The sequence below is a fragment of the Suncus etruscus genome, chromosome 15 (assembly GCF_024139225.1).
Source record: "Suncus etruscus isolate mSunEtr1 chromosome 15, mSunEtr1.pri.cur, whole genome shotgun sequence".
Classification (NCBI taxonomy): Eukaryota; Metazoa; Chordata; class Mammalia; order Eulipotyphla; family Soricidae; genus Suncus; species Suncus etruscus.
Genome location: NC_064862.1, coordinates 44593061 through 44665149, shown reverse-complemented (window position 1 = coordinate 44665149; position 72089 = coordinate 44593061). Strand labels below are relative to the sequence as shown.

Here is a 72089-nt window from a genome sequence, read left to right as displayed (position 1 = left end):
GGCAAGTAGTTCATGAAGTCTATTTCTGTTGGCCTGTCATTTTGATCTTACTGGGGTTTGATTAATTAGCCTCCGATTCTGACTCTGAGCAGGTATTCTTGGCTCATCATCTGTGGTAATATGGATTATATCAGTTCTGGGAGATGCGGGTGTTTCTTGGATATCTTCATTTATGGTAATTATTACGTCTGGACTTCCTTTATTTATGAATTGCACCCAAGTCTCTACCGGGAACATTCCTCTTCCTTGTTCTGGTGCCAGTTCAGAAGAATTCTCCACCTGATTCAATTTTTTGGTGCAGGAATAGGCATTTTTGGATAGTAAGCCTTTCTAGGTTTTGAATAGGTCTTGTAAGAGTGGCAATGGCTATATTATGGTTTCTTTAACCGGTGGAATGGGCTTGAGAGGGGATGAAGGGGTATTGTTTCTCTGTGAGTAAGTTTTCATTTTGTTATATTTATTCACTCAGCATAATAGATTCCATGTACATCCATGATTAGGAAAATTTCATGACTTCATCTTTGCACATGCTGCATAATATTCCATTGTGTATATGTACCACAGTTTCTTTAGCCATACATCTGTTGAAGGGCATCTTGGTTGTTTCCAGAGTCTGGCTATTGTAAATAGCGCTGCAAAGAATATTGGTGTGAGGAAGCAATTTTTGTGTTGTATTTTTGTGTTCCTAGGGTATATCCCTAGGAGTGGTATAGCTGGATTGTATGGGAGCTCAATTTCCAGTTTTTGGAGGAATCTCCATATCGCTTTCCATATTGGACTAGACAGTATTCCCACTAGCAGTGAAAGAGTTCCCTTCTCTCCACATCCCCGTCAGCACTGCTTGTTCTCATTCTTTGTGATGTATGCCAATCTCTGTGGCATGAGATGGTACCTCAGATTTTTTGATTTGCATCTCTCTGATGATTAGTGATGTGGAGCATTTTTTCATGTGCCTTTTGGCCATTTGTATTTCTTCTTTGGCAAAGTGTCTATTCATTTTTTTCTTCCCATTTTTTGATGGGATTAGATGTTTTTTTCTTGTAAATTTCTGTCAGTGCCTTGTATATTTTGGATATTAGCCCCTTATCTAATGGGTATTGGGTGAATAGTTTCTCCCACTCCATGGGTGGCTCTTGTATCCTGGGCACTATTTTCTCTGAGGTACAGAAATTTCTCAGCTTAATGTATTCCCATCTGTTTATCTCTGCTTCCACTTGTTTGGAGAGTGAGCAGATGATTTATTTAATAAAAAAGTCGATTGCAATTGTGAAATGAGGTTTGAAATAGAATTCTTAGAACATCCAAGTCATTTTAGATTCTCTTCCATTTCCCTTTAGGGGTTAAGTAACTTATTTATCTTTTGATTATTTGTTAACTTAAAAAAAGTTTTGGGGCCACATCCAGTGATGTTTACTCCATGCTATGTGCTCAGAGATCAGTTTGGTGGGGCTTGGGAAACACAAGGATGCAGGAACTTGAACCTGAGTCAGTTGCATGCAAACATCAGATAAGCAGTACTATCTCTTTCATCCAAGACAATTTCTGTAACACTTTTTATTCTCCTCTCATCCCCTCCCTCCACCCTCCCAATTCCTTCTCATTCTCTCCTCTTCCCTTCCATCTCTCCTCTTTCCTCCTTGTTCTTCTCTACCTTTCTTGTCTTTCTTTTCTCATTCCTTTCTCTTTTCTTTCTCTTTATTCTTTCTTTCCTTTTAATTTTTGGAAAGAAATAGTAATATTTATCCCAGGTCAATGTTTGGGTGATATTGGTGGTATTCTGGGAACCATGTGGTGCCAGGAATTAAGCCAGGTTTCCTACATGCAAAGCATGAACTCTAGTCCATGGAGGTGTCTCTCTCAATCCATTCAAATGCTTTAAATTGTCATATGATGTTGGATTACTGGGTCCTACCCTACTCAGTATTTGTTCTCTAACCATTCCTTTCTAATAAATACTATGGGATGCAGAAAAACCCTCTCTTGCATTTCCAGATTTCCAATGGAGCTTCCAGCTTCTTAGGAGCTGAAGGCTTACCTGCTGGAATTCTTGAACCCATCTTTCCCTTTTTAATGTGTGTATAAATTATGTGCTGCATCGACATTTGTTTTTAGACCCGAATCTCTTTTTTTGTGTGTGTGTGGTTTTTGGGTCACACCGGCAGTGCTCAGGGGTTACTCCTGGCTCCATGCTCAGAAAACTCCATGCTGTCTCTCCGGCCCCAGACCTGAATCTCTTGGAAATAAGCAATGACTTGCTTTGAAGGGAGAGTTCTCTACCTTGCCACATAATAGAGAGATGAAACCAGGAGATGGATGCATCAAGACATTCTGATTTCAACATATGTACTAACACCAATATCTCCAATTATTGACATCTGACAGTTAAAACTATGATTGACAACCTTTACTGGCACCTTGAAGAATTTGGAATTAGACAAATTAATGTGCCTAGAGCCTGCAGTTGATATTATGGCAGGAGTTTCATGGGTAGGGGCACCATGTTTTTTAGACCAAAATTTTTTTCTTTCTATTTTTCCAGTTTTTGCTGCACCTATGAAAAATATTGCCAACCATTTTATCTTCTACTTAGAGACATCTAACCTTTTCTTAGAAGCATGGGATGTGAATTACCTTGTTTTTCTATAAAGTCAATTAAGGGGAGTTGTTGGATTACTGAGTCCTACCCAACTCAGTTTCATTCCCCACTCTAGGATGTGGTCTTGTGATTGGATTACTGGGTTCCTCCCTACTTAGCATTTGTTCTCCCACCTTTGGGTGTGGTCTGTTCCTTCCTAATACTCTGGGTTGCAGGAAAATGTTTTCTTGCATTTCCGGACTTCACACTGTTTCCTGCTTCTTAGGAATTGAAGGCTTACATGTTGGAATTCCTGAACCTTTTCTTCCTCTATAATGTGTGCGTATTATTTCCTGCATCAACGTTTGTTTCCAGACCAGCATCTTCCCAGTGTCCTGGCTTTGGAGCCTGAGGCTTAATGCTAACAATATATGGCATCTCAGTACCTACTTCCAATTTCTAGATCTACATAGTGGTATAGTGTGATCAATGTAGTGATTTAGAATGCTTCTCTGAAGAATAACAATGCAAAAAGTTGTGTATAGCAAAATATAAGAACTAGATATCTTGAGCCAATTGTAAATGTGTATTCCTGTCTCTCAAATGAAAGCAATGTTTCTGCTTTTTTCTTTTAAAATTTCTGTGATTTCTTTATATAGTTATGGTTTTGGAAACAATTAAATTCCTTTTATTGTTATTTTACATTTATAATTAAAGATAGTAATCATAGTTGAGTTTTAGGTGTACATTATTCTAGTACAATAGTCCAGTATCAATCCTATCATCAGTGTTGATATTTCTCCACCATTGTCCCCAAGTTCCCCCCATTCCCATCTGCCTGCTTAGCAGTTTTGTTTGTTATAGACTGGATCTCATGCTTACAGTACTGTCTCAGTAGTTTAGGTATATACATATATCATACCATTGATGTGCTTGAAGCTCCTAAATCTTACCCACTACTTTCTATTCATCTCTTCTTACACCTCACTTGATTTATATCCTTCCTTCTCCTCATTTCTATGATTTAGGGTCAAAATTAATCTGAATATTCCCCTTTAATAACTTGAACTCCCTCTTCTTATTATTCTCCTCTATACCACAGGTATGTGAGACCAACCAGTCTTTGTTCCTCTGACTCACTTTACTTAACATAATATCCATTAGTTTCAATAAGTTGCAGCACATTGTATGGTTTCATCATTTCTTGCAGTTGCATAGTATTTTACTGCAGGTGTATATGTATACATATATATACATATATATACATATATATATATACCATACTTTCATTATCCACTTGTATGTCATTGGTCACCTAGGTTTATTACATATCCTAAATATCATGCTGAATACTGCAATACATAGTAGTGTGCATATGTTTTTTTAAACATCCTGGTGTAGATACCAAGAAGTAGAATTACTGGGTCATATGGCAGCTCTCTTCTTACTTTTATGAGATATATCCATATTTGCTTTCCATAAGCGTTGAACCCAGCAACATTACCAGTAGTAGTGGATGAGAGGTCCTTTTCCATCAGATTTCTGCCAGCACAAATTGCTACTCCTATATATTCAATTTTCATTAGTGTGAAATAATAATTTTCATCTTGACTTGAATTTCCCTGATAATAAGTCATGATGAGAAGTTTTTCATTTGTCTAGTCATCTATCTGTTTTCTTAAGAGAAGTGTTTTCATTTCCTCTACCCATTTTTATAGGGTTTGTGGATTTTGCTCTTGTTAACTTTTTTGTTTTGGGTCCATGCTCAGGTGTTACTTCTGGCTCTATACTCAGGAATCACTCCTGGAGGTTCTCAGAGTGCCATATGGGATGTCAAGGATTGAACCAGGGTTGGCAGCATTGCAAAGCAAGCTTCTTACCCTTGATACTATCACTCTGGTCTTTGTTTAAATTTTTTAAAAACTTTATTGATTGATGATTGATTGATGGATTGGTTTTTGGGCCACACCCAGTGGTGCTCAGGAGTTACACCTGGCTCTACACTCAGAAATCATCCCTGGTAGACTTGAGACTATATGGAATTGAACTGAGTCCCTCCCGGGTCATGCAAGGCAAATGGCCTACAACTGTGCTATCTCTCTGGCCCCTAACCTTTTTTTTTTTTATTTAAACACCATACTATCTCTTCGGCCCCTGATTGTAGCAACTTGGACAGAATTGGAAGGCATCATGCCAAGCAAAATAAGCCAGAGGCAGAAGGACAAACACAGGATGATCACTCATCGGTGGTATATAGAAAAACAAGTCAAGGGTATATATAATATCAGTTGGTAATAAACTGTGCACTGGCTTACAGACCCCAAATTAGCACACTGGAGGGAATGGATGGGAAAAAAATAAGAAGTGAATTTAAGTTACACAAGGTGAAAATAGAGGGTCTAGTGTATAATGGTGGTAAAATGAGGTATAAGTGAGTATAAAAACTACAACTGTAGGGCCGGAGAGATAGGATGGAGGCAGGGTGTTTGCCTTGCATGCAGAAGGACGGTGGTTCGAATCCTGGCATCCCATATAGTCCCCAAGCCTGCCAGGAGCAATTTCTGAATGTAGAGCCAGGAGTAACCCCTGAGCAATGCTGAGTGTGACACTTCCCCCCCAAAAAAAACACCCCCCAAACCTACAACTGTCTATCAATAAATAGAGGAGAGAATGATAGGGTGGGAGCTCAAATGTGATACAGGGCCAAGAATAGAGGGCTAGGGAGCTTTGGCAGTAGTGATGTGTAGTAAATTTGTATATCAACACTATAATGTAAATACTTATTGCAATCGTATTACCTAAAAATAGTAAGAAAATTAATTTAAAAAACGATTAATCAGGGCCAGCGAGGTGATGCTAGAGGTAAGGTGTCTGCCTTGCAAGCTCTAGCCACAGAAGGACCGCAGTTCAATCCCCTGGCTTCCCATATGGTCCCCCCAAGCCAGGGGCAATTTCTGAGCGCTAAGACAGGAGTAACCCCATAGCATCAAATGGGTGTGGCCCGAAAAACAAAAACAAAAACAAAAACCCAAAAATGATTAATCATCTAATTCTAACATATCTCCATACTTAATAAGAGACATTAAACTTTTGATTCCCAACTACTTTTTAGGAGGGGACATGCCTAGCAGTGCTCAGGGTTATGCCTGACATGCTTGGGGGACCATATGGGGATCAAACCCAGGTCAGCCATATACAAAGCAAGTACCCTACCTGCTGTGCTATTGCTCTGCACTCCCAGCTAAGTTTTGATATAATCATATATGGTATATTATCACAAATCCCATAGAAGTCTAGAACAATTCACAAAATATACAGGTTGTTATTATGTTTGCCTTCAATAGTATCATGTTAGCCACCTACCCAAATTTTTCCAAGTTCTAAGCCAACAAAAATATTCAGCATGAGAATTAGATAAGGGAAAGTATTGTATATAAATAAACCATGTGTAAAACATAATTAAAATACTTCATTGTTAAACATCCTAACTGTCATGTGACCCTTTAACAATTGACAATCTTCTTGCTAATGGAGAGTTTTGTCTTATTTTATTTTAATTTTATTTTATTTTATTTTTTTTGGTTTTTTGGGCCACACCCGGTGACGCTCAGGGGTTACTCCTGGCTATGCGCTCAGAAGTCGCTCCTGGCTTGGGGGACCATATGGGACGCCGGGGGATCGAACCGCGGTCCGTCTCCTAGGCTAGCGCAGGTAAGGCAGGCACCTTACCTCCAGCGCCACCGCCCGGCCCCGTCTTATTTTATTTTAATATCTTTAAACACCTGGATTAGAAACATGATTATGGTTGGATTTCAGTCATGTAAAGAAGACCCCCCCTTCACCACTGTAATATTCTCATCACTAATGTCCTAAATCTCCCTCCCCCCCCATCCCACCCCTGCCAGTACTCTAGACAGGCTTTCTACTTCCCTCGTTCATTCTCATTGTTAGGATAGTTCTCAATGTAGTTATTTCTCTAACTACACTCATCAATCTTTGTGGTGAGCTTCATGAAGTGAGCTGGAGCTTCCAGCCCTCCTCTCTTTTGTCTCTGAAAATTATTGCAAGAATGTCTTTTATTTTTCTTAAAACACATAGATGAGTGAGAATATTCTGCGTCTTTCTCTCTCCCTCTGACTTATATCACTCAGCATGTATGGGAATATTTCATGACTTCATCTCTCCTGATGACTGCATAATATTCCATTGTGTATATGTACCACAGTTTCTTTAGCCATTCATCTGAAGGGCATCTTGGTTGTTTCCAAGTCTGGCTGTGGTAAATAGTGCTGCAATGAAATAGGTGTAAGGAAGGGATTTTTGTATTGTATTTTTGTGTTCCTAGGGTATAACCCTAGGAGTGATAAAGCTGGATCATATGGGAGCTCAATTTCCAGTTTTTGGAGGAATCTCCATATCACTTTCCATAAAGGTTGGACTAGCCAGCATTCCCACCAGCAGTGGATAAGAGTTCCTTTCTCTCCACATCCCTGCCAACACTGCTTGTTCTCATTCTTGGTGATGTGTGCCAATCTCTGTGGTGTAAGGTGGTACCTCATAGTTGTTTTGATTTGCATCTCCCTGATGATTAGTGATGTAGAGCCTTTTTTCATGTGCCTTTTGAACATTTGTATTTCTTTTTTGTCAAATTGCCTATCCATTTCTTCTCCCCATTTTTTGATGGGATTAGATGTTTTTTTCTTGTAAAGTTCTGTCAGTGCCTTGTATATTTTGGAGATTAGTCCCTTATCTGATGGGTATTGGGTGACTAGTTTCTACAACTCAGTGGGTGGCTCTTGTATCCTGGGCACTATTTCCTTTGAAGTGCAGAAGCTTCTCAGCTTAATATATTCCCATCTGTTAATATCTTCTTTCACTTGTTTGGAGAGTGCAGTTTCCTCTTTGAAGATGCCTTTATTCTCAATGTCATGTAGTGTTTTACCTACGTGTTGTTCTATATACCTTATGGTATCAGGTCTGATATCAAGGTCTTTAATCCATTTGGATTTTACCTTTGTACATGATGTTAGCTGGGGGTCTAAGTTCAATTTTTGCAAGTGGCTAGCCAGTTGTGCCAACACCACTTGTTGAAGAGACTTTCATTGCTCCATTTAGGATTTATTGCTCTTTTATAAAAAATTAGGTGATTGTATGTCTGGGGAACATTCTCTGAGTACTCGAACCTATTCCACTGATCTGTCTTTATTCCAATACTATGCTGTTTTGATAACTATTGCTTTGTAATACAGTTTAAAGTTGGGGACAATAATGCCTCCCATATTCTTTTTCCCAAGGATTGCTTTAGGTATTTGAGGGTGTTTATTGTTCCAAATGAATTTCAAAAGCGTTTGATCCACTGCTTTGAAGAATGTCATGGGTATCTTTAGAGGAATCACATTAAATCTGTACAATGCTTTGGGTAGTATTGCCATTTCAATGATGTTAATCCTGCCAATCCATGAGCAGGGTATATGTTTCCATTTTCATATGTCCTCTCTTATTTCTTGGAGCAGGGTTTTATAGTTTTCTTTGAATAGGTCCTTCACGTCTTTGGTCAAGTTGACCCCAAGATATTTGGATTTGTGTGGCACCAATATGAATGTTTTTTTTTGGGGGGGGGTGTTTTTTTGATGTCCATATCTTCCCCATCATTATTGGTATAAAAACGGCCATTGATTTGTGTATTAATTTTGTAGCCTGCCACATTGCTATATGAATCTATAGTTTCTAGAAGCTTTTTGGTAGAGTCTTTAGGGTTTTCTAAGTAGAGTATCATGTCACCTGCAAACAGTGAGAGCTTGACTTCTTCCTTTCCTATCTGGATGCCCCCGATATCTTTTCCTTGCCTAATCGCTATAGCAAGTACTTCCAGTACTATATTGAAGAGGAATGGTGAGAGCGGACAGCCTTGTCTTGTACCAGAATTTATAGGGAAGGCTTTTAGTTTTTCTTCATTGAGGATAATATTTGCCACTGGCTTGTGGTAGATGGCATTGACTAGATTGAGAAATGTTCCTTTCATTCCCATCTTACTTAGAGTTTTGATCAAGAATGGGTGTTGAACCTTATTAAATGCTTTCTCTGCGTCTATTAATATGAGCATGTGATTTTTATTTTTCTTGTTGTTGATGTTGTGTATTATGTCGATAGATTTACAAGTGTTAAACCATCCTTGCATTCTTGGGATGAAACCTACTTGATCATGGTAAATGATCTTCTTGATGAGGCATTGGATTCTATTTGCCAGGATTTTGTTGAGGATCTTTGCATCTGTGTTCATTAGGGATATTGGTCTGTAATTTTCTTTTTTGTCAGCATCTCTGTCTGGTTTTGGTTCAAGGTGATTTTGGCTTCATAAAAGCTGTTTGGAAGTGTTCCTGTGTTTTTCAATTTCATGAAAGAGTCTGGCTAGGATTGGTAGTAGTTCCTCTTGAAAGGTTTGAAAGAATTCATTAGTAAATCCATCTGGGTCTGGGCTTTTCTTTTTGGGCAGACATTTGATTATCATTGTAATTTCCTCAATAGTGATGGGGGTGTTTAGATATGCTACATCCTCCTTACTTAACCGTGGAAGGTTATAAGAGTACAAGAATTTATCTATTTCTTCCAGGTTCTCATGTTTAGTGGCATAGAGTTTCTCAAAGTAGTTTCTGAATAGCCTTTGAATCTCTGCAATATCTGTAGTGATCTCCTCATTTTTTTAAATATTATTTTTATTTATTTTGGTTTTTCAGGCCACACCCGTTTTGATGCTATGGGGTTCCTCCTGGCTAAGCACTTAGAAATTGCCCCTGGGTTGGGGGGACCATATGGACACCGGGGGATTGAACCGTGGTCCTTCCTTGGCTAGCACTTGCAAGGCAGACACCTTACCTCTAGTGCCACCTTGCCAGCCCCTTTTTGTTTTTTTGGTTTTTTGGTTTTGGGGCCACACCAGGTGGTGCTTGGGATTACTCCTGGCTGTCTGCTCAGAAATAGCTCCTGGCAGGCATGGGGAACCATATGGGACACTGGGATTTGAACCAACCACCTTAGGTCCTGGATTGGCTGCTTGCAAGGCAAACACCGCTGTGCTATCTCTCTGGGCCCCCATTTTCATTTTTAATATGGGTTATCAAGTTTCTCTCTATCCTTCTTTGTTAGTTTTGCCAATGGTCTATCTATATTGTTTATTTTTTCGAAGAACTAACTTCTGCTTTCGTTGATCTTTCGGATTGTTTTTTGGGTTTTCACTTCATTGATTTATGCTCTCAGCTTGGTTATTTCCTTCTGTCTCCATATTTTTGGTTCCTTTAGTTGATCATTTTCTAATTTTATAAGCTGCGTCATTAAGCTGTTCAGGTATATCCCTTCTTCTTTCCTGATGTGTGCTTGCAAAGTTATAAATTTTCCTCTCAGGACAGATTTTGCTGTGTCCTATAGATTCTGGTAGTTTGTGTCTTCATTGTCATTTGTTTCCAGGAAAGTTTTGATTTCCTCTTTGATTTCCTCTTGGATCCACTGGTTATTCAGTAGCAGGCTGTTATCAGACTACTAGACATATACGCATCCAATAAGAGACCAGCAAATTATCAAATACAATTATTTACAAATTTGAAAGAAGACATCAATAATAACACAATGATTGTGGGAGACCTCAACATGGCCCTGGCAACACTTGATAGATCAACCAGACTGAAACCCAACAAAAAGACACTAACCCTGAAAAGATAAATGGAGGAAAGAGGACTAGTAGATATATATAGGACACTTCATCCCTAGAAACCTTGATATACATTCTTCTCCAATGTACATGGGTCATTCTCCAGGATAGACTACATGCTAGCATGTAAAACATACCTCCATAAAATCGAGAGGAGAGAAATTTTGCACGCCACATTTGCTGACCAAGGCTCTGAACAACCTTTGCTGAAAAATGCTCTGAAAGTAGAAGTGAACTACAAAGGGACACAGAAGAAATAATTTTGCCTTATTTTAATGGCTGCTGACAGAAAACGGTGGTGGGTGCTGATAACTGGGGTGGCTGCAGCAATTGCTTAAAATAAGGATAATAAAGTTCATACATTAGTTGACTAATCTTTTAGAAAAATACTACTAATGATAGTAACTTTGGCTGATAGTGTAATAAAATTTGGGGATATTGCTTATCTATGAATATATTTTGAAGGTAGAACCAATAGGATTTGATAATGAGCAGTACCTTGGAATAGAGTTTTGGAAGTTGGATGTCCGAAGTCAGGGTGCCAGAATAATTAAGGTGTACTGAGATCTCACATCCTGTTTGCTAGGTGCTCATATTATTGCTGAAGCTTCTCAAGTGTATCCTCAAAGTGTTAACTCATAGATGAAGAAATTACTCTCTCTTTTTTTTTTTTTTTTTGGTTTTTGGGTCACACCCGGCAGTGCTCAAAGGTTACTCCTGGCTCTACACTCAGACATCGCCCCTGGCAGGCACAGGGGACCATATGGGATGCTGAGATTCAGACCATCGTCCTTCTGCATGAAAGGCAAATGCCTTACCTCCATGCTATTTCTCCAGACCCAGACATTACTCTTTTCTTATAAGACCAACAATTACATTGAGTTAAAACAGATTGAAATATTTAATAACACTGGATATATGGATTTGGGAGTATTATAAATTCAATTTATAATATTTAGCTTTTTTATTTTGTTTTTGTTTTTTGGTCACACCTGGCAGTGCTCAGGGGTTACTCCCTACTCTATGCTCAGAAATCTCTCCTGGCAGGCTAGGGGGACCATATGGGATTCGAATCACTGTCCTTCTGCATGCAAGACAAATGTCTTACCTCCATGCTATCTCTCCGGCCCCAACATTCAGCTTTTAACAAGTTAATTCTGAAATATTTATCAGACACTCAAGAGAAGCTAATAGATAGTTGTTTCAAACATGCGATTGAACTGGATATGAGGTTTTTGAACTACAGATATAAGTAGAGAGAATTGTAGATGGCATTGATAAGTGAAAAAAGGATAAACCAGAGTGTTAAGTATCAAAGAGAAAATCTTTTTGAGCAATTATTATGGAACAATTGTTTGAGAGCTTGGGGAAATGAGAACGAGGCACAAGGGACTAAGGAAAACCAGCTAGAGATGGAGAAGAGAAGTTAAGAGAATGTAGCATCTGAAAGGGACACAAAGTGATCATTAAGTTAGTACTTATAAAATGCTCTTTTTTGGTTAAAAGAAATAGTATATAAAAATACATCAGCTGGTGCTGGAGAGATAGTACAGCAGGTAGGGGTACTTGCCTTGCATGTGGCCAACCCAGTTTTGGTCCCTGGCATCCCTTATGGTCTCCTGAACACAGTCAGGAGTTCTTGAGAGCAGAGCCAGGAGTTACCTCTGAGGATCACCGAGTGTGGGCCCCCAAAAAAACCAAAACCAGTTTTTTGTTCTCACTCTTCCCCACAAAAACATTTTAAATAAACATTAAAAATTAAAATACATCATTAGATTTATCAGGTAAGTTACAGATCTTAACAAGTGCAATTTCTTGGGAGTGATAGCTTGATAGAGATGATCAAGGAAGAAAAAAAGAAGTAGCAGAAGAGTTTTAATAAAAGGAGAACACTATGTAAGTTTAAGACATAAGTGGATTCTGGAGATTTGTTTTAATATGAACAGTGTAACAGCAAGTTTATATGAATTTGGAAATTAAGCAGAAGAGCAAATAAATGGAAGAAATGGAAGGAAAAATAGCCAATACTTGCATGGCTCATTTGTCTGCCTCTTTCAGATCAACATACACAAGTTTCCTTCTTAGTAAAGTTTTTCTTACTACTTTATTGCAATTGCAATCCTCCTATCCCAGGAAATCTGACCTTCATATTTTTCTCCTTCATTCAATTTTCTCTATAGCAATGCTCACTTTTTAATCCTATATAGTTTACTTGCTTTGTTTTTTGTTTCCTCTTTACAAAATAGAATTGTCTTCAATGAAAACAGGGATTACATTAGATATAATCCTATATGGTTTACTTGCTTTGTTCTTTGTTCCTCTTTTCAAAACAGAATTGCCTTCAATGAAAACAGGGATTGCATTAGATAGTAAGTGTTCAAAACTGTTCTTGAATAAACAAGAAAATGTCAAGAATTTGAAGAATATTGCTGTTCTCTATGGAAGTGCTTTTGAACTTCTTTTTGATGTGGCCTCTTTCCAACTTTTTCCCTTCTTGTGTTCCCCCTCCCTTCCAGTCCTACTGGTTGGGCAACCTACTTTTCTTTATATCCCTATTTACCTGTGACCCTCTTGTAACATACTGAGGGAACAGAGGGGGAACAAATGACCACAGGTTGAAAAATACTGTTTATGGCACAAATCATCTGTAGGCATGAATTAGACATATAAATATTTGTTGAAAATGAACAAATCTTTAAAGTGGAATTATTTAGCATATAATTTTATCACAGATCACTACAAATAATTTCAGCCTTATTGCTTAATGTTTCTTCCTAATTAAAGTATGCATATATATGTATATGCTATCACATATATAATACCAATGAGACTTGAAAAGAATGTTTCCCATCATGGTTTTTTTTTCTTTCTTTCTTTCTTTTTTTTTTTTTTTTTTTTACTTACTCAGGGGTCTGCGCTCTGGGATCACTCCTGGAGGGCTCGGAAGACCATATGCGGTTACAGGGATCAAATCCAGGTCAGCCACATGCACGGCTATCCTACCCACACTATTCTATTGCTCTGGTCCCTCCCATCATTCTTTTTTAAAAATGAAACTCCATACTCTTTAGTTATCAACCTATCCACCTTTCCTAAGCTTCTCAACCTTTAGCATCTATAAATCTATTGTCTCTAGGGATCTGACCAGTTTACAAATTTTTGCTTTTAGCCAAAATCCCAAGAATTCATATATTTGACTAATTTAAACATTTCAAATAAATGGAATTCTGTAAAATATGGCTTTTGATAGTTGTTTCTTTTAACTAGTATTTTCCAAATTTTATCTATATTATAGCATGGGTTACATTTCAATCCTTTTAATATACCATTTATTTGGATATACCATATTTATTTAGTTATATTACAGGACATTTGAGTGTTTCCAGAGTTTGCTCAGGGTTTACTGCTGGTTCTGCGCTCAGAAATCACTCCTGGCAGGCTTGGGGGACCATATGGAATGCTGGGAATCAAAAGACCAGCACCCTACCCACTTTGTTATTATTGGCCCCTCTTTTTCATATTTCTATGATCAATGGTAAAAGCTCAAAATTTTCACGTTCCCAATAACACATTATTTTTTAAATCACCATCCTAATGGGTGAGAAGTATTATATCATTGTGATTTTGCTCTTTCTTCCAATTTTCTCAAACTGCCCTAAAAAACTAGAATTTTTCTATTATATCCTACCCACAGGTTAAAAAGTCTGTGAACTGATGTGTATATATCACAATATTTCTTCTGATCCTATACATATGGGCTTTAAATGTCATGGTTACCATGTTTAAAATGGTCATTCAAGGTCTTAGCAATTTCCCCCATCTCCCTATCCTACTCTGAATTTATCTATATAAGATAAATGCTGAAGCAGAAAATCACTCGAGGGCTTATAGTCTATAATTGTTATATTTACTTTTCAAAATCTGAAACTAATTTTGATATGTGACTTATTTTGGTAAAAGTGACAAAAGAGATTTATAAACTGAATAAAAACAGGTGCACATGAAAGGCTTAGAGCTTAATTCAGACTCATATGTTGGCAATTAGAAGGCAACAATAGGAGGAGGAAAGAATATCATTCCAGAAGGACTTACCGAAAATCTTTGCCTTTTTCTCACAGTGAGAAAGTAGTAATTTTCCTTTAAACACATGTTTTTCTGTCCAGTACTAAAACTATGTATATTCATTTGAATAAAAACAAGGAGACAGTCAGGGTGGAGATTACATCTACACAGAAGCTGAAATCATTCCCTGAAAGAGAAAAGCTACCATTGGGACACCTAGAGTATGTATATGCAAATTAAATGCTGGGAAAGTACCTGAGATTCACCACCATTAAGTGTTTTTTGAGAAGTCATTACAGGTTGTGAAAGTGTTCTAATCAGCGCATTTGTGGAAAACATGAAAAACTGGTCAAGTAACGCCTGTACTTGAACAGAAATGATGACTGGGAGGGTTGGTGGAGAAGCAAAGCATCATAGTTGATCCAGGTTGGGGAGCTGCTATTGCAGTAAATTTAGGGAAAAACTTTCGTTACCAATATGGTATATTGCTTTATTGATGTTCACAACTTAAGCCTCCGTGACTCTAAAATAATAAAAAAATAAAATAATCTAAATTAAAACATAATAATCTAAAATGTTACCATATTTAAAAATATTCATATGAGATATTTCTTCCTTCAAATGGTTAAATTATCTCTAATCAAAGAGAAGAGAAATGTTGGTTGATCTCACACAAGGGCACAAGAAACAGTTCTATATCTACCATTCTCTTGTTTCTACATAAAGGAGCAGGGAAGATTGTGTGCAAAGAATATCAAAAACATTGAACTTATGGGGCTGGAGCATAGAGGTAGGGTGTTTGTCTTGCATTTGTGGTGGGAATGTTGCACTGGTGAAGGGGTGTTCTTTTTATGACTGAAACCCAACTACAATCATGCTCGTAATCATGGTGCTTAAAGATTTTATTAAAACAAAACAATAAAAAAAGAAAACCATCTAGACGAAGCGATAGCACAGCAGTAGGGCGTTGCCTTGTACTTGGCTGACCCAGGACGGACCTGGGTTCAATCCCTGGCGTCCCATATAATATGGCCCCCCAGCCAGGACCGATTTCTGAGCGCAGAGCCAGGAGTAGCCCCTCAAGGGTGGCCCAAAAAACAAAACAAAACAAAACCCAAAAAAAACCCATCAGGGTGTGAACACAATATGCTTGATCAGCCCCTCCAGCCCCCTACTCCCACGCACCCTTCTCTGCAACAACAAAATGCGGGAAGTAAAAAGCTCACCAATCTGATGCATACTAGTTACTGTAACTGTAATGACTAACCTCGCTCTTGTTTATTTATATTTATTTACATTTTTTGTTTTTAGGATCACACCCGGTTGTGCTCAGAGCTTACCCCCTGCTGTAAGTCTCTCTCTGGCTCTTTTATTTATTTATTTATTTACTTATTAAAGTTAAGATATATAGAGGGAAACAAAACTAATATGTAATTGAGTGTTTACTACGTGCACAAGTACTCCTCTATGAATTTTAGTATCAATTGAATTTGTCTGTCCATCAAATAACCCTACCCAGGAAGAAGGGGCGCACCTCGAGAAAACAAGAGTTGGCGTTGGCGACAAAAGGAAGCAAAAAACTTGGGAGAAGGGAATCTTGGGGAGCACAAGGGGCTTGAGTTTCTTACCCCAGCACCACCCACTTTATTGGCATGGCCCCACCCTGAGGTCTGTGAATCAGCTCCAGGAGAGACAAGTTAAAAACGTAATCGAGGAACAACACGATCCCTAACGTCTCGGGGTGGGAGGGAGGAGACCACAAGGCCGGCTTTGGAGAGTGAACCCCCTAAATGCACCTAGAGGCCTGAAGGGTCCTTGCAGAGGAAACAAGAGGGTGTTTCCAAAAGTGCCTTAAAGGAAAAAGAAAAAAAAATCACTTCAATTTTCCTTCACTTTCCACCTTGACCAAGATATTTATTACCTGCAAAAGAAAGCCTTCGCTTTATTCTGCAGAGGAGGTAGTGTAGCGGGTAGAGTTGCCTTTATCTTCAGGCATCGCGGAGGGCAGGCGCAACGCCGGCGCGGGGGCCTGAGGACCCCCGGGGCGCGCGGGAGGAGGAGCCACAGGCGACGTAGGGGCTGGACGTACGCCGGAAGTCACCTCCGGAGCTCTGCGTGAGGCTGGAGGATCCTCGCTGCGGGCTCCCACTTCCGGTCAGTACGTCGACGTCGCTCGGCTGCAAAAGGGAAAAAAAAAAAAAAAAAAAAAAAAAAAAAAGCTGCTCAGCAGGATTTGTCTCCGGCGATCGTCTGACGCACTTCGCTCGCTCCGAGGGGTTTTTCAATCCGCTGTCATCTCAGCTGTGACGCCATGAGCAACAAAGAAGGTGGTGTCATCGCAACACGGGGCGCCCCGTTCTATATTCTCGGGCGGGAAGCTCTCCGGTTGGTCTAAGGGTCTTCTGGTTCTCGAGAGAGATGCTTGCTCTCTGCACAGGCTTTGCAAGAAGGCGCGATCTTGGGGATCATGGCCCGCTTGACGCCTCTTTTGCCTTTCAAAACCCCGAGATGTCTTTTTGCTCTTAGTTCCATTAGTGCTCCACCTTGTGTTGGTTGGATCTAGAAACCCATCATCGGTGGGAGCCTGGGTGAGGCGAGGGGCTTAATTAAGGTTTGGGGAGAAATAACAAGCCCCCCCCCCCCCTTTCTGTCATTTGGCTGAAGAAAGGTTGAAGGAGAGTTGCCCAGTGGGGATCAGCTTTTAAGGGAAGGAAGGGTTTTTTGTTTCTTGTTTTTGCCTTTGTTAACTCAGTAGCCAACGTGCTTTCCTTCTCTACGTTAAAGGATCAGGAGGGTTCAGGAAGAGGAAACATGACAATTTCCCATATAACCATAGGAGAGAAGGGAAGGATGTGAATTCGTCTTCACCCGTGATGCTGGCCTTCAAATGTAAGTGCTCCCCTAACATTGCTCACAATGGTTTCTAACAAAGATCCTTTTAGTTCTGTGAATCAAGAAAACAGGCCTTAAGAATAGGATGAGAGAGGTTGACACTGGTGGGAATGGTCCTGACTCATTGTATATCTGAAATTCAACGACGAAGGACTCAGCAGATCACAATTGTTTCAATAAAATAAAATTGAAATAAAAGCAAAGCAAAACAAACAAACAAACAAAAAAGGAATATAGGATGCACATATGTGAACCCTTTAACTTTCTTGGAAGTTTTGCCGTAGTGATGGTTCTACTCTGAAAAATCTTGCTTATGAAATATAAAAAAACTTGGAATTTTTGGTCCCACAAGTAACCTTAATCTCGGACATTGTCACACTAGCTGAAAATCCTGGACCTGCTCTTGTGCACGCACTCGATTTTTAAAATGCATATTGATTTGGTTTGCACAATTAGGTTTTGAGATGGGGACATTTGTTTCCATTTTGCTTATTGCAGTAGTGAATCGCGTGTATATACAGTCTTTTTCTCCCCTTTTTCTTAGTTACTTTGGTGGAGCTGTGCCTGTTTCTAAGCAACGTAATCAGAGTGCATTGAGTGCAGGAGTTTGGATTTCAGTCCCCACTGCAAAGTGGACTACTAGATGGAGTTCTACCCACACCCCTCCAAATTTTTTCTCGTTCTACATCACCATTTTCTGTAGTTCAGGAATCTGAAAGGAGCTTAGCTTTTCTTCTAAGTGAACTTATGTGAACACTTGTTTGATACTGATTTGGGAACCCCTCCTAAGTGCTACATCAATGTTCTCATTCCTGTTTTGGGCATCTTCCTTGCTCTTAAGACTTAATATATACTGTTTTTTGCTACATTCGACTTAACAATAAGGCCAGAGAACCTGCTTCCTATCTAAATTAGTAAGGGTTCCACTTTTTGAAGACAATAGACATTGTAAAACTATAGCTCTTACAGTGATCTTCAGAAAGGCAATGAGTTGTAAATTGAGTGGAGGATATTAATACAGTTGGATATTCAGTGGAAATAAATTGTTCTCTTTTACACTTTCTGACTTCCTATACTGGACTGCTTGTTTCTAAGGTTTTCTTTTTGTTGTTGTTAATTTCTGTTTCAGTATACTTTTGCCCACTCACTTTAAACATTAAGCTGCATTTAGTGCAGTGCCCACATTACCTATCTGGTGAGCTATTTATTTTTCAAGACCTACCAAGAGTAAGGACTTTCCTTAGAAGTATTTCTGTTATATATTTTTTCAAGCACACTTAGTGAAAAATACTGCATTCCATTCCTTGTTCATTTATCTGTTCATTTATTCAGTCATAAAATATTTTTGAATGTCTTTTAAGAAATAGCATTGAACCTTTTGCATAAGCACATTTAAGTATTTGTTTACATCAGTAGATTGTTCTTAAGGTTAAGATCTATTTTATTAACTTGATCGTATCTTCATAATATCTAATTCACAGGCATTAACGTGCTCAAGAAAATAGGAATAACGTGTTTATTATTTTGAAATATTAGCCGAAATTCTGACTGAATTATTCCAGTAATAAAAACATAGATGTATTTAGGCACTGATTTGAATAATAGTTAATTGGGATTGTGTTCTTATTTAAAAAATTCATACAAAATATATCTGTTGGGTACAACTTGTTTGGTTTTTGGCGTGACAGTATTTTAAAATAAAGTATGTACTTTGAGAGTTAAGCCTGTTTAGGTATTTTAATAACAAAGACTTAAAAATTCAGGGAGTTTAAGATAATGTTAGAAAAGTTTACAAATTCTTCTTTACAATCTAAGCTTGGGGCCAGAGAGATAGATAGCACAGTGGTAGGGCGTTTGCCTTGCAAGCAGCCTACCCAGGACCAATTGCAGTTCAAATCCTGGCATCCCATCTGGTCCCCCATGCCTGGGAGCGATTTCTGAGTGCAGAGCCAAAAGTAACCCCTGAGCGCCGCTGGGTGTGGCCCAACCCCCCTTCCCAAAAAAGAACCCAAGCTTATATTTTAGAGATATTTATATAGTATATAGCGCGATGGTGAACCTATGGCACGCGTGCCAGCTGTGACACAGGAAGGCCTTGCAGCTGGCACATGGGAAGGTCCGCAGTTAATAAATTTATAAAATTTATAAAGAGGTTTTAGATACTAAAATCTTGTTTTTAAGGTTTAATTGACGTGCTGGCACTTTGAGGAAATTCTTTGGTTTTGTGCGGCAGTTTGGGCACTCGGGCTCAAAAAGGTTAGCCATCACTGGTATATAGTAAGGAAATTTCTAAAAGAGTACTTTTTTATAACTTAGGGGGTAGTTGGAGACAACATTTTGTAAATTGTGTAATAATTTTGTTATTGTAGTCTCATGTTTAGTACACCAACTACTTTTTTTGATATTGTGAGTATCTTGAGTTGTAGGACCCATTAGGACTTAACTATATTTTTAAAAGAATTTTTTAATATCATAATCTAAGTACTTTATAAATAGTAAGATGATTTGACCTTTTCATTTCTGTGGGTTAATGGGGCCGGTGAGGTGGCGCTAGAGGTAAGGTGTCTGCCTTGCAAGCGCTAGCCAAGGAAAGACCATGGTTCGATCCCCTGGCGTCCCATATGGTCCCCCTAAGCCAGGGGCAATTTCTGCGCTTAGCCAGAAGTAACTCCTGAGCATCAAATGGGTGTGGCGGAAAAAAAATGGCCCATTTCTGTGGGTTAAATAGGTTTATTGTATGGGGCCAGAGTGATAGCACAGTGGGTAGGGCACCTGCCTTACATGTGACTGACCCGGGTTCGATCCCTTGCACCCGATATGGTTCTCTGAGCGTGCCAGAAGTAATTTCTGAGTGTGGAGCCAGGACTAACCCCTGAGCATCATTGAGTGTGACCAAAACCAAAAAATTGGTTTATTGTGCATAGTAATAATACTATTTGGTAGGTTTCAAGTATATAAATGCTTGCTTATGGTTCTAATAATATATTATCAGCTTTTCAGCAGGAACTTGATGCAAGACATGATAAATATGAAAGACTTGTGAAACTAAGTCGAGATATAACTGTTGAAAGTAAAAGGACAATATTTCTCCTTCATAGGATTACAAGGTAAGTAAATACCTTTACCATTTACTAATAGTTGGATTTTATTTATATGTGCATTGTAAATATATGTGTGTATTCACATATATGTATATATAATGTATTAGAATATTTTGTGACATTTGGGACTAGAGGACATAGCAGTATATTGAGTATAAACATTTTGAGCTTGATTTTGAGTATAAACGTTTTAAATCCAGTTAGGAGAAAAGTCGTATGTTCAGAGCAATTGTGATTTTGGTTCTGTAAGATAATTAAAATAACTGAAACTATATTAAATTTTTTACTGTCTTTAGAGCTTTCCTTGGATAGTGTGTGCAAATTTTTTTTTTTTTTTTGGTTTTGTTTGTTTTATGAGTCATACCCGGTGGTGCTCAGGGGTTACTCCTGGCTTTGTGTTCACAAATCACTCCTGGCAGGCTTGGGGAGACCATATGGGATGCCGGGAATTGAACCCCAGTCCATCCTGGGTCAGTCGCATACAAGGCAAATGCCCTACCCTGTGCTATCTCTCCGGCCCATATGTGTGCAAATTTTTTTATTTATTTATTTGGGTATTATTTTGGGGGAGTAACACCACTGGTGCTACCCCAATGGTGCTCCAGGCTTATTTTTGGCTCTGTGCTCAGGTATCACTTCTGGTAAGGCTTGGGGAAACAAGTGAGGTACTAGGGATTGAGCCCAGGTACAAGGCAAACACCCTACCTGTTTTAAATTGCTTTGTCCTTTTTATGCAAAAATTTAATATTAGAAAATCTGATTAACTTATTTTCCAGTTTATGTTTTATCCATTGCAGTTTTGTTTTCTGAATCCCAACTCTTGAAATACCTATATATTTGCTAAATCTTGTGCATACTCTTCTGCCCTAGATTTAATTATATATTATTATATTATTTTATACATTTTGGCTAAATAGTTTGAAATTTTGTTTTCCTTTATTTCTATGACATTGTTTTCTATTGTTGTTTGTATTTGGGCAACATCAGGCATTGCTCAGGGGTTACTCCTGACTGCGCTCAGAAGTGACTCCTGGCAGACTTGCAGGACCATATGGGAGGCCAGGGAATGAATCCGGCCGGTTTGGCCGCATGCAATGCCTCTCTGTGACATTATGTTGCAATTTCTTTTATTTTTAATTAATTAATTAATTATTTCTTTTTAATTTTTAATTAATTAATTAATTTTTTTTTTTTTTTGGTTTTTGGGTCACACCAAGCAGGGCTCAGGGGTTACTCCTGGTTCCATGCTCAGAAATCACTCCTGGCAGGCTCGGGGGACCATATGGGATGCCGGGATTTGAACCACCGTCCTTCTGCATGAAAGGCAAACGCCTTACCTCCATGCTATCTCTCCGGCTCCGTGTTGAAATTTCTTTTTCTAGAATTGTACTATTTTATTTTTCTATATAGGCTCTGTATTATTGAAGAGAGAAGGTAAAGTAAATCAATTTAAAGTAGCATAAACAAATCATTGGTGGGGGCTAGAGAGATAGCATGGAGGTAAGGCGTTTGCCTTTCATGCAGGAGGTCATCGGTTCGAATCCTGGCGCCCCATATGGTCCCCTGTGCCTGCCAGGAGCAATTTCTGAGCCTGGAGCCAGAAATAACCCCTGAGCAAAGCCAGGTGTGACCCAAAAACCAAAAAAAAAAAAAAAAATCATTGGTGATGGGAATGTTGCACTGGTGATGGGTGGTGTTCTTTACATGACTGAAACCCAAACACAATCATGTATGTAATCAAGGTGTTTAAATAAAATAAAAAAAAAATTATGAACGAATTTCTATGCACACTGCCTATATCTTATTTAGAAGTGAAGAAACAAAATGGGAATAAATACAATGTGTGGCCCTCGGGCCGTAGTTTGAAGACCCCCTGATGTAGAGGAATATTATGTTGGCTTTGTAGGAGAATTACATATGCAAATAAAAGTGTTGTGTGTAATCATCAAAAAAAAAGTAGCATAAACAGAAGAGGGTAGAGAATGAGATAGGATTAAAAAATATTGAGTGTAGCTGAATTGCTCCATATTTCACTTTTGCATCTTTATTTACTACATGTTTTTGACTAACTTTCTTTTTTTTTTTTTTTTTTTTTGGTTTTTTTGTTTTTTTGGGCCACGCCCATTTGACGCTCAGGGGTTACTCCTGGCTATGCGCTCAGAAGTCGCTCCTGGATTGGGGGACCATATGGGATGCGGGGGGATCGAACCGCGGTCTGTCCTAGGCAAGCGCAGGCAAGGCAGGCACCTTACCTCTAGCGCCACCGCCCTGCCCTTGACTTTCTTTGTGTCTCTATTCCACGTGAAGAGAGAAGTCATCCCTGCAATTCCATAAATTACTATAAATTTCAAATCCTCTAGGACAGTGGTGGGCAACATTTTTTTTTCAACTGAGCCAAATCTTGCTAAAACCACAATTGAAATTTATTTTGAGAGCCACACAGGGTGCGCACTGACAGGGGGTAGGAGCAGAGTCCTGAATCCTGGAGTGGCCCTGAAGCAGCCACCCGGCACACATAAGAGCCTCATTAAAAAGTGTAAAGAACCGCGGCTTGCTGACCACTGCTTTAGGATGATAATTGATTGACTTTACACTGTATCTTATATTTTTTTAAGAAATACCAAATATAATTTATCATATTTTTATTAAATATCACAAAGCTGGAGAGATAATTTTAGGGCAGGAGTCTTATGTTTTTGCTTACAGGAGCCCTGAGATCTATCCTGGCACTACATAATTTCCTAAGCATTAATGAGTGTGACCTCCAAACAAATAGAATATTCTTTCAGTATTTTTTAATATAGTTAAATTATTATTATTTTTTTCCTCTGTGTGGGCCATGCCCTACACGCTGAAATGCTCAGGACTTACTTCCTGGCTCAGGTGATTCCTGAACTGTCCCGAATATGCTCTGGGAATCATGTGAGGAGGCCGGAATAGTACTCTTGTTGGCCTGTCTTACTATGTACTATCTCTTTGGCCCCTAATTTTAAGATAACTCTAATAAACTAGTTTATTCACTGAAAGGAAACAAACCATATATAGATTTATTGGCAATTTATATTAATTTCTTTTTCTTTCTTCCCTTAATTCATTTTTGTTTAATGAGTTCTCAGATACTTGTACACAGGTTTATATTATAGAAGTAAAATTATTCTGTATGAATGTTTTTTCCAGTAAAAGTTGTAAATTTCAAACAATTACCGGTATTCAAATGCTTGCAAAATAAATAGAATTGTAATAGGAAAATACTTTAGAGAAGGTCACTTTATTATATAATGTCATCCAGAGTGATGGTGCAGTGGTAGGGCATTTGCCTTGCACGTGGCTGACCCAGGACGGACTGCCCTACCGCTGTGCTATCTCACCAGTCCCTATTTTTAAATTTTCATTATGTTCAGAATATTTTCTGGTTTTGTTTGTTTGTTTGGGGTTCTGGACCACACCCAGTGACGCTCAGGGGTTACTCCTGGCTATGCATTCAGAAACCGCTCCTGGCTTGTGGGACCATATGGGACACTGGGGGGTTGAACCGTAGTGTCCTAGGTCAGCTGCTTGCAAGGCAAATGTCCTACCGCTGTGTCACCGCTCCAGCCCCAGGTTCAGAATATTTTCTAACTTCTATTTTGATTTTGTCTTTGACCAATATGTTATATTATTTCTAAACATGGAGATTTTCTAGATAAGTTTACTGATAGCATTGTGACCAGAGAATATATTTTCTATTATTTGATCTTTTTTGCATTTCTTAGACTTAGCCTAGAACATAGTCTATCTGGGAAAAATAGACTATATTCCTGAAAATAAAATATTTTGTTCTCGTATGTATTTCTACGTAAGTGCCAATAGGTCAAGATGGTAGGTAACGTGGTTAGTTGTTTGTATGATTAAAAGTTTGGGGCCCGGAGAGATAGCACAGTGGCGTTTGCCTTGCAAGCAGCCGACCCAGGACCAAAGGTGGTTGGTTCGAATCCCGGTGTCCCATATGGTCCCCCGTACCTGCCAGGAGCTGTTTCTGAGCAGACAGCCAGGAGTAACCCCTGAGCAAGGCCGGGTGTGGCCCAAAAACCAAAAAAAAAAAAAAAGTTTGATGGACAGTCCTATCAGTTATTCTGAGGGCCATATTGTGGATCTGTCTTTTTTGCATTTTTATCTGCCTGTGATTTAAAGGTCTCTTTATTTGCTGTATTTATGTTTATGATTGCTATGTTCACTTGACCTTTTGTCATTGTGATGTTATCCCTTGGGAATATTATTTGTTCTGATGTCTGTTTTGTTCATGGGGATTCTTTGTAAAGATTTGGCTTCTATTTTTTCTTCCCTTTTTAAAATAATATATTAGCAATATCAGGTATATAGCTTTTACACTTTCATGTACATATGACTGATCACATATGATTGATCTACCAGCAAATTTGATTGCTGCTTCCCATCAAAAACACCGCTCCATTCTTTTCACATACTCCATGGTTATTTGTTTTAATCCTTTTGTTTTTAATTTATGTCTGTTTGAAATGTATTTCTTCTTCTTCTTTTTTTTTTTTTTTTGGCTGTTTTGTCTAGTTTGTCTATATTTAACACTTGAAATGAAATACTCTACATTTGGGATGGGTTAAGTATGATGGTAAAAGCCCATGCCTCAGTTTGATTATTTGTATCATATGCATACCCACTGGGAACAGCTCTGGAGAAACTTCCACTTCCCCAGCACTGTCTGGCTTATTGGGTAATTTCTAGCACTTCAGGGTCAGAACAGCATTGTACCCTTGGATTGAATCATTAATCCAGTTGGTGAAGAATTGTTTGTGGGACTACTCAACCTTCTTTTTTTTTTTTTTTTTTTTTTTTTTTTTTTTGTGGTTTTTGGGTCACACCCGGCAGTGCTCAGGGATTATTCCTGGCTGCAGGCTCAGAAATTGTTCCTGGCAGGCACGGGGGACCATATGGGACGCCGGGATTCGAACCGATGACCTCCTGCATGAAAGGCAAACGCCTTACCTCCATGCTATCTCTCCGGCCCCGACCTTCTGAGCACAAAGGGACTCTCTCACCTCTCAAAAAAAGTATTTCCATTTAATTTCCATTTAATGTGATCATTGATATGGTTGGATTTATAGATAGCATCCATTATCCCTTCATATCTTATTTTGGCAGAAATACTGTCTTAGAGATTGACTTACATTTGCACCTTTTAGGCCAGACTGATAGATAGTACACTGAGTACAGTGCTTTCCTTACATTCAGCAAACCTGAGTTTGATCTCCAGCATCCCATGTTCCCCAAACACTGCTAGTAGTGATTCCTGAGTGCAGAGCTAGAGTAACCCCAGAGCATTGCTTGATGTGGTCCAAAATCAAAACAAATATAGTTGCACCTTTTTACAGTCTCAAGCTGCCCTCGCCATATGAGATTGGTTACTGTCAGAGGACTTTCAGAGAGGGATTTGAATGCAATTTCCAAGGCCAGACAGAGTAGTTTTCTTTTTATTTGTTTCTGTAGCAGCACTTAATATAATATAGAGTTCACAGTGTTTATATGCTTGAACATTACACTGAAAAACAAGCAGTGAGTTGTCACTTGCATATTACTTCACATATAGTATAAGAACCTTTTAATAGTATACATTAACATTTGTTCTTTATATCTTTTCCTTAAAAAATACCCACAAGAGCCACATACAGCTGTGGGGAAGAGATATGTGTGTGGGTCACTCCCAGTTACTTGTCCTACAGAATTAAATATTCAAGCTAAAGTTAACGATAATAGAATCAAAGGACCTAAACTTTAACCATCGAAACTTAAAGGGGCCTGTTATACTGGCAGGCCAGGGAGCAAAGGGTGGTGGATGATATAGGATGTACTTTGGGTCCATTGGTGGAGGGAGGTTGACACTAGTGGTGGGAAGAGCCCTAACTCATTGTATATCTGAAATTCAACTATGAAGGACTCTGTAGATCATAATTATTTCAATAAAATAAAATTACAAAAAAGATAATTGTCCTACTGATACTAGATCCCATGAAATGATTCTGACTTAATGTTCACTGCTTTTGTTCTAGCCTAGCAATGAAAGCCACCAAAGCTACTTTTAGTACTTAGAGGAGCCACAAAGGCTACTCCTGATAAGTATTTGGACTGCCATGGGGTGCCATGTGTTGCCAGTGATCAGAACTTATGCTGTGCACGTACCATCATGTGCTTCATCCTGCTGAGATGTACTCCTGCCCACCTCCCTCCTCTTTCTACCCCTTCCTTTGCCTTGCAAATTTTAGCCATCTTTATACGTTTCATTAGTAATATTTGAAAAATCTACTTAAATTTCTTTATTTCTGTGCTTTCACTTGGAAACTCTAGATCAGTGAGGGACACTTAGATTTTTTTTTGTTGTCTAGTGTCTAAAAAATAATTGTTTTTAATACACTTGTTTATATTACTATATATATCTGTATGTTTTATTTTAATAGGAGGATATATTGTACATGTTAATCTGTTTGGGCTAAAAGTACTAGATTTGGGCTAATATGCTTAAAAAGGTACCAATGTTTTAATTATAGTGAGCCTAATATGGAAGAAATACTAACTGAATCAGAAATGAAATTGGATGGTGTCAGACAGAAGATATTGCAGGTAGCTCAGGAGCTTGCAGGAGAAGACATGCATCAGTTTCATAGAGCCATTACTACAGGTGAGTAAATTTACTTCAGCGGTAACATTTTGTAAATAGTGAATTATATGATTTATGTGTGAGTTCTATGAGTTTTTTGAAGCTTGGTATGAATATTGTTGACTTTAAAATATTGGACTTGAGTTGGAGACATAGTAAAGGGGTGAAGACATGGCCTGCTACTAACCTGGTTGGTTTGATCATCAGCATCACATGGTAATGAGCATTGATGAGTGTGACCCTGGAGACCATGCTGGTCAGATTGACTGAGAATTGCCAAGAACATTCTCATGCCTCTGACCACTAATGGAGTAATATTTGAGCATAGGACCAGGTGACCCAACTACATATTTCCCAAATAAAGGGAAAAAATGGGGGGACCATGTAGGGATGGACCTAGTCCTCCATGTATTTAGCTCATTGAGATATATTTCTGACTATAGGAATATTTAATTATGTCCCTCTTCCCTTTGTTTCGTGACTGAGGACTGTACATATGTAGTTGTGGTGCTCACACATTTGGTTGTTCTGCTTGCTGGGGGTTGTGAACTTTAGTTGTGATGCTTACCCACACTACTTAAGTAGTAGTGTGGGTTTTGTTTGTTTTGGGGGCACACCGTGGCTTTCAGTGGTTACTAATGGCTCTGTGCTCAGAAATCACTCCTGGCAGGCTTGGGAGCCATATGGGATGCTGAGGAATGAACCTGGGTCCATCTGGGTCAGCCGCATGCAAGGAAAACAAACGCCCCTACCGCTATGCTATCACTCCAGCCCCAGGTCATATCTTTTTCATTAAAATGCTCACACTTGGTTTGTAGTACACTGCAGAATATACACTTGGTTGTTGTTGGGCTCCCAAATGTTGAGGTTACCAGTATTGTACTTTTGGCCTCATTCCTATCACATGATCACAGAAAGTGTTTTTTTTTTGTTTTTGTTTTTTGGTGGTGGGGTGATTGGGTCACACCCAATGATGCTCAGGGTATTATTACTGCTGGCACTGTGTTCAGGAATTGCTCTTGGCTGTGCTTGGGGACCATATAGGATTCCAGGGATTTAACCTGGGTTGGCTGCATACAAGGCAGGTACCTTACCAACTAATACCATGGTATTTTTAATGGCACAAAAAAAAATTAACAGCTAAAGAAAATTGGATCAAATGAATTTTTCTAAAATTAAGAAATCCTGTTTATCAGAATTAAGAAATGTCTTTAAGACATTAAGAGGGACTGGAACGGTGGCACAGGGTGTAAAGGCATCTGTCTTGCACATGCTATCCTAGGATGGAACTCGGTTCAATCCCCCAGCATCCCATATGGCCCAAGCCAGGAGTGATTTCTGAGCATATAGACAGGAGTAAACCTTGAGTGTCACCGGGTGTGGCCCAAAAACCAAAAAACCAAACAAACAAACAAAAAAAGATATTAAAAAAGGTAAAGGCAAGGGACTAGAGCAATAGTACAGTGTGTAAGGTACTAATCTTGCATACAACTTATCTGGGTCCTACACCAGTAGTCCTCCGAAGAGTGATCCCTGAGCACTACTGGGTGCAATTCCAAAAATCAAAACCAAAAGACACCAAAACTCAAAAGAATAAAAAGCACGCTGAACTCTGAGACATGACATTTAAAGAATGTACAATAAAGAACAATATATGAATAGTTCTTATGCATGAGCAACAAACAAAGTAGGCCAGGGAGATAGTGCAGAGGGTAGGCCACTTGTCTTGTATGTAGCCTATTGGGTTCACTCCCTAGCATACCTTATGGTCCTTGCCAAACAGGAGTAATCTCTGGACACAAATAGTAATAAACTTTGAGCACTCTCTTAGTGGGTTTGGAGGACAACATATGATGCTAGGGATCAAACTAAATTTGGCAGTGTGCAGGCAAGTGCCATACCTGCTGTACTATTTCTCTGGCCCCTCAACATCATTATTTACTAGAGAGATGTAAAGTAGAACCACAGTGAAATGCAGTTCATTTAGTTGTATGACTAAAGGAAAAAAATGACACTAACCCTTAGAAAAATCTGCTAATATCTTGATAACAGCATTTTCTTATCTTACCTAACATTTTCAGTTTCCTTACTTTAGAGGAGTGAGGCTATGTCACCAAAAGACAAGTGCAAGAAAATTTACAGGAGATTTACTTATAATATTCTATAAGCTAAAAAGAAAATATTCTAAAGCTAACAAATGACCTCAAAGTTCATCAGTAGGAAAAAGGAAAAATAGTGGTATATTTCTGTGTAACAAATCTTATAGGACCTCCTTTTTGTAAATTGCATTACTGAACAAGTTCACTGCTATCAATATTTTGTCTTTACCTTTGAAATTTTATATATTATATATATTAAATATAATGTGTCTTGGGACTATTTTTGCTAGCACTCTTTTGGCTTCAACTCTTTCGCTTTCCTGCTCATCAAGAAATTTGATGATACTTACATTGTTCTTCTTGAGCTTATTTTGTAGTCTCTGGTGTGCTGTTCATTTCTTTTCAGACTATTTTTCACCTTTTGTAGTTTTCTAGTGGATTTCTTCTCATCTTAGAACTCCTTGATCTTTGCTCAGCTGCTATCAGATGTGCTTTTGAGAGTTTTAAGTCATTTACCATGCTCTTCATTTTTGCTTTTATTTTTCTCATTGTAGCACTCATTTTGCACTGCTGGCTTTGCTAACTACCTGTGCTATTGTTTCTTTGATCTCTTTAAACTTGTTTTCTTACAGTGGTGTTATTAATGTCATTGACTAAGGCTTTACTGAACTGGTTGATGCTATTTCAGTCTTTTGTTCTTATTGTTCAGAGAGCTTGATGGGCTTCTGCATGTCTTCCCTATTAGGTTTGCTGTGCACTTTCTGTGTTGTGAAAGTAGTGTGAAATTAAGAGCAGCTAGTGCATAGCCATGTAAGCAGGTGAGCGTTTTAGGAGTTAAGAAGTTGTGGCCCTTACTGTGGTGGAGATGTGGCTCTTGGGGGCCCATGAACCTAGCCAGAAAGGGAAGATAAGAATTTGTCCATTCTATTCCAAAAAAACTTGTCTACTAGACCCATCAGTCTACCTGGAGAGGTGTGGTGGTTTGCAGTCCTAGAATTGTGGAGTTTGGCCCTTTGCCATGGTAGAGTTTGAGTGTGATAGCTCTTAATCATATTCTGTTGCATTATGAGCTAAATCATGTAAAAATGAATGATAATGTAATAAAAACTAACCATAATAGTCTTATTTGAATATCATTCATGAATAAAGCTTTTGTATTTTTAGAAAGAGTACTGTATATACATTCTGTAGTATTGGTGCTTTATTGCATGTCGTTTTTTGTTTACACATAACTCAGTTCCTAATAGTCATGGTTAAGTCCTAATAATCATGACAACTGAAAAAGTCACCCATATGTCTGACTGAGCACTTTAGATTTGTTTTTGTTTGTTTATTTTGGGCCACATCCAGTTGTGTTCCAGGGCTTGTCCCTTGTTTTATGCTCAGAGAACACTCCTGGTGGAGTGTTGTATTAATTATTAATTAATGAGTCCTAGTAGTTTGGGTGGAGGATGGGTGGTAAGGCCTTTCATGGCCCAACCCTGTGCCTGCAGCCCCTTCAACCCATGGGTCTGTTGGTTCAGGATAATGGTGAGGAAATGATTCACAGGCAGTCAGTTGAAGTTTCAGGAGACATCAGCTTTACTACAAGGCCCTAATTGCCATGTTCATATTTCTCACATGTCCTCTAAGCTAAGCAGCCTCTCTGCATCTCTTCCTGTGTCTGCCCTCTCCTTTCTGTGTCTGTCCCTCTTCCCTACCCCGAGGCCACTCTTAAATTAATTACCAACCTTGGACACCTGCTAGCTGTGGGAGGGTCTCACCATCCTGGTAGGATTAGCATTTAGCTTTGGGGAGGAGTAATTTATCCCCTTTCCTTGTTTTAAATAACAAAAGAGGAAAGGTTAGCTTTTTTTAGCTTTTGTTTTCCTGACCTCTGGCCACAGGCTGGAACCCTATATTACTCAAAGGAACAAAGTTTAAAGTATATAATTAAAATATCAGCCTCTTCCATAAATAGAACTTTTCTGCAAAATAAACCTGTAGTTTAAAATTCTTAACACTATTTAACCAAGCACTTTTATACTGGAACATCCTAGTTCCTTTCCATAACTTCCCTAAACAATATTACAAGAACATTTCTGCAAAAAATAGTTTGAGGGGGCGGGAGAGAAAGAAAAAGAAAATATAATTTGAAAACACAGGCTGGTAAATAATGGTACACCATAAAACATTATAGCAATTAGGAAATACTAGGAAAAAACTATAAAACACATTTGAACCAGCAAGACAATGACTGATACAACTAGGATTAAGAGATTAACCTGAAACACTTGGGAGGGGGCAGCCTGATAGCAAAAAAAAAAAAAAAAAAATTTAGTTTTTCTGTTGGGTTTAGCTGGGTTTCTAGAAGTTTTCTGTCCACTTTTACTTCTTTTTTTTTGGGTGGAGCCCACACCTGGTGATGCTCAGGGATTACTCCTGGCTATGTGCTCAGAAATCTCTCCTGGCTTGGAGGACCATGTGGAACTCCAGGGCAAGGCAACCATCTTACCGCTGTGCTATTGCGCTTTTTTCTTTTTTTAACTTTAACTTTTTTCTTTTTCTTCATCACTCACCATGGTGTTCAGATGCCCATAAGCTGTGGGCGACTCCCCTGGGTGTGTGGGCTGGGCCCGTCGTTTTGGCTCCACAGAAACCCAGGCCAAGTACTCTCCCGCCCTGCTGCCTCCTCTCTGCCCCTCAGGGCAGTTGATATTGGAGCATGGTGCCTGTCTGCAGAAGCAAAGATTTTGGTTACTGTAGCCGCAGGCATATGAGAGTTTAAAGCAATGAAGTTGTCTTAGCCTGAAAGTCTGTCTTAGCCTAAGCCAGAATCGTGTTGGGGGCTATAAGTTGTCTTCCAGATGTCACTCTGCCATCAAGAAAGCGCCTTTTCTCTCTCTCTCTCCCTCCCCTCCCCTAATCAGTCACCTTTCTAAGTTTCTGCAAATTGGGAGGCTGAGGTCCTCGGAAGAGGCACTTTTTGTAGGATAAAGGTTGCTGTCCTAGGCTTCTGAGGGGGAGTGCTCCAAGCTTTCAGCTTCCCTGCTTCACTGCCCACTCTGCTACACGTGGTCCAACCTTTGGGGCTCTTTAATCTCACTCCAGCTGAATAGAGCCAAAATTAACCACAAGACCAGGAGTTCACTCACCAGTGTCACTGAGATCTTGAGCCCAGAGCTCAAGTCCCTGTTTGGGCGCCATTGTATTCATCATTTAATTAATTAAGAGTTCTCATGGGGATGGATGGATGGTGAGGCCTTTCTCGGCCCAGCCCGACTCCTGTAGCTCCTTCAGCCTGTGGGTCTGTTGGAGCGGGCTGATGGTGAAGAAATGGTCCACAGGCAGTCAGTTGAAGTTTAAGGAGACATCCAGTTTTATTACACTGCCCTAATCGCCATGTTCATATTTCTCTCATGGCCTCTAAGCTAAGCAGCCTCTCTGCATCCCTCTTGTGTTTGCCCTCTCTCTAGCTGTGTCTGTCCCTCCTCCCTCCCCCCAGGCCACTTGTGGAAAGGTCTCACCATTCAGGTAAGATCAGCCTTTAGTTTTGGGGAGGAGTAACTGTGGGGCTTAGAAGGTTCCAGGAACTAACCTGGGTCAACTCTCCAAGAAAATGCTCTCCACAACCTAGCTTTGTTTTATTTGACCCAGAAATCTACTATATATATGTTTATATATGTATATATATATGAATATATGTCTATCTATCTATCTATCTATCTATCTATCTATCTATCTATCTATCTATCTATCTATCTAGTGGTAGAAAAGAAAGCTACAAAAGTGGACAAAAACAGGCAATTGAAACATTTCAGTAGTCTCAATTTTAGAGATAGGACTGGGGTGGTTCAGAACATACCTGGTTCCAAAGGTGTAATAGGAACTATTCCCTGCTCTGCACTCTGTGCATGGAAGATCGACTATCTATATGCTGTATTGGGGAATCAAAAGAAGTTGAGGGCCAGAAAGATAGTGTGTAAGGCTTTTGCCTTCCACATGGCTGACCTGAGATTGATCACCATCACACTATATGATCCCCCAAGTACCACTAGGAAAGATTTTCTAGTACAGAGTGAGATTCAACCCCTGAGCATTGCCAGTGTGGCCACAATAAAGTGGGGTTTGCCACATACAAAACTGTATGTGAAAATCTGTACTATATTTTCTGACCTAATAAAATATATCTTAAGAAGAGCTACATTCTTTTAGGGGGTGGGATACCACACCCTGCAGAGCTCAGCGCTTATTCTTGGCTCTTTTCAGAATTTACTCCTGGCAGGCTCCAGGGACCACATGGGATGCTACAGACCAAATTTAGGTTTCCTGAAAACAAGGCATATCTCTTTGGCCTGGAAAACTACAATCTTGTATAGGACATTATTAAAATGAAATAGATACTTTTCATTTTACTTTATTACACAGAGTTAATATAAAAGCACCATATTCTGCTTGAGGTTTTTGCTTATGATTTGTATCATTTCTTTAAAGAGTACCGACTTATGGATTAAAACTTAAGGATTTCTTTACTTTAAGAAGTCTTTAAAATGAAGTTTTATAAATTGAAATAGTAAGGCTTTATTTTTATTACAGAAATAAAGCAATCAAAGGTATATAGACTTAAATTTTACTGATAGTTTTTTGAAAGTAAAATTAGATTGTTTATAATTTGAGTAGACTTAACAATATAATACTTACAAGTAGTTTGCTGCTTGTAATTGTTAAATGTTTGTTTTGGAGTTACTCCAAATAGTTGTTATTTTTATTTGAAGATAAAACAATTGTGGCATTGAACTAAAGGAGCTATGTGCTTTTTCTCATTAAGAATAGTGTTAAAGAGGGCCCGGAGAGATAGCACAGCGGCGTTTGCCTTGCAAGCAGCCGATCCAGGACCAAAGGTGGTTGGTTCGAATCCCAGTGTCCCATATGGTCCCCCGTGCCTGCCAGGAGTAACCCCTGAGCACCGCCAGGTCTGGCCCAAAAACCAAAAAAAAAAAAAAATAGTGTTAAAGGCACGCAGAACATTTCCCTAAGGCAGGGGTCTCAAACTCCCGCAATGTTTTGTTTTAGTTGTTTGGATCACACCCCCCAATGTTCAAGGCTTACTACTGACTTTGCACTCAAAGATCACCCCGAGTTTGCCTCCTGCGGCCTGCAGGTAAATTGAGTTTGAGACCCCTGCCCTAAGGGATACATGTGTGAGCTCAAACATATCTTATTAATAATTGAACAAACAAAAAGTTCAATCTATTTTCCTTGCATTTCTTATTAGAGTGGATTACAGATGGTCTCAAGGGATGGTTAAACAAATGAAGACTAATTAGTCTCTTGAAATAGACATAAATTTTTGGAACAGGGAGTTGTTGGGCCACACCTGATGAAGTAAATTTAGAGCTTACTTTTGACTGTTCAGAGGTCACTCCTACTAGTGCTTTTAGGTCTATCTGAAGAGTTGGAAACTGAACTGGAGTTGAATGCATTCAAGTGCCTCAGCTTCTGTTCTCAATTTCTCTTCAATCCTTAACAAACTTTTTGGTACCATATGTTTTAGGTTATTTCTGGTAAAATTATTGGGGGAAAGTGACTTCCCTTTTAAATTTAGTTTTTATCACTTATGATGTCATTATTATTATTACTATTATTATTATTATTATTATTATTTTGGTTTTGGGGTCACACCTGGCAGTGCTCAGGGGTTACTCTTAGCTCTATGCTCAGAAATTGCCCCCCGCAGGCACAGGGGACCATATGGGATGCCAGGATTATAACCATTGTCCTTCTGTATGAAAGGCAAACGCCTTACCTCCGGCCCGATGTCATTATTTTTTAGACAATTTCATGTGCACTAAAAAGTTTTAATGTCTAAAATGTTAACTACTGTACCTTCTTTTTTTGTTTGTTTGTTTTCTTTTGGACCACACCTGGTATTGCTCAGGGATTACTTTTGGCAGCCTCAGGGACCATATAGTATGTCAAGGATTGAATTTGTCTTTAAGCAAACACCCTACTTGCTATGCTGTTGCTCTGGCCCTAATTTGTATCTTCTGTTTGTTTTTATTTTGGGGCCACACCTAGCAGGGCACCCAGGGATTACTCCTGGCTATGCACTCAGAAATCTCTCCTAGCAAGCTCAAGTGACCATAAAGGATGCCAGAGATTGAATGCAAGTCAATTCCAGGTTGGCTGCCTGCAAGGCAAAACACCCTGCTGCTGTACTATAGCTCTGGCCCCCCAATCTGTATCTTTATATCCAATATGAGTTACCGTTAGAGTGGTTTTTGCTTTGCTTTTGGGCCACACTTAGTGGTGAAGGGTTATCACTACTGTCACTCAAGAGTCACTGCTGGTGGCCTTGGGACCATATGGGATGCCAGCGATTAAATCTGGGTTGGCTGTATGCAAGGCAAGCACCTTATCTGCTGTACTCTCACTCAGCACATAGATATATTTTTATGTCATCTATTATTTAAATTTATGATCTCATTTGACCTTTGCAGTATCTCTAAGTGGTGGATCCATTATTTTTTACTATTCACAAGGGAAGAAATTGAGATTTAAAGTTAAACAACTTGGCCAAGGTATTTAGCTAGTGTTTTGATTTTTATTTGTATCATATCCAACTGTTCACAGAATTTATTCTGATTTTGTGCCTGAAAATCTCTCCTGACAGGAGTTGGGAGGAACCTGTGGTGCCAGGGATAGAACCCCACTCAACAGTATGCAGGGCATATCTGTATTATTATTATTATTATTATTATTATTATTATTATTATTATTATTATTATTATTATTATCTCCGTATTATTTCACTATTTCTTCAAGTTAGTGAATGTTTTACTAAATGGATTTATATACTTATTGACTTCAGAACCAAACTTCTAATACAGACACTATTAGTTTGTTAGTTTTGGGGCCACACCCGGTGACGCTCAGTGATTACTCCTGCCTATGCACTCAGAAATTACTCCTGGCTTGGGGGACCAAATGGGACATCAGGGAATCAAACCGAGGTCCATCCTAGGCTGGTGCGTGCAAAACAGATGCCTTAATAGCTAGCGGCACCGCTCCGGCCCCTAACTACACTATTTTTGTTAAACTCCTTTCCCCTTATATATTAAGACGTTCTTTATAAATCAAGAAAACATTTTATTTAGCTCAATTTTAATGCTTTTTTTTTTTTGCAGTGGTACCTAGGATCTCCATAATAATTATGATATTATAAGGCCATAATAAATACATGGCTTTATTATTGTTTCTCTTCTACAAAATACAGACACTAAAAGTTTTATGTTCACTGATATATTTCAGACACTTAGAAGTGTTTGATAAATGTTCACAGAATAATAAATCCTAGTAAATACTTTTAAATATCTCTTCTCTTTTATTATACTTATTTTTTTTTTCTGAACACAGTATCATGTCATCTGCAAACACCTTGTTTGTTTTGGGGCCATACCCAGTGGATATCAGGGATTGAATATACATGCAAGCATATTACTATGCTATTGTTCTGACCCCAATAATTTATATATTTTTGTTTGTTTTGGTACCACACTCAGTGGTGCTCAGGGATTACTCCTGGTTCTGTGCTCAGAAATCACTCCTATCAGGCTCAGGGGATGGATGATATGGGATGCCAGGGATTTGAACCTGGGTCAGTCCTAGGTTGGCCACATGCAAGGCAAACACCCTACATCTGTACTGTCACTCCAGCCTACATTAGCTTTTGTTTTAAGTATTTGCTGGCCCCTCATTGGGTGCATGTATTTTTAGCAGTATATTTCTTACTGATGTATGAATCCCTTGATTATTAAGAAATGACTCTCTCTGAGGGCTGAATAGCAACAGGGTAAGTTCTCTAGCCCCCAAAGGTGACCCCTTTTGCCACTTCTATTCAACATAGTACTGTTAGTACTTGACATAGTAATCAGGCAAGAAAAAGATATCAAAGGCAAACAGGAAAGGAAGAAGTCAAATACTGTTTTGCAGGTGATATGATACTATAGTTAAAAATCCTAAAGATTCTACTAAAAAGCTTCTGGAAATAATAGATTTATATAGCAAAATGGCAGGCTACAAATTTAGAATACAAAAATCAATAGCTTTCTTATGCATAAATAATGATAGAGAATAAATAGATATTAAAAATTCATAATAGTACCATTCATAATAGAACCACAGAAATATAATATCTTGGAATCAACTAAAGAGGTAAAAGAACTATACAAAGAAAACTACAAAACTGCTTTAAGAAATAAAAGAGGACACAAGGAAATGGAGACATACCCTGTTCATGGATTGAGAGGATTAACATCATTAAAATGGCAGTACTTCCCAAAGCATTGTACAAATTTAATGTAATCCCTCTAAGAATACCCATGACATTCTTCAAAGAAGTGGATCAAACACTCTTGAAATTCATTTGGAACAAGAAATGCCCAAAAAGGGGCCGGAGTGATTGCACAGTGGTAGGGGCATTTGCCTTGCAGCTGACCCAGGACTGGTGGTGGTTCAAATCCTGGCATCCCAAATGGTTCCCTGAGCCTGCCAGGAGCAATTTCTGTGCACAGAGACAGGAGTAACCTCTGAGTGCCGCCAGGTGTGGACCCCCCCCCCCCCAAATCTCCACAAATAATTAAAGCAATCCTTAGTTTAAAAAAGAAGATGGGTGGCATCACTTTCCCTAACTTTAAATTGTACTACAAAGCAATACTCACTAATACAACATGGTATTAGAATAAAGACAGATCCTTAGATAAGTACAATATACCTGAGTATTTAGAGAATGACCCCCAGAAATTCAGTTAATCTTTGATAAATGGGGAAGAAACAAAGTGAAGCAAGGAAAGCCTTTTTAACCAGTTTTGGGACAACTGATCAGCCACATGCAAAACAGTGAACTCAGACCTCTCTTTAACACCATGCACAAAGATCAAATTAAACTTGATTAAAGACCTTGATATCAGACCTGAAACTATAAGCTATATAGAAGAAAACAGGCAAAATACTCCATGACATTGAGACTAAAGACATCTTTGAGGAGGAAACAGCACCATCCAAGAAAGTGGAAGGAGAGATAAACAAAATGGACTACATTTAACTGAGAAGCTTCTGCACCTCAAAGGAAATGATGACTAGGATACAAAGACTCACAGACAGGGAGAAATTATTTATTCACTACCCCTCTGATTGGGGGTTAATATCTAAGATATATAAGGCATTGATAGAACCTAACTAGAAAAAAGAAAAATCTAACCTCATCAAAAATTTGGGAGAAGAAATTAACAGACGTTTCCTCAAAGAAATACAGATGGCCAAAAGGTACATGAAAAAAAATGCTCCACATCACTAATAATCAGGAAGATGCAAATCAAAACAATGAGGTATCTCACACCACAGAGATTGGCACACATCACAAAGAACAAGAATAACCAGTGCTGGTGTGGAGGTGTGAGAAAGGAACCCTCGAGGATTCACTGCTGGTGGGAATGCTGTCTATTCCAATCTTTCTGGAAAATAATATGGATGTCCCTCAAAAAACTGGAAATTGAGCTTCCACATGATCCAACAATACCACTCCTTGGAATATAATCTAAGAACACAAAAACAAGATACAAAAATGCCCTCTGCATACCTATGTTCATTGCAGTACTGTTGACAATTGGAGTGGCTATATGAAACTTTGGTACATGAAATATTGTGGGGCTGTTAGGAAATTTATGAAATTTACCTATACATAGATCGACATGGAGATTGTTATGCTGAGTGAAATGAATCAAAGGGAGAAAGGTAGACAAAGTACACATCTGTGGGATGTAAGAAAAATAAAAGACAGTATGGTAATAATATCTAAAGACAATAGAAATGAGGTCAGGAAGAATCAGTCCATTTATGAAGCTTAGCATAAAGACCGGTGAGCACAGGTGAACCACTAACTGCATTGACAACTACCGTGACAATGATAGAGCAGTACAATGTGTGTCCCAAAGACAGGCAGAAAGGAGGTAAAGAGGGAAATGGGGGACATTGGTGGCAGGAAATTTACACTGCTGAAGGCTGGTTTACATTCTATGACTGAAACCCAACTATAAAAATTTCTATAACCACAGTGCTTAAAGAAATGATTAAAGAAATAAAAAGATGTGAAAATAAAATAAACTTTACTGTAATTTTATTTTAAACTGGAATGGTATATGAACTATTTTCTCATATAGAATAAAATGGCAAAACCCTAATTTTTCATTATGGAAATAATAAAGTATTATATGTCCTCTGAAAAAAGAAAAGAAATGACCCTCTCTGACTCTTATAACCTTTATGAGCTGTAAGTCTGTGTCATCTGCTATTCTTAGGTTATATCAGCTATTTTAAGGGCGTTTGCTTGAAGAACTGTCCTCCAACCTTTGACTTTCAGGGTTTTTTTGCTTGGGATATTCAAATGCATTTTTTGCAGGCAGCAAAATGTTGGATTCAATTTTCTGATCCATTTGCTCCTCTGTATCTCTTAACTGGTGCATTTAGTACATTCCCTTTGAGAAAGATTATTGTTAGAAGATTTTGTGTCATCTTTTCATAGACGGTTGTTTTTGTGGGATCTGTCTTGCCTTAAATTGGACCCTTTAGTTACTTTAAAGTTGGTTTTGTGTCTCAGTTCTTCAGCTGTTGTTTATTCTTGAAGCTATGTACTCTTTTTAAAATCTGAATGAATGGCTGGATGAAGTAAGCATTCTTGGGGAAGTTCATTTTTTTTTAGTTTTTTCACTATATCCTGCCTCTGCTTTGGGGCCTAAAGGGTTTCTTGTGATAAATCTGCTGTAAATGTTAAGTATGCTTGTTGTATGTAATTTCCCTTTTTGATCTTGCTGCTTTCAGTATTCTGTCTTATCTTTGTTTTTCATCACTGGGACTAATTGGAATGAGCTAGGAAGACGTAATTCAGTCCATAACATACTGTTTTGTTTGAACACTGCAACCACACAAATTATCTTTAGTTAGGAGACTGGGGAGTCTTGCAGTGACTTTTAATTGGGGACTGCCTGGCACCTTGTATAGTTCACAGAACCCTGCAGGAGTGATTCCTGAGCTCAGCCAGTAGTGATTCCTGAGCTCAGCCAGGAGTAAGCCCTGAGCACTGCCAAGTATGGCCCTAAGCAAAACAAAATAAACAAAATTGGTTAAGACATCATTTATCAAGCTGGGTTATATGGCTCCTTGTGGTTACACAAGGTGACAACAGATGAAAATCATATAAATAGTACATGACTAGAAATGCAATGGTACTACAGGGGAGCACAGGAAGAAAGCTAGATGGGAAGGGGTCAGAGTTGGAAAAAGGTTGAAAACGTTCGTATAAGGAGTTACTATAGGAATTAAGTGATATAGGAAAAGAATGATCTTTTTACCTTATTTGAATCATCTGAGTGAATTAGAAGGTTCTATCAGATTCTTAACTTTTCTACTTATTCTGGTTTTGCTTATAGCAAATATTTACTTAGTGAGGTGAAGGAGAAAGAAGCTTTTCTGTCAGAAAGACTTGGGCTAATATTTCTTAGCTCTGCAATTTTAGAACAAAGTTTTGTTTGAATTTTAACTTTTTCACTTGAAACATGAAAACTGCTATCTAATGTGAAATGTTTATAGAAAGCAATAATGCTCTGCCAATGATATACCGAGAAATGCAATTGTTAATTCATATGGCAAAAAATTTAAACATTAGAAAGACTTGGGGCTGAAGTGATAGCACAGCAGTAGGGCATTTGCCTTGCATGCAGCTGACTAGGGAAGGACGCAGCATCCCATAGGTCCTCCAGCCTTCCAGGGGCGACTTCTGAGTGCAGAACCAGGAGTAACACCTGAACATCGCTGGGTATGCCCCAAAAATCAGACAATCAATAAAGTTAGAAAGACTTTTAGAAAGTTGAGGTTTCAAATGTTCATTTGTAATGAAATCCTTGTCTTGCCTGCCTTTTTTTTTATTTGTGGAAATTTCAAGTAGTTATATATTGCTTAAATACTATAAGAATATATGTGTGATTTTTTTTTTTTTTTTTTTTTTTTGGTTTTTGGTTTTTGGGTCACACCCAGCAGCACTCAGGGGTTACTCTTGGCTCTATGCTCAGAAATCGCTCCTGGCAGGCTCAGAGGACCATATGGGACACTGGGATTCGAACCACCGTCCTTCTGCATGCAAGGCAAATGCCTTACCTCCATGCTATCTCTCCAGCCCCAAGAATAAATGTTAATTGAGTTTCTTTATATGTATTCTAATAGGAGAACAAGGAGAAAAATAACAAATTACTTAAAAGCTATCTATATTGGGACCGGAGCGGTAGCACAGTGCTTGCCTTGCATGTGCTGACCAAGGATGGACTTCAGTTCAATCTCTGGTGTCCCATGTGATCTCCCAAGCCAGGAGCGATTTCTGAGTGCATAGCCAGGAGTACCTGCTGAGCGTTACTGGGTTTGGCCCAAAAATCCAAAAAAAAAAAAAAAAAGGCTACCTATAATTTCTGTCTTACTGGTAGCTGATTCTGTAAATAATTTTAATTGGATTTCATCCAAGAAAAAAGTAAAAGGGGAAAGCTTTGTTTGATGGAATATGGAAGGAAGTAGGTTGAAAATTTTCACCTTGCTGATTATTCATAGAAAATAGCGGATGTCCTTTTTCATTAAGTTGAAATGTAACTTGTTTAAACATCCTTTTACCTAGGTGACCAAAAATGTTCTTCAGTGTTTTGAATTCAATATCCTTGAACTTTCTATGTCATATCATGGAGCCTAATTTCCTTGCAACAGAAATGACCCAATTTATTTGAAGTAACATAATGAAACATCCCAAAGTTCACTTAAATAATGACTAAATATACTTGAAAATATATTTGATAGTCTCAAATTAATAGGAATTGACAGCACAGAGGAACTTGGAAGGTTATTCTGTATCCTTTTTTTATTATAAAATATCAGATAACCTCTAAAGTTGAACTTTAAAAACTCGAACTTCAATATTGTAAAAAACAAAAAAGTCTTTTTAGTGTACTTTTAAATTCTAAATACTGTAAAATTAAGTACAAATAGTTCTGATTTGTGTGTGTGTTTGAAGCAAGATTTTACTGAAACTTATTAAGTTGTAAGAAGTATGTATTTGAGAGAGAACAAGTGGAACCAGTATTACAGTGGGGGTACTGCAGATAGGGTGCTTGTCTTGCACTTGGCTGACCTGGTTTGATTCCTGACATCCCATATGGTCTCTAGAGTTCTCTCTTTAGCTTATGGGGGAGGGAAAAGTGTGGGTAGGAGGAAGGCTGGAATGCAAGAGAGAACACAAAGATGGTTTCTCCAGAAAATTAGTAAGCAGAATACATATGTTTAATATCAAATATGAATGGTATTTTTGGTCAAAGCACTGGTAAAACTAGTGAGGAACAGAGAGATTATTAACAAGTGAAATTTGAGACATTTGTTATGAACTATCATCTTTTTGTTTGCTTGTTTTGTTTTGGGGCCACACCCAGTGACAATCAGCAGTTACTTCTGGCTATGATCTCAGAAATTGCTCCTGGCTTTGGGGGACCACATGGGATGCCAGGGATTGAACCCAGGTCCATTTTGAATCAGCCGTGTGCAAGACAAACGCCCTTACCCCCCCCCCCCCCGCTGTGCTATTGCTTGGGTTCCCTGAACTATCATTTTAACACTAATTGGATTCAGTCAATATTTTTCATTCACAAAGCAATTGCATTGTTCTTTGTGTTCTGTAGTTAGCATCTTTGTTAAGTAAAGTCAGTTCAGAAGGGGCAGGGAGAGTAGTTTTTAAAATAATAGTTTGCTATTGTTATATATTTTTTTGTTTTCACTTTCCCTTTTTCATTGTTGAACTCTGAAACTTAAAATTACTTCTTCTTTAGGGGCTTGAGCAATAGTACATCAGGTACTGCTTGCCTTGCACAGTCTGGCCTGGGTTTAATCCCTGGGCCCATATATAGTCCTCTGAGTCCACCAAGAGACAGTCATCCCTAGTGCAGAGCCAGGAGTAAGCCCTGAACACTGCTTGGTGGATATCTCACACCTCCCACCCCAGAAAAACTCACTCTGCTTTATTGTATGTTGAACTTTAACTCTATAGTTTTGTCCCTAATTTTTCTCTCTCTCTCTTTTTTTTATTACCTGCCCAAATTCTCCTAAATAAACTCTTTAAGCAAAGGCTGATCATGTCCATAAGCATCATGGAGAACCTAGAAAAGTTGAAATTTCAGTCTTTTTCTGAATAAATACAATTCTTAAACATAATTTTCCTCTACTAATGTTTATAAACAAGAGAGTAACATAACAATATTTATTCAGTGATTGAGCTATGATAACAATGATTAAGCTACTTTTGTTGATTTAAATTATTTCAAATTAAATATAGGGTTATATATTCATCTTTAAAATGTTACCTGGGGGCTGGAGAGATAGCATAGCGGTAGGGCATTTGCTTTGCACACGGCCGACATGAGATGGGCCCAGGTTCGATCCTCGGCATCTCATATGGTCCCCAGTACTTGCCAGGGGCAATTTCTGAGCATGGAGCCAGGAGTCACTCCTGAGCTACAGGGGTGTGGCCCAAAAACCAGGGGAAAAAAAGGGCGGGGAGATAAAATGTTACCTGTTGGAGTTATTATAGCTTGTTTGTAGCATGAATCAGTGCAGGTGAATTAAGCAGATTTTATATATTTGGATTTTTGGGGCACTCTGGCTATGCTCAAGGATTACTTCTGGTGGTACTCAAGGACTGTATGTCGTGCTAAGGATTAAATCCAGATCAGCTGCATGCAGTGCATTGACTTTACTGCTGGGCTCTCTCCACCTCTTTAAATAGGATTTTATAAGTTAGTGATTCATTACCCACCCCCTTCTGTTCTAAAAGCCAGAGGAAAATATTTGGCTTTAAGCAAGGAAGTGGTGTGGAATTGTTCACCACTGCAAAGGCAGTTTGGTGTGAGAATGAATGAGACAAGAGTAGGAATGAATGAAGTGAGAAGGTCAGGAGACTCAGGTTCGGTAGAACATAAAGGCCAGATTTAGAAGAAGATTGGATATAATATATGTTTTTGAGGTTTCTATCTTTTGTATTTGGATTATATATGATTACAACAGAGATATAAAGTTTAGGAATGGCAGTATTAATTGAAGCTAAGTATTCATGAAGTTTAGAAAGTCTTAAACTAATAGACAAAGAGACTGAAAAGACATGCCAGGAGAGGTAAAGGGGGGGAAATTCAGGAAATGGTTCTATTAAAGAAACCAAATAAAAATTTATGAAAGAAGCTTAATCATAGAACTGTTTGGTATAGAGTTGAACTCAAGGTGATTGAAGTAGTTTGAGAGGTGTGATATGAGGTTATTGAGGAAATATGGTCAGGTGTTTTATGATTTTTAACTTGGAGAGAGATGGTACAGTAGCCAAACAAAATGATAGGACTGATGGATGGAGAGAACAAAATGTGTCAAAATATTGACAGCAACAGGTAAAGAATATAAATAGAAAACCCTTGAAGGGAAATTCCAAGGTAAGTTTCCTGATGGCATTGTATAGTCATTCGAGTCCAGACAGGAAGTAAAACTACACAGTAATTTTAACAGGAAAGTTAAATGTAAAGAATGAACTCTGTAGGGGATTATATGATAAGAGGAAAAGTAAAACTCTGGACATAAGGATATTAGATAGGAGTAAGCACTAAGTAGGACTGACACAAAATATTCAAGAAAAAATAAAATCTGGAAGATCCCACTCTTTGACCTTCCTCCCTGCTTGGATTGTTCCAATTGATGACGGAGAAGCTTGCTGAAATATTGCACTGATGGAACTCCATGTGAAACAGCCCTTGGGGATAACTATACTATATTCCATATATGTTCCACTATGTTATGGAATTCCTTGTTTTTTAAGGCACTATTGAGAAGTCATTGAGAATTTCTCATGGATCACCTGGAGCTACTTGCTGCCTCACATTTAAAAGGCTATTCTGTGAGACATTCTAGAACAAGACTTTTCTTCTTTTGCAGTCACTCCAGTGTCCTTTACTTATAAAAGCATAAAACCATGTTAACTGTTAAAAGAGTAATGTATTTTGGGACTCTGAAATAAGGAGCTAAAACACTAACTTATCATCACACATCTTACTGATCTTGACATTTTCCTCTCTTTGTGCTGTTTCTTATTTATTAGAGACTAATTGCATTAAATCAGATTTAGAGATGTGATAAGTGATCCTTAAATTTTGCCATTTGTTTTGTAGTTATGAAGTATCTCTGTAACTAAGATGAAATAGATGTCTTTAGTGACGGGAATTGAGTTACCTAATTCATAAAACTATGCTTTTGCAAATCTATATTATAAATGTAAATCTTAAACTTTATTTTTCAAATGTTATTAAAAAATTGATCTATCACCTAAAGGCACCTTATTTTCTGATGAGAGGTTTTCCTGGAAACTGGGTTTAATGGGGAAACAGGCAGGGTAGGAAGGCCACAGGCTTTATAGCAAAACCCTAGGGGCAGCGATGGGTGGTGGGGGGAGAGAGAGAATTATTCTGATACAAGTTTGACAACATGATGAGAATCATCAGTACTGTTTGACATACAAGCCACACACAATTACATTCACTCACAGAAGTGTTTCTAGTGGCCTACAACCTAGTGAATCTTTGTATTCTTTTGTTTTGGTTTTGGTTTTGGGTCATACCCAGCAGTGCTCTAGCTCAGAAATCGCCCTGGGGGACCATATGGGATGCCCGGATTTGAACCACCGTCCTTCTGCATGTAAGGCAAATGCCTTACCACTGTGCTATCTCTCCGCCCCGAATCTTTGTATTCTAAATATCTAATCTAGTGCCAGCATAATAGATAGTAATCATCCATTAAACTTTTGTTGAGTGAGATTATAATTTGTACTCTTCATTATTACATTCTTGTTAATTTAGTATTTATTTCTTAGTAATTCTCTTTTCTGGTGTTTCAGGACTACAGGAATATGTGGAGGCTGTCTCTTTTCAGCACTTCATCAAAACACGATCGTTAATTAATATGGATGAAATTAATAAACAATTAATATTTACAACAGAAGACAATGGGAAAGAAAATAAGAATGTAAGAATTTAAAATCATTTCACATTTATCACAGTTTACATGGCTATACTAGTTATAGATATATATGATTATCTATAAATACAGTGATGGTAATATTCTTTTTTTTTCCCTTGGTTTTTGGACCACACCCAGTGACGCTCAGGCCTTACTCCTGGCTATGCGCTCAACAATCATTCCTGGGTTGGGGGATCATGTAGGACACCAGGGATCGAACTGAGGTCCGTTTTTGGGTCAGCCGCATGCAAGGCAAGCGTTTTACTGCTGCACTACTGCTCCGGCCCTGGAAATATTCTTTTTAAAGTAAAAGTGGTTTTCTGGATTTTCAATTATTCAAGGGAATGATTTTAAAAAATATTTAGGGCTGGAGCAATAGCTTGGAGGAATGACTGCATGTTTTATATGCTGGTGGACAGGTTTAAATTCCATTCGCCCCCTGGCACTACTGGAAGTATCCCTGGAGCACTGCTGAGTGTGGTCCAAAATAAATCCCCCTGCACCCCTTCTCTACACATATAGAGAGAAAATGTATATGTGTGTGTGTTGTTTTGGGGTCACACCCAGCAATGCTCAGGATTTATTCCTGGCTTTGCTCTCAGGGATCACTCCTGGCAGAACATGAGGGAGTATATGAGGTGCCAAATCTGGGGCAATTGACTTAACCATTGTACTTTAATCCAGTCCCAAGAGAAAATATTTTAAAGGATAGAATAAAAATGAGTATTGGAGAGAAGGGGATAATACTTTACATCTAACACACTATTGAATGATTACCATAAGTCTGCTTTGGTTTTGCTATGTAGTGTGTGTTTTATGTATTGTTTGATTTAATCCTTTTACTGTCTCTATGAGGTAAGAATTGTCCCTTTCATTTTACAAAGACAGTTCAATTTATAGGAAATTACATGATTAATAAAATATGTCAGAGCTAAGTTTTGAATGAAACCAGGTGTCTGGAGTCCAGCTTACTGCCCTTGTCTACTCCGCTAGTATTTCTCAAAGAAATGTCTTTTTTTGTTTGTTTGTTTTTTGGGTCACACCCTGCCGTGATCTGGGGTTACTCCTGGCTCTGCGCTCCTGTTTGGTACGGGGGACCATAGGGGATACTGGAATTCAAACCACCATTCGTACTGAATCTGCTGTGTGCAAGGCAAACTCTCTATTGCTGTGCTGTCTCTCTGGCCCCCATCAGAGAAATGTTTTAAAGACTTTGCTATAAAGGTTTTTAATTAGGCAGTATATAATATATGATGTAACTATACAGTATTTGTTATAAAAGCAAATGTAAAATTTTCATATTGTGAAATGTTCATAATGTTGATATTTGAAATGCATTATGAGAAATGTCTGCAATTTGACTTCTGTTTTGAGAAGGTTCCTCTGTAGTGTTTTCAGGGCTGGGAGTTATTCCTGGTACTGTTTGGGATTTGGCCCAGTGAGCATTAACAATAGTTATTGCTGTCAGCAATAATTGTCTGTCAGTTCTTTTTTCTTTTTAGTAACTGAATATTATATATATTTTTGTTTGTTTGTTTGTTTGTTTGTTTTTGTTTTTTGTTTTTTGGGCCATACCCAGCAGTGCTCAGGGGTTACTCCTGGCTGTCTGCTCAGAAATAGCTCCTGGCAGGCACGGGGGACCATATGGGACACCGGAATTTGAACCAACCACCTTTGGTCCTGGATCAGCTGCTTGCAAGGCAAACGCTGCTGTGCTATCTCTCCGGGCCCTGAATATTATTTTTTATTATAATTTAGGTAACATGATTGCAATAGTAGGGGTTACTTCTGGCTCTGTGCTCACTCTTGGCAGGCATGGGGACCATATGGGATGCCAGGATTTGAACCACTGTCAGTCCTGGATCAGCTGCATGCAAGACAAATGCCCTACTGTTGTGCTATCTTTCTGGCCCAATAGTATCACAATTTAGATGAACGTGGTTATTAGACCGCACCACAATCAAAGTATCATATTACCAAAATAACCTCCACCACTTTCCTACGTTCTTTCTGTTCAGTCTCTTCAAAACCCCCCCCCACACACACACACACACTTCTTGGGAATCTGTTTTGTAATACATGACTAAGGGGTTGTCCTCATTAAGCTCTGGGTATTTACATTCTTTGTTTCTCTGTGTACCAGAGATGAATGAGATCATTTCATATTTGTTCTTTTCCCTCTGGTTTATTTCACTTAACATACTCGCCTCTTTCATCTAGATTGTCGTGAACTTCAAGATATCTCTTTATAGCTATGCAGTATTCCATTGTATGTACATACTATAACATGTCTATAAGCATCATGTTGTTATAAGCATTGCTGTTTTGGACTTTGGGTTATTTATCCTGGCTATTGTATTTGTGCTGCAATGAATATAGGTGTTCAGATATCTTTTCATATCAATGTTTTTGTGTTTTGAGTTGCTGCCAAGAACTGGAATCACTCATATGCAGTTCTCGTTTGTTTGTTTGTTTGTTTTTCAGTAATCTCCATACTGTTCTTTTAGAGGCTGAATCATTCTCTTCCATGAGGGTTCCTATTTCATCAGTCCCTCACCCCTTCACCTTCATATTTTTGATAAAAACCATTTTCACTGGTGTGATATGATGCCTCTTTGTCATTTGATTTTCATTTCCATTCATTATTTCATTAGTGATGAATACTTTTTTTAGTATGCCTGCTGCCTAGCTGTATGTCTTCTTTAGGGAAGTATCTGTCGGGGGTCTTCAAACTACGGCTCATGGGCCACATATTGTATTTGTTCCCGTTTTGTTTCTTCACTTCAAAATAAGATATATGCAGTGTGCATAGGAATTTGTTCATAGTTTTTATTTTCACTATAGTCTGGTCCTTCAACGGTCTGAGGGACAGTGAACTGGCCCCCTGTTTAAAAAGTTTGAGGACCACTGGATGGTTGAATTATAGATGGGAAGTAAACTTGCTTAAATATGTTAAAGAGTAACCACACTTTTAAGTTATCTCAAATTTAGAATAGGAATATCAAGCCAACAAACTTAAAGAAAAATTTAGAGTAAGGGCCAGAGAGAGAGAGAGAGAGAGAGAGAGAGAGAGAGAGAGAGAGAGAGAGAGAGAGAGAGAGAGAGCACAGCAGTAGGGCATTTGCCTTGCATGCAGCCAACCTGGGAGGGACCCAGTTAGATTCCTGGTATCCCATATGGTCCCCCAAGCCAGGAATGATTTCTGAGCGCTATCGCTCTGGCCCCTAATTTTATTTATCTTTTGGTTCACACCTGCAGTGCTCAGGGGTTATTCACTCAGAAATTCCTCCTGGCCAGTTCAGAACACCAAATGGGATGTTGGGGATTGAACCCAGGTTGGCCACGTGCAAAGCAAACACCCTACCCAAAGCAAACACCCTACCCTCTGTTCTATTGCTCCGACCTCTAAGATTTTAATATTTATTTAGTGTTGTGAGTTTTCTGGACAAGTACAAGATAAGAATGAATCTAAAGGAATGGAATAGATTGTAGCCAGAGAAATCACAATGATCAGAGCTGAATGGGGAGAGGAGATGCCAGAAGTAAAAAAGTGACTTAAGAAAACATATAAATCACAAACCTGAGTACTTTATAATTGGTTATTTAAATAAATGATAAAAGTAATTAGACCTTGTTTAAGAATGTTTCAACTTTACTATTTGTATGTTAAATAAAATTGAAGATAATCTCAGGGTTACTCCTAACTCTGTGCTCTGGAATCACTCCTGGATATGGGATGCCAGGGATTGAACCAGAATTTGTCCCGGTTCAACAGTATGCAAGACAAATTATCTACCGCTCTGCTATCACTTCAGCCCTTACAGATAATTGATTTTATAAAATACCTATTTATGTACATATTTATAAAGCATTATGTTTCAAAATTATTTGAAGTCATTTGATTCAACTCCTACTCAGGGCACAAATTCCTGTTTTACATTTCATATGGTCATTGAACACAGTAAATCACTTAAGGAAAATTACTGTCAGTGGTTTTATACTTTAAATGTGATGTATGGGCATTTATTCATTTTCCTAGTGTGTTTTCTTTGTGTGTATTATATGTTCTGTTGATTTTTTTCCCCCCAGGCTTCTGATGCACAGGATAAGCCAAAGGATACGTGGAGACTGAAAATCACACCTGTTGATTACCTTCTGGGAGTGGCTGATTTGACTGGAGAATTGATGCGGATGTGCATTAACAGTGTGGGAAATGGGGACATTGACACCCCCTTTGAAGTGAGCCAGTTTTTACGTCAGGTATATGATGGATTTTCATTTATTGGCAACACTGGACCTTATGAGGTTTCTAAGAAGCTGTATACCTTGAAACAAAGTTTGGCAAAAGTAGAGAATGCCTGTTATGCCTTAAAAGTCAGAGGTTCAGAAATTCCAAAACACATGCTGGTAGATGTGTTTTCAGTTAAATCCGAAATTATCGATCAAGAAGAGGGTATTTCTTAAGATATGATCATTTATCTATTATCGTGAATGCTAAGAGACCAGTTTGTAAGACTGTTAAAATTTAGAGATTTTTTTTAACTTTATCAGTTTTTGTATTACATTGTTTTGGTTCTTTTAAGTTGTATAAAAACTGTATATAAAATTGTCAAAATGAGTCATTTCTATTTTACTCATGAAAGTCTGCATACAAGTGTTTGCACATATACCTGTTTGAAATTCAGCCAGTTAACTTTTATCATTGTTAGTGATGTGGACATGTTTTGGTGTGCAATTTTTTTCACACTTACTTTAATTTACTTTGTATCAGTTTTGGAGTGCTAATATTTAGTAGAAGTCATTTATAGTTTAAATGGTGATTTTTTTATATAAAGAAAATATTTCATATATATCTGAGTCCATTTGAATTTCATAGTCATATGGTGCCAGGCTGCCAAAATTAGTTTATTCCATGGAGTAAGAATAAAAATTGAGTAGTGAATATTTTTTTTCATTAGGTATTGAAGAGTTCATGTAGTCTTGCTAATCATGGGCCATTTGAGTCCAAAAGCCCATTTCAGAAAAATTGCCAGATATTCAGATGTTGATCTTTACATTTAATTTTTGTCCATTATCACAGGAAATTTGATAAAGAATATTATCAGTGAAATAGTTTCATTGATGTTTGAGTTGAATCCTTATACATACAACAGAAGTCTGTTGTCTTGGTTAACCTTTTTTTTGCTATTATATCATTAGGTATGTTTGAAGACCTTCCCATTTTAGCAGCTATAGAAAATTAGATTTAAATATAATGAAGTTTTGAAATTTCTGAACTGCTTAGTAAATCAAACTTTATCCAGTTGTCCAGTTGTGTTAAATTATAGTATAAACAGTTGCCAAAGAAAATTTATTGTGTATAATTCAGCAATAAGACAGTTGTCAGCACAGTAGGGAAATGAGTAGTATATAATAATATTTAGAATTGGAAAATATTTACTGAAATTAGTTCTAAATTATTCTCAATGGTGTTAAATTACCTTAAGTATGACACTGTTGGCTGACAACTAGATATTTCCATTTGTTTTGTGAGTTTAGAAAATCTAAATACTGGATTTTATTTTTGGAAATACTAACAGCTGTTTGCAATAGCTGACTCTTTGAAAGTGTAATTTTGAAAAATACCAAAAATAAATAAAGCAGACATGCCTAATAAATTTGTTTTGTTTTTTGGGAGTGGCATTTTTTCTACAGGTTTTTAAAGTAATTTTTTTGAAGTTAACATGTGCATAATAGGAAATAGAAAATAAGAAGCGGGGCCGGGCGGTGGCGCTAAAGGTAAGGTGCCTGCCTTGCCTGTGCTAGCCTTGGACGGACCTCGGTTCGATCCCCCGGTGTCCCATATGGTCCCCCAAGCCAGGAGCAACTTCTGAGCGCATAGCCAGGAGTAACCCCTGAGCGTTACTGGGTGTGGCCCAAAAACCAAAAAAAAAAAAAAAAAAAAAAAAAGAAAATAACAAGAAGCAAAGACATAGTCACAATTACACAATTATGTCTGACATGTCCTAGATCCTGTTTACCTACACTACCAAGCATTCGTTATTAAAATCATAAGTTATGTATCATGCTTCTTTATACACTGTGAATATTTACCATTTTAAAGTCCAAAAATTATATGAGTATTTGGTAAACAAGAATACACAACACGGGCCCAGAGAGATAGCACAGCGGCGTTTGCCTTGCAAGCAGCTGATCCAGGACCAAAGGTGGTTGGTTCAAATTCCGGTGTCCCATATGGTCCCCCGTGCCTGCCAGGAGCTATTTCTGAGCAGACAGCCAGGAGTAACCCCTGAGCACCGCTGGGTATGGCCCAAAAACCAAAAAAAAAAAAAAAAAAAAAATACACAACACTAACTCATTTTAGAAGAAAAAATATAATCCAGCCTTTCTTGGCAACAAAATTTTTTAGAAGACAAAAAGGCCTCTATATAGATATTGGCATAGTTATGATTAAAATACTTCATACCCTTAATGTTCGCAATCGAATAAAATATAAGCTTCTCAGAGAATTTTTAATCCAATCAATCAAATAAAATGTTAACAAGGAACTGAAGTACCTACATGTCATTCATGCAGCTAGATACACACACCCACACCAACAGGTTGAACATCAAATGCCACCAGGAACAGCTTCTTTCTCTTCTCATCCTACTCTGCTGCCAACTGCAAGAACAAGGCCTGATGTTTTATCTTTCAGAGGTGGTTTAACAAGTTTATGTCCAGGATGCTTTCTTTCTATCAGTTATAACAAAGAAATATATACAAATTGGGTTAATTCACTAGTTCTACTTTATATCATACATTGTCACCACAGGGCATCTAAAAGCTTAGATGTTGTGAAGTAAGTCATTGAACCTTGTCCTCCATAAACACAGGTCCTATATAAAAGCACATATACAGACCTTCTGTTAGAATCTAGAACAGTCTCCTAGCTGTACTAGCAAGCCCTTCTCTCATTGTCTCTTCTAACATTTCAGTGACTAAGTACAGGACTGTATCTTGTTCTAAGAGGTGGATTAACAGACTCCTCCAGAAGACAGTCTTTCCTAAAAACTAAAAGGAATTATATAGAAATCATGTTTACTAATATTAAGTATTAAAATATATGATATTAACAATTATCCTCCAGTATATAGTCATGTTAACTAAAATGCATATATAAAACAAAAGACTATCTGAATCTGCCTAAAAGCATCATGCTTATAGAACCCTTCTTTCCACTTCCTTCCCTGCAAACTCTTCCCCAAAAGTCAGGCTTCCTCCAAGAAATTCTTTAATAGTTCCATCTCCAGATACAAACTTTTTTCTAGTGCTTTTGGTAAGTTTTTTTTTTTTTAATTTAATTTGGGGGTCTCCTGGCGGTATACAGAGGTTACACGTGGCTCTGCTCTCAGGAACCTCTCCTAGCAGGCTCAGGGAACCATTTGGGATGCCAGGTATTGAACCCAAGTCAGCTGCATGCAAGGCAAATGTCCTAATTACTATCACTCTGGCCCCTTTTTCTCTACTTTTAAAAGTTGTCTATCTTGGAGCAATTATAAGACTAGATGTTTCCAACAATTATGTTTGTCTTTTGTCCACTGTAATCTGAATACCTTCTACATAGGGACTACCTAACCTAGAATCTTTTTTTTTAATTAAACAAAGTTTGGGATGGGGCCATACCCAGCAGTGCTCAGGAACTGATCACTTGTGGCAGACTTGGGGGACTGTAGGGAATACTACGGATCAAAGGTGGTTTGGCTGCGTGCAAGGCAAGCACTCTTATCTAGTCCCTCTAGACTAGAATCTTGTCTCTTCTTAACACTATCAACCCAGTGGAGAGATTGCAAAACCTAATGCCAAGTGGATATTGACAGTTTCACTTCCTCAAATTGTTTCATGTCTTTCTTTTTTCTTTTTTTCTTTTATATTTTTGAAATTGTTTCATATCTTTACTTTGATTTTTAACAAAGTATACAGTGTATTTGTTTAACTCTTTTACACTGAAAACCTTTTAAACATCTAGAAAGACTAGATTTTTAAATTTAGAACATTTATCCTTTATATTCACTAAATATCCACAGCTAAATACAGATATATGGGGCAGTAGCTTAACTAAAAAGACCCTGTACTTTTTTTTTCCTCTTTGAACTAGCACTAATGTGAAGCATTTTTAATATTCTGGTCATTCCATTTCTAAAAGACCTCTAATGTATTTAACAAATGTATTTTACAAAATACATTAATTTTACTACCTCTTCTTTTAGCATACTTTGTGCACCTTTAAACATATATAGATAGACTAAATTACACACATGTAACAATGGTCATATCCTAAAGTGTCTTTGTGGTCTAAAAAGTGTCTTTGTTGTCTTCATTTTTTCCAATTCTTCCTCTCCATAGCCAAAATTTTAAAAAGTCCTTTTTTTTATGATTTTTTTTGGGGGGTCACACCCGTCAGCACTCAGGGGTTATTCCTGGCACTATGCTCAGAAATCGTCCTGGCAAGTTCCGGGGACCATATGGGATGCCGGAATTCGAACCACCATACTGCATGCATGGCAAATGCCCTATCCCCATGCTATCTCTCTGGCCCCCAAAAGTCCTTTTCTGAAGACAGCCCTGGAGTAATTTTAACACAGTGTACAAAATGTGTTACTTTACTAACTACTTTGTCATACATTGGCAACCTCTTTAATATCTGAAGACTTTCTATACTGCTGGAAGTTCTTGCCATAGTGAGTAGGCAAGAAAAAAGATATCAAGAGCATCCAAATAGGAAAGAAAGAAGTCAAACTCTCACTGTTTACAGGTGACATGCTGCTATATTTAGAAAACCCCAGAGTCCACCAAAAAGTTTCTAGACATAATAGACACATATAGCAAAGTAGCCAGCTACAAAGTTAGAATGCAAAAATCAGTAGTCCTTTTTTTTTGGGGGGGGGGGGCACACCCAACAGAGCTCAAGGTTTACTCCTGGCTCTGCTCTCAGAAATCACTTTTGGCAGGCACAGGGGACCATATGTGATGCCGAGAATCTAACCAGGGTGTGTCCCAGGTTGGCCGTGTGCATGGCAAATGCCCTACTGCTGTGCTATTGATTCTGTCCCTCAATGGCCATCTTTTACACAAATAATGGTAAAGAAGAAATGGACATTAAAAAAATATCCATTCACATTAGTGCCACAGAAACTCAAATATCTTGGAGTCAACTAAAGAGGTAAAGGACCTATACAAAGAAAACTACAAAACTCTGCTTCAAAAAAAAGATACAAGGAAATGGAGAAACAACCCTGTTCATGCATTGGGAGGATTAACATGATTAAAATGGCAATGTTCCGCAAAGCATTGTAAAGAATTAATACAATTTGTCTAAGGATACCCATGACATTCTTCAAAGAAGTGGATTAAACACGCCTGAAATTCATTTGGAAAAATACACTCCCCTGAATAGCTAGAGTAACCCTCAGGAAAAAAGATGGGAGGTATCACTTTCCCCAACTGAATTGTATTATAAAGCAGTAGTTATTAAAACAGCATGGAATTGGAATGAAGCCAGACCCTCAGATCAATGGAATAGACAGACTTTAGTATTCAGAGCATGTTCCCCAGACATATAATCAATTAATCTTTTATAAAGGGGCAAGAAATGCAAGGAAAGCCTCTTCAACAAGTGGTATTGGTACTACTGGTCAGCCACATTCAAAAAAGGAATCTCAGATCTCCATCTAACACCACACACACAGGTCAAATCCAAATGGATTAAAGACCTTGATATCAGACCTGAAACCGTAAGGTATATAAGAACAACAACATGTAGGTAAAACACTCCATGACATTTGGGAGAAGAAATGGACAGACAGTTCCTCAAAAAAGAAATACAAATGGCCAAAAGACACATGAAAAAGTGCTCCACGTCAGTAATCATAAGGAAGATGCAAATCAAAACAATGAGGTACCATCCCATGATACACATTACAAAAAATAACAATCAGTTCTGGTGGGGACGTGGGAAGAAAGTAACTCATTCACTGTTAGTGGGAATGCCATCTAGTCCAGCTGTTATGGAAAACAATATGGAGATTGAGGAGGGCTGGAGCGATAGCACAGTGGTAAGGCAAATTGAGGAGATATGAGATTGAAAACAATATGTAGATTGAGGAGATATGAGGACTGGCTCATGATATGAAGCTTACCATGAGTGGTGAGTGCAGTTAGATAAATAACTACATTAACTACTATCGTGACAATGGTAATGAGTGAGAGAAGTAGAATGCCTGTTTCAAATACAGGCAGGGGGTGGTGAGAGTAGGGAGATGGGGCATTGGTGGTTGGAATGTTGCACAGGTGAAGGGAGCTGTTCATTTTGTGACTGAGGCCCAACTGCAAACATGTTTGTAATTTTGAAGAATATAGTTAAAAAAAAAACTAACCCACAATGTATACACTATTAAAATCATATTTCTCATATGACGATGGTTATATTTTGAGGTATCTTCTAAATATGATCATTTTGGCCTAAATTTATAAAAACCCTTATTAATTCTTCAACACCAATCCAACGTAGTGGACAAATATAGGAATATATGGCATTTAGAGTTGAACTAATTTCATATTCAAAATTCATTTACAGAAAGCCTTCCTGTAACAGTAACAGTCTCAAAGGTGCTATTTATTTTTTAATATTTTAATTTAACATTGTGATTACAAATATGATTGTAGTTGGGTTTCAGTCATAAAAAGAACACCCCCTTCACCAGTGCAATACTTCGACCACCAATGCCTCCCATCTCACTCCACCCCCACCACCTGCCTGTATTCGAAACAGGCATTCTACTTCTCTCATTAACATTGTCATGGTAGTTGTTAGTGTAGATATTTCTCTAACTGCACTCACCACTCTTTGTGGCTTCATATCATGAGTTGGACCTTCCCGCCCTCGTCTCTGGGCATTATTAAAATAATGTCTTTTATTTTTCTTAAAACCCATAGATGAATGAGACTATTCAGTGTCTCCCTCTCCCTCTGACTTATTTCACTCAGCATAATAGTTTCCAGTATTGCTGGATCATATGGGAGCTCAATTTCCAGTTTTTTGAGAAATCTCCATAATGTTTTCCATAAAGACTGGACTAGATGGCATAACCATCAGCAGTGAATGAGATTTCAATTCTCTGCACAAACCCATCAGCACTGATTGTTCTGTTCTTTGTGATGTGTGCCAGTCTCTGTGGTGTAATATGATACCTCACTGTTTTGATTTGCATCTCCCTGATGATTAGTGATGTGGAACATTTTTTCATGTGTCTTTTGTCCATTTGTATTTCTTCCCTGAGAAAACATTCTTCTTCCCATTTATTGATGGGATTAGATGTTTTTTCCTTGTTAAGTTCTGTCAATACCTTGAATGTCTTAGATATTAGCCCCTTGTCTAATGGGTATTGGGTGAATAGTTTCTCCAATTCTGTGGGTGGCTTTTGTATCCTAGGCACTATTTCTTTTGAGGTGCAGAAGCTTCTCGGCTTAATATAGTCCCATTGCTTTATCTCTGCTTCTACTTGTTTGGAGAGTGCTGTTTCCTCCTTGAAAATGCCTTTAGTCTCAATATAATGGAGTGTTTCACCTACATGCTGTTCTATATACCTTATGATTTCACGTCTGATATCAAGGTCTTTAATTCATTTGAATTTGACCTTTGTGCATGGTGTTATATGGAGGTCTAAGTTTACTCTTCTGCAAGTGGCTGACCAGTTGTGCCAGTACCACTTGTTGAAGAGGTTTTCCTTGCTCCATTTTGCACTTCTTCCCCCGTTATAAAAAATTAATTGATTTTATGTTTGGGGAACATTCTCTGAACACTCAAGTCTATTCTATTGATCTGAGGGTCTGTCTATTTCAATACCATGCTATTTTGTTGACTATAGCTTTGTAATAGAATTTAAAGTTGGAAAAAGTAATTCCTCCTATCATTCATTTATTTATTGGTTTTTGGGCCGCCATACCCATTGATGCTCAGGGGTTACTTTTGGCTCTGTGCTTAGAAATTACTCCTTGCATTTTTGGGGCCCATATGGGAACAGAACTTGGGTCAACCCCAACCTGGCTGCATGCAAGACAAAGGCCCTATTGCAGTATTATCTCTCTGGCCCCTCCAAAGTTGCTATTTTTTTCCATACATGGGCAACTTCTATAAAATTCAGAGCTGAGGCTCACAAATTTATTTGATAGTTCTCAAATTACAAAAAAGTTACCAAAAAATTTTGGGAGGGTAAAATCACTCAGTACCCTTCTGGAAATCTACCTTCTTTTAAAAGCAAAGGACCACCATCACCACCCTTAATCCCCACACTTGCCTTCTTAATCCTTTTTAGGACTACCTACAAGGCTATAATCACCCATTTTAAGAATCACTTTTGGGTTGAAGTGATAATGCAATGGTAGGGCGTTTGCCTTGCATGTGGTTGTTCCAGGAGGGACCTTGGTTCTATCCCTGGCATCCCATATGGTCCCCCATGCCTGCCAGGAGCGATTTATGAGCACGTAGCCAGGAATAACCCCTGAGCATCACCAGGTGTGGCCCCCCCCCAAAAAAAAACCAAAAAATTCTAAAACAACAACAACAAAGAATCACTTTGAGCTAGAATAGATGTTTACAAAAATCGTGTCCGTATACACTAAATATAGCAAAACAAAATGTGTGTTTATACAAACATGATTGTCTAAAAAAGTGTATGAATGAACACATTAGCACATTACCTTTTGTAATTCTTTTTTTTTTGTTTGTTTTTGTTTTTGGTTTTTGGGCCACACCCGGCAGTGCTCAGGGGTTACTCCTGGCTGTCTGCTCAGAAATAGCTCCTGGCAGGCACGGGGGACCATATGGGACACCGGGATTCGAACCAACCACCTTTGGTCCTGGATAGGCTGCTTGCAAGGCAAACACCACTGTGCTATCTCTCCGGGCCCACCTTTTGTAATTCTTTCCTTTCACCTCTTCCAATCAACTTATCAGGCTAGCACACTGTGCACAGAAGTGATTTAACAGTCCCACTCCCAAGACATTATTTCCTACTAATTTTAGTAAAAATGATATTTACAAAGTGATAGTTTACTACCTCTATATTTAATATATGTTGGGCACTTCTAAACATCTAGAGGGACTAGATGTTTCAAATAAGGACATAAATTATCCACTATATAGATTCAGCCTTGAATTAACTGCACACATGTAACAGAATCTTTGTCTTGGAAATAAAGAACATTCAGCCAAATACTACTTTTTCCCATTTCTTTCTCCTCCAACCCAACCAATCACAATGTTCATATTTCAGAAGATAATCTTTCCAAGAAATTTCAGCATAAAATTTACACATTTTTTGTTGCTGTTAAACATTGGCAACCTCTTAACATCTACATAGATGTGGTAAACTTAGGGATCAATGTCCTTAATATACACTATATGCAGTAATATGAAATAAAAGAATGACAATTACCCTGCCTCACAATAACCACCCTGGCAAAAGCTTTGCAGCACTTTCTTCTCCAGCTCCTGCCTGACTCACTCCACAATGTGCATGGCTCAGAGATGCATTGCCATTCCCCAACAACCCCCAAGAGGAACTTAAAAATTTACAAAGTAGAGGGCCCGGAGAGATAGCACAGTGGTGTTTGCCTTGCAAGCAGCCGATCCAGGACCAAAGGTGGTTGGTTCAAATCCTGGTGTCCCATATGGTCCCCTGTGCCTGCCAGGAGCTATTTCTGAGCAGACAGCCAGGAGTAACCCCTGAGCACCGCCAGGTGTGGCCCAATAACCAAAAAAAAAAAAATTTACAAAGTAGAAATTTTAATTTTTTTTTTTACTTCTACATTAAACATCAGGCACTTTAGAACATCTAGAAAGATTGCCTATTTTAATCTTAAGAGATGTTAAGAGATACTTAACATGATCAATTGTGTACAAAACAGTAAAGAATAAAATGCAGGCATTTTATATGGTTATAACATAAAAATGTCTTCTAAATTTGACCAGTCCAGCATGTACCCTTATTCTCTTCGAGGTCATCTCTGCTCCGTGTCTTCTAGCCATCTGAATTAACGTGGCTAGGAGTCGCTCCTGAGTCTCACTTCCAGTGGTGGTAACAAACCCCTTACATTTTTATGTCTGTAAGCAAAAGGCATTGACAACACATGTCGTTTTCTACTTACTTTATCATAGTTGGCAACCTCTTGATACCTAGACTAGATATATAGCACAAGTTTACTTTTAAAAGGTTGAGGGCTAAATTGAGAGCAGATTTATCATATTATGTTCACAGGCCTTGGAATTACGACCAAGAAATCTCCCCCAAGCCATGGTGGGCATTTAGGTCGAGAAACCATTTGTCTCTCAGGAGAACATTGATTTGTAGGACAAAGATCAACTGCCCAATGGCTCGGTAACCATTCTATCTGTGTCAGTTCGGTTCAGCTCACCACGTGGGCTCTTCTGGTCTTGGTCGGTTGGTCAGCCATTCTGAGGACGAGATGCGATGCGTTCTAGTCCGGATGTGACAGGACAATGGGCCCAGATCCCGTTCACGGCTCAAAGAGAAGGGGCAGGCGTCCACGCCTCCCGGCTTTGGAGGGCCTTGATGGACCTCGGCGCTTAGGGCTGGCGAGTCTGAGTTGGAAGAGGCCATAGCCATTAGCCAAAGAGGTGGCTGGAGGGCTAGAGGTTCGCTGCTACTTCTAGGCTTGGGTCGGGCAGGAGGGCAGCTGCGGAGAGGATTCAAGGTCTCCACCATACAGAGTCCACGGCCCATCCCAGGCAACCCTGGCCCGAGGCTGAGGGCCTGAAATGCCAAAGGAAGAAGGCCAGGATCCACTCTTGTCCGTGTTCTCTTCTGGAACTGACTTGGAAGCTGTCTCTGCAAGCAATAGGGGAAAAATCGGTAGTGCCTTTTAAAATTATGTTTTTATCATCTTCTCTTGCTAAAATACAATTTTTCTTATTTATCTGTTTCTGTCATTTATGGTTTAATTTATAATTATAATTTGAAATGGAAAATTATAGTGAATGATAGTTGAATGTTTTATTTAAAATTTAAAAATGTTTTGCGGTTAACATTCATTATGTGGTTAATAGTAAATTTAATTTAATATTCAAGTTACAAAATGACCAAGGATGTTGCATTAAGTTCAAGGAATAACATCAGAGATGCAGTGACTGATTCATAGAACTTCATCTCCTGTTTTCAGGAAGGTGAATGTGCTTTGATTGATGATGAATAGTCACATCACATTTGTTAAGAGTACACTGTTTTTTGGAAATAACCTGGTTACATGCATTTGTATGAGTACCAAATAACCAAAGGAGTGACCTATGCCAATTGATACTTGGTTTTATACCTTCTCAAACTGTTCTGTAGAGACTTGAAGTCGGGAAACTACTTTTTCTTAATTTCCTTGCTAATAAGATTTTACTTTCAGTCCATCAATGAGAATAACTTATAATTAAAATAAATAAAAAAATATTCTTTCTTGTTCCTTCAGCCTCAGAAAGCAGGCATAAAGGCTTGTTCTGATGGCATACGTGAAGTTTTGCAGAACTTCTTCATCCTATTCATCTATTTCAGTGCTGCAGGCAGCAGAAGTTTCCTGCACCATCAGTGGTGGTTTCCTACAAATCCTGTGACATTTTTTATTTCCTGAATTTACTGGCAATTTTCCTTGACCTTCTTCTCATCTGACCTTCTTTCATGACTTTAAAACACCTGTGTTGTCCTTTTTTGCATGTAATTCCTAGTCTATTTAAGAGACAGTTTTCTGATACAGAATACAAGAGATTTTTCTTTCTTTTTTGGAGGGGATTGGGCAGGAAGGGGTTTGGGCTACACCCACTGTTGCTTAGGGTATATTCCAGGTTCCTGGTGATATTTGGGAGACCATAATTGGTACTACAGATTGAACAAGGGTCTATCTGGAGAGAGAAAGAAAGAGAGAGAGAGAGAGAGAGAGAGAGAGAGAGAGAGAGGGAGGGAGAGAGAAGGAGAGAGAGGGAGAGAGAAGGAGAGAGAGGGAGAGAGAAGGGGAGAGAGGGAGAGAGAAGGGGAGAGAGGGAGAGAGAAGGGGAGAGAGGGAGAGAGAGGAGAGAGGGAGAGAGGAGAGAGATGAGAGAGGAGAGAGAGAGGAGAGAGGAGAGAGAGGAGTGTGTATATGTGTGTGTGTTTGTTGTGTGTCTTTCTGTGTGTATTTAAGGTGTGTATTATCAGCGATTAAACCCAGGGTCTCAAAGATGGGTGGCATGTACTTTGCCACATTCCCAGCCCTTAACAATAGTAAAGAGATACCTGATGTCTCTCAAAATAATCCAAATTAAAACAAGATCACTTTTTACTCAGCAGGTGAGCTAATATTTGAAGTTAGATAGTTATGGAAATTTGGGACATTGGTGATGGGAATGTTGCACTGGTGAAGGGGGATGGTTCTTTATATGACCAAAACCCAACTCAATCATATTTGTAATCAAGGTGTTTAAATAAAGATATTAATTTTAAAAAATATGAAAAATAGGCACTTCTGCTGTGGAAGCAGAAATTGATACAAATCTTCATGAGGAGGTGCGGGGTCCTGAAGCCCCCCGGAGGGGCCCGGCCAGCGGGGATCGGCTGGGGAGGCTCTGGGACAACCGCACCTTTATTTTGTAGAGCAGAAGTTCAACCACACCTGTAAAAAATCTGAGAGAGGTTAATAATAACGACCCAAGGCAATGTCTCACTGCTCAAAGGTAACTTTATTTGACTACAGCTCCTTCTTATATAGTGAAGGAGAAGGGGGCAGTACAAAGGTGATGTCAATCACACTTTTGGCGCGAAGGTCCATACAAGGCAAGAATATATATCAGGCTACAAGGAACAAAGTAGGTCATTCTCTAAATAAGGAAATGGGCAGTGGGCTAGGGGGCTGGATGACCTTCAAGTCATGATGAACGTGCTGTTTCCATGGAAACTTCTAGTGTCCTTCTAGCTGCATTCCTAACTGCTTAATTATCAGGAGGTGCTGGAAGATGTGCCTGCCTCAGTGATTTTGAACAGACAGTGTAACATATACTTATTGATAACAGTTTCGCTGACTTCGGAATGTAGAGTGGCCTTGTTTCTGATAACGGTACCGGGCAGTGTTGCTCTCCTCCGGGCTAGAGTTAATTATATCCTGCAGCTGCACATTCCTTTCTCTTTAGCTCAAAAACTTATAGCAAGACTGCATGTAGCCTTTAGGTGAAAGGCTGGACTATGGCAGAAAGAACAGCAAAATGGCCTCAAACAAGTCACAGTCCCCAACAAGGAGGTATTTTAACAATACCAGGTTTATTCATACATTTGTAAAACTACATTTTCAGGAATATTTATTGCAGGATTGTTTTGAATATAAAAATATCAGAAACCAAAAAAAAAAAAAAAGTCAACGACAGGGGCTGACAGCCAGGAGTAATCCCTGAGCACCGCCAGGTGTGACCCAAAAACCAAAAAAAAAAAAAAAAAAAAAATCAGAATATTAGTGCTTGTGTAGGTTATATTGTGGTTAATATAACTATAATTATTTGTAAGCTATTAAATAGAATCAGACAACATTTAATGTACTATTATAGAAAGAAACCCAAATTTTTTTTAAAATTTATTGTGGTTGAAGTGAATTACAATTCTCTCACAGTAATATTTGAGGAACATAGTGACAATAAGTGAGGGGCATTTCCACCACCAGTGTTGTCCTCCCTCCACCCACGTTCCCAGCATCTTCCCCCTTAACCCCTGTAATGCTAGTGCAACTGTTCCCTTCCCCCCTTGTACAGCTTGTTATAGATTGGGTATCGATTTTGTTGTTGTTGACTTTAGATTTGGTATTCATGTCTGATCAGGTTTTATTTCCACCAAAAGAACATTCAACTGTCTGGCCTTGGTACCATCTGGGGGAAGAAGGAAAAAAGAAAAAAAGGCGAACAATAAAAGAGAAAAACTAGGAGGATTCTGTCTAGGTGTTATAAATATCCATTTAGAAGAAGGAAGGGAAAAAAAGAAGAAAAGGGTAGTAAAACAAGACCAACCAGAAACAAAAAACAATAAGGGAGTATTATCAAGATTACAAAAAGAATAAATGCATAAGCCAAAAACCAAAACCATCAGCTATGGAAAAAGAAAAAATAGAAAAGAAAAAAGAAAGAATAAAAGAGAAAACAAACAAAAAACAGACCAGCAACTCCTTTAAAAAATAAAAAAGGTTGGGGCCGGGTAGGTGGCACTGGAGGTAAGGTGTCTGCCTTGCAAGCGCTAGCCAAGGAAGGACCTCGGTTCGATCCCCTGGCGTCCCATATGGTCCCCCCAAGCCAGGGGCGATTTCTGAGCACATAGCCAGGAGTAACCCCTGAGCGTCAAACGGGTGTGGCCCAAAAACCAAAAAAAAAAAAATAAAATAAAAAAATAAAAAAAAATAAAAAAGGTTGTATTTCTTCTTTTTTCTTTTTTGCATAGGCACGGTAAATATAGGGAAAATTACAGCGGGAATTTCCTTGGCCTAAGAGATACAGGCTTTCTCCATCAATGAAGCATACTGCCATGGGAACCACTACCGGCTCCATGCTCACTCATTTGTGCACCCCAAGGTCTTTTTATGGTGCCAGGAAACTTTTCAGTCAGATGTGGATGATGATATCCCGCCCCTGTAGCTGGAGATCTTGTTATTTGTGTAGATCATAGAGTGATGGCAAGGAGAGAAGTTTTTCATTATGTTTCTAGTTCTGTTCCATCTCTGTTGTAATCAGTCTTCTGTAATTAGTGGTCTTGGTTTTTGTTAAGACCCTAGAGTAGAGCCTAGGGTATAGTTTTCCAGCATAGTTCCAGAAGTTCTGCTCAGTTGTCAAAATTAGACCTCTGGAATTAGAGATCTTGGTTTTTGTATAAATCCTAGGCTGAGGCCTAGGCTAGGAACTTCCTCATTGGCCCCTTGATAGGTTCTGTCCAGTGGATTTTGTCAAAGTCAGTCTTCTGTAGATAGCAATTTTGGTTTTTGCTTAGGCCAAAGGATGACATGTCTCCTGATTGCATCATACCTAATTAAGTGCTGAGATGGGGCAACCCTCTCTTAGCTCAAGTTGTTGCCATTTCTTCATGTCAGGATGTCATGTTAAAACTGGTGCAAGTTGGTGCTGGGATGGCATTCTGAATTTCCCCCAGAGGAGTTTGGTTCCTGGTACTGTTGCTGGTACCTGTGTTCCACATCTGGGATCTGGGGTTCTGGGTTGGACGGTCGCTGTCCAATCACATGGAGTCTAAGTTGGGTCTACATGACACATACTTATGGTGGGAGGTGATCCTGCATTTTTAATAAATATGGGTTCTTATCCCTAATGGATAAGAGCTTATTTTGTGCATAATATTTACCTTTATTTAGAGTGTCTATGCAAAAGGATATGGTAACATATTATATTGCTGGTGGATTTGCAGGTAAGAATGATAGTCTGCACAATCTCTGCCCTGGTTTTGATCTGAACTTTTATCCCAGGCAGGACTTTTCTTGTAGGTTTTTGTACCAGGCAGAACCAAAACAGATGAGCTTGTAGAAAGAGAGAAAAGAAAAAAATATTATATCTATGTAGATATATAATAGAAAAAATACATTTTAAAAAAGGCATTAAAGAAAAATGCTGTTTAAGACCCAAATTATTTTAACTACAAAGAGCAAAATATACTTAAGCTACTGCTCTCTGAAAAGTAATATGTCTGTGTTTTTGCTAATACACATAATATCTCTAAGTAATGCATACAAAATGACAGCAATGCATTCTGAGTACCTTTTAAATGTATCAGTGAATAAAGCTGAAATAGGGAGCATTATCTATTGGATTTTTATGATGCAAAGAGCTTGCTAATGGTAATCATTCCTTATTAACTTGTTTCAGTTTTTAAGGACTATTTGAGGTGTAAAAAAACTGGTTAATGGAAGGTAGATCAGAAAAAAACAAACTTAAATCATTTTTACATTGTGTTTACAGTGATTTTTAGATTCACTTTTTGATACTTGATTTTTGTTTGTTTGTTTTGATTTGTTTTTTGTCCTCAACAACATCCAGCTGTTCTGAAGACTGACTCTAATTCTGGCTGGGGTTGGGGGGAGCATATTTTGTGCTGGAATTGAACCCTGTATGGCTGTGTACAAGACAAGCACCCTACCTATTCTATTGCTCTGACCTTAATTTAATTATATTTGAATCCTTTGTGGAGGGTAGAGTGTCCTCACCCAGCTTTGCTCACGTCTGGCTTCAGGTGAGCTCAGGACCACATGAAGTGCTAAAGATAGAACATGTGCCCTACCCAATGTTCCCCCCAACCTCCACTAAAGCCTTTTCTTTTTAAATGCTTAGTTTTGAATAAGATTCCTTTTTCGGGGGAGGAGGGTTTTCAGCCACACCTGGTGACACTCGGGTTACTTCTGGCTATGTCCTCAGAAATTGCTCCTGGCTTGGGGGACCATATGGGATGCTGGGGATTGAACTCGAGTCTGTCTCAGGTTTTGCATGCAAGGCAAACGTCCTACCACTGTACTATCGCTCTGGCTTGAATAGGATTATTATTTATTGCAATTGAATAATTTATTAGTCACATAGCCTGTAGTATTTTTCATAAACTTTTTTTTTTTTGGCCACACAAGGTAGCACTCAGGTACACAAGGTAGCACAAGGTAGCACTCAGGATTCCTCCAGGCTCTGCACTCAGAAATAGCACCTGGTAGGCTCTGGGGACCATATGGATGCTGGGGATCAAACTAGGATTGGTCCCGGACCATTCATGTTCAAGGCAAGCTCCCTACCCGCTGTACTATTGTGCTGGCCCTTGTCATATACCTTAACCAAGCACATCCACCCACTTTCCTGGGTTCCTTTCTCTGTCAACTTACAAGGAACTCTCAATTTTTCTAGTTTATGTTTAATTTTAATTAGGTTGATCTAGAGGTCAGCACAAAGGGTCTCCTCAACTTGGCATTCGTAGGCTCATCACAGTTGGATGCAAGAACATAAAGGTAGGTTTGATGTTTGTCGAAGGCTTTGGTAGTTTCATAGGTTCTTCATGTGAGTTCATGAATGAGGGTGGTCTTCAGAACCTTATGTAAAGCCATATTAATAATCACACGTCCAGCAGCAACATCTTTCTCAATTATGTCAATAGGTTACAGGTCATGGTGGAGCTGCATTTGTTTCGTTTTGGGCCACATCTAGTGATTACTTTTGCACTCAGGAAAAACTGACAGTACCCATGGGACCATATGGGGTACTGGGGATCAAACCCTTGAATGCACTGCCAAAGGCCTTTGCCTGCCAGGGGCCAAATAAGCAAGACTCTGACTAGTGGTTTTCCTGGAAACCTAGTTTAATAAATAGAACAGGCAGGGTAGGGAGACCAGGAGCCTTATATCCAGAAAAATGTAGCCAAAGCCTAGAAAATCACAGGAGAAGTAACAGTCCACTGGCCTGAAAAAGAAAAGCATTGAAACATGAAGAAACTATTTACAACAAAGTGCAAAGGGATTCTATAATTATTTTGTTTGTTTGTTTGTTTGTTTTGTTTCTTGGGCCCCACCCAGCAGTGCTCAGGGGTTAGTCCTGGCTGTCTGCTCAGAAATAGCTCCTGGCAGGCACGGGGGACCATATGGGACACCGGGATTCGAACCAACAACCTTTGGTCCTGGATTGGCTGCTTGCAAGGCAAATGCCACTGTGCTATCTCTCCGGGCCTTTTTTTTTTTTGGTTTTCTATAATTAGTTTGAAGTGTAAGCTCTATTGTTAGAGATGAATAGGAAAAAGTAATTTAGCTATTTCCCGCTGACATGGGGCCATTGTGAAGTTGTCAAAGTTTCACTTTTTGATATCTAATATAGGATAGGGGACAATAACAAACTGGGGTCTTACTTGTTCAAAAAGAAAGTGAATGACTACATTTAAGTCCTAAACTAAAGTGTAATTGCAGCTGCAGCTGAGTTCCTTGGAAGCAAGATTATTTTTCCTATGATCTTTTAAAATTATGAAAAGCTAAAAAGCCTTTCTGGGTTTTAAAGTTGGTGAATTTTTTTTTTAATCACACCCAGTGGCGCTCAGGGGTTACTCCTGGCTCTGTACTCAGAAGTTGCTCCTGGCAGGCTCAGTGGACAATGTGGGTTGTCAGGAATTGAACCGAGGTTCGTACTGTGTTAGCCGTATGCAAGGTAAATGCCTTACCACTGTGCTTATCACTCTAACCCTATAGTTGACGAGTTCTTATAAGACGCATTGGAATCCATAGTTTCTTTTTGGGACTGTTCTTGGCTAAAATATATGTATGTCCTTTTCCTCTGATAATCAAGTTTCCTGCAACCCAGTCTATCAATTTTCACCCAAATAGGTGTATTTATTGTCCTTTGAGCTCATAGGTCTTCCTGGAAGTGTTTTTCAGTGAGTGTATAGGTATCTGGTTCCTTTGTGGCAGACTTAAAGAATTTAGAGACAACAATAATATAGATAGAAAATCAAGTAGAGACAATTTCTGTGTTTTGTTTTCAGTAATTGGTTCTTAAGTATCCTATATGCAAGTTCAACCATTGCCTGTTCTTGTGGATTATAAAGTATTCCTGTAATGCGCTTAATCTGCCACTTGTTACAAAAAGAGTGGAAAGTTTTGCTGATGTTGACTGATCAATTATCCCTCTTGGTTGTATTAGGAATTCCCATAACAGAAAAGCATTGTAATAAAAAGGAACAGATTGCTCTAGCTATTTCTGAAGTCATAAGGACTTCCGAATTTTATATAAAAAAGAGAATACATGTCAATAAGAGCATGTAGATATGGTTTGTTTGGGAAGAAATGAACACAAGTCACATCCATTTGCCATTATTCATTTGTCTTCTGACAAGGGTTAGCTCCTGCCACATGAGACTTGCTGTTTGAGTTCAGGAATATGAATTTGAGTTTAGCTACGAATAATATGTCTGGCTCATCTTAGTGGGATGCGATATTGTATATGAAGGCAATGGGCATTCATGTATAGAGCATTAAGCTCTTCCACTGGAGACATAAATATTGGTATTGCCAAGTGATCAGCTAACTCATTTCTTAAAGTTGTTGACCAGAGTGTCCAGAATGAGATTTTATATGAGTGATGAAGATAGACTCTGATCACTTTTGTAACATGGCTTGCAGTTGTTGAAGCAAAAATTGAATAACAGGATTGTGTTTATGGAAGCAGTGGCAATTCCCAGGAAAAAAGACCAACTACATAGGCTGAGTCACTATATTACATGGGCCTGACACATGTGATAGTACATAAGTCAAGGTGGCATTTTCCACTTGTGTACACTATTGTGGTTAGGGATGGGACAACTCTTGTCCTACATCACTGTATTTCCCCAACATCAGTCCAGCACAAGCCAATCATAAAAGAGGTCTTCCCCTTTAAGTAAGAACCCAACTATGATTAACTGGCTGAGTCTATAAATATTCCACTCCCCACCCTTAAGTAAGAGTTGATGTGCAGAGTGTGGAGAGTGGTTGGCAGTTAGAAGAGACAGTTGAAGCAGCAATTAGATTAAACTGTTTCTACTGGCTACTGCTTTTCTCCTTTTTTTGTACAGACCTTTAGCTACCTTTGGGTGTATCCTTTTGGACTATTTATCCCCTTTACATTGTATACCTGTTCCTTTAACCTGGCCCTCAATCTGACCTTACCCAGATCCCAGACCCATCTTTCTCTCTCTATTTGTCTCTATTCCCTGGGCTTCTCTAATAGAAATGATTGAGATATTTTGTCAGTCTTACCTGAAAGGCCACTGGGGATACTGGTATAGGCCAACAATGATCCCACCTTTTCTTGAGGATGAGCTGTTGATATAAGCACAAGTACAATTGGAATAAGAGAGATGTGAATGATGGAATAAATTATAAAGGAAGTTCTTCTGAAAAAGTCCCAAGATTTTCCTGCTTGATAGTGTGAGTAACTACTCCCAAGAAGTCAGCCAAAGCTCTCTAAAGAGAGATAATATTGAGTCAATTTCCTTTTTAGGGTTTGGTAACACAACGATATGCGGGTTATATTCCAGTAAAGCATGAATTCGCAGCCTCCTTTTGATTAGTAAAGCAGCTATTAGTTTCAAGTACGGTTAATAGTGTGATGTTTTTTTATGCAGATAAATCCATTCCAATAGATCTCATAATTGAACAATGGCAGCTGTTGGTGATTGAGGTGTTGTAAAAACTAATAGCTATAACTTTTCTCCAAGGGTAAATTGAGAAGAATTAAAATGCTAGTTGCAATCTACCTCCATCATCCTCATTGACCACTACCAACTAGAAGATTGGAATATTTTTTCTTATGATAAATATATTTTTACTACATATATATTATCCCATAGCATTTGCATTTTTTTTGGAATTTATACAAATTATGACAATTGTATATGCTTTCTGACCTGTCAGCAGAGCAGGGTTAGACACAGTGATCTTTCTTTAATCTTTGATACACTTCTTTTATTTATTTTGCATTTGCTCCCATGACTCATGGTCTCCCTCTTAATTGGTCTCTTTTACAGATTATTTTTCATTGTCTTGATTGTCTTAACATTGGCATACCTGTGGTTCAATTCTTGAATCTCCTTTCTGGGTCTTATGCATTTTCATGGTTTAAAATAGCATAATATTTCCTTCTGTTTTAGACAATCTCTCAAATATGAACATTTTTTGGGTTTCTTTTTTGGGGGGGTCACACCCAGCAGTGCTCAGGCATTACTTCTGACTCTACGCTCAGAAATCCCTCCTTGCAGGCGCAGGGGACCATATGGGATGCCAGGATTCGAACCACTGTCCTTCTGCATGGAAGGCAAACGCCTTACCTCCATGCTATCTCTCCGATCCCAAATATGAACATTTTTTAATTCCAAACTGTTATCTCTACATTGATGTGTAATAATTGATGTGTAGGGACTTGTGCCTTGCACGTGGCTGACCTAGGATGGACTGTGGTTCAATCCCCCAGTGTTCCATATGATCCCCCAAGCCAGGAGATAACCCTGGAGATATCCTTCCAGATTTCTGAGTGCATAGCCAGGAGTAACCCTGACCATCAATGGGTGTGGCCCCAAAACAAAACAAAAAAAACAAAAACAAAAACAAACGACAATAACAAAAACAAAAAAAATTATATGGCTGGGCCAGAGAGATAGCACAGTGGTAGGGCAATTGCCTTTCATGCAGTATGGATGTTGGTTCGAATCCCAGCATCCCATATTGTCCCCATGCCTGCCAGGAGTGATTTCTGATCACGAAGCCAGGAATAACCCCTGAGCACTGCTGGGTGTGACCCCAAAACCAAAAAAAAAAATTATATGGCTATCTTATTGTGACAGCTTCCAAACACTTGTACTGTTGCTGGCCAATTTTCAGATATTTCAAATATAAACTTATATCCTTATCACTTTAAAATTAAGATTAACTGTACTTCACTGATGACAATAAAAAGATTTGTCAGAATAAATGCATTATATGGTTCCATTATGGATCTCTATGGCACTTATATAATCTTTGGTGTTCTTACAAAATACTATGAAAGCTTTACTTTTTAACTAGCTTGGGTTTTATGTGGATATAAGTTTGCTAAATAATAGATTATATTTTTAAAAGTTGATCATTCTTCTACAGATAAATGAGAAAGAAACAAAGAAACTAGTTCACCTTTGTATTTCAAAATTGTTTTGATGTTTTGGAATATTTTTCTTGAAATTTTACTGAATAGCTTTAAAGTATTAGTTCTTATGTTTGATAGAATTCTATTTTGTGTTTTAATATTTATCTGAGGACTGGGGAGGTAGCTCAGATGACTCAAGTACATGCTTAGCAATGCCCTGGGTTTGATCACTGA

The 72089-nt window shown here is 38.5% G+C and overlaps 1 protein-coding gene across 1 annotated transcript; it reads left to right on the top strand.

Annotated features, from left to right (window-relative positions):
• Positions 1-16445: 16445 nt before the first annotated feature.
• Positions 16446-51837, top strand: TSNAX (translin associated factor X). The gene is made up of 6 exons (XM_049789399.1): positions 16446-16666; positions 17124-17228; positions 20224-20338; positions 26887-27017; positions 46077-46204; positions 50288-51837. Exons 1-6 carry the CDS (start codon positions 16651-16653, stop codon positions 50660-50662), a joined length of 870 nt encoding a protein of 289 aa, XP_049645356.1. The 5' UTR covers positions 16446-16650; the 3' UTR covers positions 50663-51837.
• The last annotated feature ends 20252 nt before the right edge of the window (positions 51838-72089 follow it).

Bases quoted from the DNA above. Each gene is read 5' to 3' on its own strand.
- TSNAX (XM_049789399.1), top strand. The intron at 20,339-26,886 runs GTAAGTAAATAC...TTTTAATTATAG, and splicing joins CTCCTTCATAGGATTACAAG to TGAGCCTAATATGGAAGAAA. The intron at 27,018-46,076 runs GTGAGTAAATTT...CTGGTGTTTCAG, and splicing joins TCATAGAGCCATTACTACAG to GACTACAGGAATATGTGGAG.